We start from the raw sequence: 60,948 nt of genomic DNA on the forward strand, positions 1-60,948 counted from the left end.
GTTATGATGGTAATTCAACAGATACCCCCAATTCGGCCAAAGTTCATTGACCCTAAATGACCTTTGACCTTAATCATGAGACCTGAAACTTGCACAAAATGTTCAGTGATGCTTGATTACTATTACGTCCAAGTTTCATGAATCAGATCCATAAACTTTCAAAAAGTTATGATGGGAATTCAACAGATATCCGCAATTCGGCCAAAGTTCATTGACCCTAAATGACCTTTGACCTTGGTCATGTGACGTGAAACTCGTGCAGGATGTTCAGTGATACTTGATTAACCTTATGTCCAAGTTTCATGAACTAGGTCCATATATTTTCTAAGTTATGATGACATTTCAAAAACTTAACCTCAGGTTAAGATTTCGATGTTGATCCCTCCAACATGGTCTAAGTTCATCGACCCTAAATGACCTTTGACCTTGGTCATGTGACATTAAACTCTAATAGGATGTTCAGTAATACTTGATTAACCTTATGGCCAAGTTTTATTAACTAGATCCATATACTTTCTAAGTTATGATGTCATTTCAAAAACTTAACCTCAGGTTAAGATTTGATGTTGACGCCGCCGCCGCCGCCGTCGGAAAAGCGGCGCCTATAGTCTCACTCTGCTATGCAGGTGAGACAAAAACTGCTCGGAATGTTTACTTTTCATGTCTTATTACATTAATTTGAGCTCGTGATTCGCGCTGGCAACATCTCGCAAGGATGCCTATTTAATAGTAATTAGGCCCATAATTTACCCCCAAAACGAGATTACAGTTTCAGATTTGAATTGTTTTACAAACCGCTCGCTCGATCACGATAAAATAAAACCTAAATATATTATCAGTCAGAAATCACTTCAAACAAAACTTTGCTCAACTTAATTGCTCAAAAACACACAATTTCACACAGACGATAATCTCATCATGGTGTAAATATCTGTTTGCTCAAAAACGCCCCTTTGGCATATATATAAGTGCCCTTTGGGGCTTTGCCTCCCCCAAACGAAAATACATTCCACCGCCCCTGTGTTTTCAAGAACAATTCGTGTTTGTGACGGGCTATTTTGAAGGAGAAAGTTCCACATTGTCAAAAACATTCTCTCGATATACCTGAAAAGTACCATCTGAAATAATTTAGTTCACAAATAAAACGTCCACTGACCACTTTGTAATTAATCATCTCTGTATGATATCTGAATAATTTAATTTCCAAGAGACTTACTTTCATCATGTGGATCTTCCTTTGAAACAGCAACGCCTTTGCTTACACCAAGAAGATGTAGAGATGAAAATAGAAGTAACGATGAAACAAAGACTGATTTCATCATGATGGAACAAACATCGATCCAAAAGTAGAGAAATGAAACTTTGAAAGTACAGTTTCTAGATAGTGCTTTGGAAATCACTCAGATAATATGAATGTGTCGACTCCCAGAAAGAGCTGCTCGTATTTGTATTATATGAATCTTTGCAAGCCCCTCCCACTCTTTGGAAGATTTGAGGAGGAAGGTCAGGAGGTGGAGCTAGTAGCGCAACTCCCGAGAGACCGGAGGCCATATACCCCAATCATTACTCCCCCTAACAACAACAATCATGCAGAGCACTGGGAACGATTATTTACAGGGGTGCTGAAGTAAAAAAGAAAGACAAAAAAAAAGGTTTCACTACAAAATGAAAGTCGCTTTGGTCCAAGGAAATTGGAGAGGTCAAAAAAAATAATAAATAAATAAAATTTTATAAAGGGCTTCACTTCAAAATGAAGGTCGTTTTGGTCCCAGGAAATTTGAGAAGAAGAAAAAAGGGTTACAACATAAATGTTGGTCATTTTCCTTACATTTTTTTCTCTAATTTGCCACCCCTACAAGAATTTACAGGGGGTGATACCTATGGAGAATTTTAGTACACGCAACACCCCCTGCGAAAATCTTGGGGGTGCTTTGAACAACAACCCTAGCAGAACCCCCGCTTCCCATGGCTATGCGATCATGATGAGGAGAAAAAGGACGGTACATTAAACCTAATACAAGCTTTGCTTCTACATAGACCATATCGTTCCAATATTTCCGATATTTTCAGCCCACTGTTCACAAGTTTTATTCTCGTTGTTTTGAACATTATTCATTTTCTGGTTATTGGGGAAGAAAATAAATTTTGAGTTTGAACTTGGGTTGGAAACGGCTCCTGATGACAAATCCTTCTTTCTACTAAATTTGCTTTCTCAGTAATGAACTTTGCTTATCAATGCTGCGTTTCCCCGCCAATGACAAAACTAAAGCCCGGCTCACACCTTTGCGTTTTTAGCTTGCGTTCAGCTGCGTATTGCCCGAACGCAGATAAACGCAACACAACGCGATTAAACGAGCTAATACGAGGTCAATACGCAGACCAACGTAAAGGCATTGCGTTCTAGCTCGCTAGTTTGAATTTTTTTCAAACTTCCGCAACTGAACGCAAGAGAAAAATCCATTCGAGCAAAGACGAGTGGCAACCAGCTGATGCGAGCAAGGACGAGCAACAGCGAGCAGCTTAACGCAGGCCAACGCAGCGCTACTTTGAGCTGCGTTTCACTGCCTAAAGCTGCGTTACCGGCTCGATTTACCTCGACCTACCTCGCTTTAGCTCGCATAAACGCGTATCTCGTTGCGCTATACCTCGCACGCTGTTCGCAACAACAAGGACCGTTACGGATGTAGCTCGGTGCACTGCGTTCGTCTTGGATCTTAACTGCGAGTCTAGCTCGTCTTTCGCTCGTTTTACCTCGTTCCTGCTCATTTTAGCTCGTTCCTGCTCGCTTTGGCGAACCAGTACTGCGGATATCTGCCTTTGACAGAGAACCCTCACTCATGAATTATTATTCAGTTAGTTCGTAGGCCGGGAGAGAAAGATGCCGAAAATTAGAAAATCCATGACAAAGGCTTCAGCAACCCGAGGCCTGTCCCCCATTCCTGCTCCGGAGTCACCAGGAGTGGCAATAGCTGAAGATGCCGGGGATGACGAACTCGTGGAAGTTCAGCAAGAAATCAAGAAAAAGTCAAAGAAAGCTGCAGTAAACTTTACTGACGAGCAAGAACAAGAACTCGGGGAATGGCTCTGTGCAAATCCCATGTTTTATGATAAAGGGTGCAAATTGTACAAAGACACCAGAAAGAAACAAGCGGCGATCCATGACAAATGTCTAGAGATGGGCATAGACCCGAATGACTACAAGACATGGTATCACTCCATGAGGAGTGCCTACGGGAAACTCACGAGGAAGGCATCCGGGTCAGGAGCAAAAGAGTTGACGACTCGTGAAAAGTGGATCATCAGCACGTTCTCCTTCTTCAAGGCACACATCGTTCGGCATGAATCCCGTCAACTTGGCGTGAGTATTCTCGTATTTCTTATAATCAAATTTTGATACCCAGAATTCTGTTATTTGAGGAAAGTAACTAATCTCAACTGCCTTCATACTTTATGTTTTAAAACTGACTGGTAAACGGAGCTTCAGGCCTATACTATTTAACGCTTACATTAACTTTAACATCTATTTTATTACATTTTCAGCTGAAGCCAAAATCTCAAACGGATGCCGACCAACAGAAGAAATCAAGTAACACTGACCAGGTCTCAGAAGATTCGGATGAAGAGATGCCTGAGGAATTCATGGACCTAGAAGAGCATGAAGGAGAGGGGCGCAACAGCCAGCTGCAACAAGCACACCTTTTGTAATTAAAAGTAAACGGAAGAGAAAAGCGACAACTACAGATATTGAACACCTAGTAGAAAGGTTGGCTCAAAGAGCAGAGAGGGAAGCAGGGCTCCGCAAACAGGTCGAAGATTTGATCAAGGCCGCTGAGAACCACCATACAGCTTTCGCAAACTTTCTTGGAAGTATGCATCCTTTCATTCACCCGGACTTCTGGGAAGAATATGTGCGCAGGCAATTCGACACCCTAATGTACTACGTCGCAACATCCAAGGTCGTAAGAGCTTCTCAACCACTACCATCCCAACAAGTTGTAGCCAGTTCCATGCAACCTCCACTCATTCAGCATGACAGGGGGCGGAGCTACGCAAACCTCCAACCAGTTGTCACATCTTCTGCTGAAGTGGGTCGTTCCGCGAGTGGTCCTTCTAACAGCGGAGGAGCTTCCTGGGATCGTCTTTCGGACGTTCCTGTATTGGGCAACGAATCATCGTTGCTCCGTCACCTGGCAAGCACCCCTATGCAAGATCCTTTGACACCTATTACTTCTTAGTGGTAGATCACGAATATGTCCTTCACAGATTTCCCATTCATTTTGTTGCACTCCTTTGTCACAGTTTAGACTTTCAATGCTTCTCTCACGTTGTATAACAACGTGATTTAGTTGATGTTCAGAATAATGATATGTTTCGTTTTACTTCTTGTACAACTTGTTTGAAAATAAAGAATTGAAAAACCAAAATATAAATCATTTTGCATTTGTTCATAGGAAGTGACACTTGGGAAGATGAGCATAGATGATAATTGATATTTTGTTATATTTCTACATCTCTGTTGTCTTGGCACAATCCATACAACAATTATATTGATTCGAATTGGAAGGTCAATGATTGATTCTATGAATTGGTACTCGGATACCTGCGCTGTAGTTTTGTGTCATATATATATATATTTATATACGTGAAATATATGACAGAAATGTTGACAACGCATGTATATGATGAAAGATCTGGGTTTTTTTAACAAAATCTGAAAGGGTGTTTTTCGGATATATTATGAATGATGTTTGAAGAGTTTAATTCCACATGTTATTACATATTTCTACATCTCCCTGGTTATGACAAAGCTCATACAAAATATCATGTTGATCCAATTTGAAGGTCGAATTTCTTGCACTTTAGTCATTATCATGATAAGCTTGCGTGTTGACCATGTTGACTATGCATGTATGATCTCAAATGGGTTTTCTTAAATCAGACTTGCTCTGAATAAGTGTGTTCAGATAAATAATTATATTTGAAGAGTTTGATTACAAAAGTTACACATATCAACGTCTGTGTGGTCTAGGCACAACTTATATAGAATATCAAGTTGATCCACATTTCGAGGTAAATGGTTGTTTTAATGTTGGTGTTTGTTTTTTTTCCTTGTAGTTTTTAACTGTTGAGCATGTTGACCATGCACATTTGATGTCAAAAGAGTTTTCTTTAAGCAAACTTGCTCTGAATAAAACGTGTTCAGATGAACAATAATTCATTTTATAGTGTTTTCTGCTTGCTTTTATTTTATAGAGTGTTTACCTATGTCATCATGATGGTGTGTGTGTGTGTGGCTTATTGTTGATAGAATGTTTGTTTGTTTGGACCCTCTAAACTTAATCAATGAATATTAAATATAGAATAATATCAAAGACCATGGCTCAAAACAAATTAATCACAATTTCTGTTCTGGACAAAGTTTGATATTAACGTCATGACCCAACTTTAAGAAAAGGCCGTATTAAAAAAAAATAAAACAAATTCCTACAAGCAAAAGTTTGCTAGCATTTAAGAGCAAAAAGTCATTAGCAAAGGTCGAAAAGGGGAAATGAAATAATTCACATCCTTTCATCCAGTGATAATTCCATTCAACATAATCATGAGTATCATAATCATCATCATTATCATCACTACCACCACCACCTTCATCATCATCATCATATTGGCGTCGATTCTCTCCGTGGAGGCAAAAGATGGGGGAAGTATTGTTGTTCGGAAAAAGCTTGCCCCCCCCCCCTTTTGCGGAGTACATCTGTGCTCATCATCATCATCATAACATTATTCGTATTCATCTTCATCATACTCTCATTCATTCTTTATTGCATAATATATGAAATGCACTTCAACGGCACGACAGCATGACTCTTGAATAAAAATATAGCCGTTTAGGAATGTCGATTTTATTTTTATCATCAAACTCAATTATAGGCTAATGATCGTATCCAACTGTGCAACCGGCAATCAGTTATGTTTCCAAAAGAACAAACTTGTTACACAAAAAGCAATAGGAGGAATATGATAACAGAACATGTATATTCGATCTCGTATAAACATATAAATCACGCAATTTGAGCTGCCTCTCCAACCATGCTATAAGTACTTAAGAAACTATTTGTGAGATCGTTGACAGATATTCTTTACAGCTCAGTCCAGACTGTTTGTATATGACATCCTATTTATTTGCATTTCTTCTTCTTTTTCTTCTACTACTACTACTACTACTACTACTACTACTACTACTACTACTACTACTTCTTCTTCTTCTTCCTCTACTACTACTACTTCTTCTGTCTTCTTCTTATTATTATTAATATAATAATAATAATTATTATTATATTATTATTGTTATTATCATTATTGTTGTTGTTGTTGTTATTATTATTATACTGATATGTATGTTTTAAATTGAAAAAGAAATGGAATAAATTAATTAAAGCCCCAGTATAGTTTCGGTATGATTGAAGATGTTCTCATCAATCTTTTGAAAAAATGCAGCATTCTCTCTCCGGACACCGGGAAATAAGATCAAAATCTAATACAGATAAAATGATTGCTGTAAATGACAAATTATCAGCAAAATGGCCGCTAGAGGGAGCTCTGTACATAACGCTATGCTGAAAATCTCAGGGACATCCCGAGTTTTTATAATTTTGGCTAATATTACCAAAATTGATGGGTTTGAAGAAAACATTTTAGAGATCTGTTAGAGATCGTAAAGCCCGATTGAATTGCCCAATTATAAAATGTATGATTTTTTCACGGTTTACCAAGACTATACTCTGGCTTTAATCTAAATCTTAAAAAATAAACCATCGTAATATCTAACATAGCATTGAACAAAATATTACATCGGTAGGGAATTTATCTTTTCTGTGGAATACAAGTCCTAGAGATTTCCAAAATTTCCATATGTTGGTCCAGATGTCGGTAGCAATAGAACAGATTTCGTGATACTGCACTGCTGCATCACTGTCCAGGAGTAAAAAGTTATTCCATTGTTATCTCTCTGTTTTTCTTAAATATGCAACACCGAAAGAACTAACAAGGTAATGTTTGGGTCTTCAAGCTAGTTAAACACGTCTTTAGGTATTGCATTGGTAAAATCCTGAGCATATATTTGCATGACTCATTCAAATCTTTGACTCCTGCCAGGGAACAGAACCAGCAGGGCTGTTGTAGTAGGCCTTGATGTAATTCCTTTGGGCCTGAGCTGCCTGGGTGATCGGGCGACCTCTAGTTGGTTGTCTTATGTCAGCCAGTGTTTGCTCTCCTCTCCATGAACCGGGCACTAGGTTGTGCTCGGCATCCTCCATGTCAAGGGCTGGATTTTGAATGGATGGGTATCGAGATCTCATCAGGTTGTGGAGGCATACACATGCTTGAACGATTAATCTGACAGTCGCAGGGGTTTGGCGGAGAGTGGAAAGCAGGCACTGGAATCGATTGGCGAGAATTCCGAAAGCGTTCTCGACCACTCTCCTAGCCCGAGAGAGCCTGTAGTTAAAAACTCTCTCTTCTCTAGCCATAGCTGTTCTAGCATATGGCTTCATCAGCCATGTTCTCAACGGGAATGCCTCGTCTGCCACGATGTAGTAAGGGGTGTTCTCGTCGTCATTTGGCAGGGGCTCTGGAGGGGGTACTCCAAGGGTGTCCGATTCTAGGCGTTGCCTTAGTTCGCAAGAGTTAAAAAGCTGCGCATCTGACGTAGATCCCTCAGCTCCCACATCGATCCACAGGAACCTGTACTGGGCATCAACTAAGGCCATCATAACTAGCGAATAAAAGCCCTTGTAGTTGTAAAAGATGGAGCCACTATCAGCGGGACATCGGATGGCAATATGTTTGCCGTCCAAGGCTCCAATGGTGTGAGGAGCGTTCCACCGATCTTCGAAGCCCTGTGCAACCGTTTTCCATTCTTGAGGACTGGTGGGGCACCTAACAAGCTCGTCTGAGAACTCCTCGATGATGGCAGAGCACACTTCACGGACTATGAGTGAAATTGTGTTATCGGCTACCCTGAAACTATACATGAGCGTTTTGTAACTGTCCCCAGTGGCCAAGTGTCTAAGGGTGACGGCTAGCTTTAGTGCAGGTGAAAGAGCTTCCCTGAAGAAGGTGTCCTGCTTCTCCAGTCTCCCATGGAGTCTTTGTTCTAACTCACTGAACATTGCAGGACTTATTCTCAAATAGTTTGCGAATGCTTCTTGGTCTTCAGCTTCTAGTTCCCTCATCAGCTGGTTGAAATGGCCCTGCTCATTCCTCCTGCAGATCCAAGACCGAATCCAACAACTTCGAGGCCGGATACGACTTTGTCGATGCAACTCAAGCAGCAATTCCCCTTGCGCATAATCGTCAGTGGCCTCTTCCTCTTCCAGCTGAAGCAAAAGCTTAATTTTTTGTATAGAAGAGCTTTGCAGAGAAGTCATAGTTCACAAAGCGATGTTTGCCTGTAGATTCGTCAAAGATTATGACTAGTACCACAAAATGATCATCACCGCTGCAATATACGACCACACGTGTACGCAGCAGAGCGAACTGTTACGCCGCGGAACGAGCAGCAGTCGAGATAAAGCGAGTGAATGAGCAGTGAGTCGAGGCGAGACGAGGTAGGGCGAGCGGTTAGCGAGCAACAAACGAGTGGCTAACGAGATAAACACGCAACGTGGCGAGCAAACTTCGTATTGCATCGTACTGCTACGAGCAAAAGCGAGCTAGAGCGAGGTAAAACGCAACCTAAAGCGACCGTAAGCGGTCATTTTTCGAAAAAATGTACGAGCTATAACGAGCTCCATACGCAACAGTGTGAGGGCTGCCGAATGTTTTGCTGCGTCGTGCTGCTTAAGGCTGCGTTTAGGCTGCGTTCGGCTATCGCAGCAATACGCAGCTAAAAACGCAAAGGTGTGAGCCGGGCTTAAAGGGTTGACATGCCCTCCCCCATCGGCTAGCATACACAGACACACATACACACAAAAGAAATGACAGACGATATTTCACAATTTTTTAACTATACGCGTCTATGATTACACCAAAGGTCATATACCTCAAAAAACCTCCCTCGCCAACTCCATCCCATTCTATCTTTTTAAAAACTTCCTTCTATTTGGGGTCCTTTTTTATCATCCTTATGTCCCTCTTTACCCTTTTCTTCTTTTTACTTGTTTTATCTTTTCTTCTTTTTCTTTCCTTTTCCCCCTCTTTTTCTATTCCTTCTATTCCCACCTCTCGCCCTTTTCTCCATTTTTACTGATGGGAGGGCAGTTTTACTCACGATATCCAAAGTAGTGGGGTTGTGCAACCCCACACAGCAAAAAACTGTGGTGTTAACCGGTACACATAAAGGACCACACCAGTTATTTTACACCGGTGTTAAATTGGTAGTGTTAGTTTTACATCTATAGGTGTTATTACAGCACCCTTGGTTACATTTACACTCTTTGGTGTTATGTTCAATCTTTAGGGTGTAATTTTAACACCTCAGGGTGTGGTCCTCTATTAAACACCAATTGGTGTCAGTCTTAACACCACAGTTTTTACAGTGCACACTCACTTAGCTATATGGCCTTGTATATTGATTTTTATTTCTCTTTGTTTTTAATCAGCATCAGTTTTATAATATGATTTTGTTTCATTACGCTCCTTTTACACTCTTAAAAATGGTGGGCATCATATACTGTCCACACAACAATCGGTTAAAACTTTATCCAATTCTGGGTAGATTTAAACCAATAATGTGTGCTTTGGGTGAAAACTACACAGTATTGGTTGAAAATTACCCAGAGTTGGATAAATCTTTTAACCAATTGTTGTCTAGACAAGTATGTTGCCCTACAAAAAGCCTTTTCACAAGCTCTGCATGCTATTTGGGGTCCCAAACCTATCACACTATATTTATTTTTGTCTTCTATTGTAAAATTTTAATGTTATTGATTGGCTTGAATAAACTTGAAACAGACCTTGAATTTGTTCGATGCAGTCAAAATGTCAGGAGACAGCCAAAGTTTCAGCAGACAGGCCAATTCTATCCCAACAATAGGAAATATATTATCGATATATAAAAAAATCACTTGGAGTCTGACGAAAATTCAAATCCACCGGAATTTACACAATCCAAACTGATAATAATTCTAATATTAAATAAAAACAAAAATGAAAATATCATACAGATAGGTCTGATTTGGGGCCCAAAACTGCATGCATAATGGAGCCCTTGTAGGTTACGCTAGTCACGGCACTCAATCGGACCCCCCCCCCCCCCTCCGTGTTTTGTTTACCTTGTTTTAACTGATTCGGCATCCATGATGTGGTTCTGCATGATTTTATTAGAAATGTCATACTCCGATTCTCTGTTACAACTTTGATTTTTAATCCCCCTTTTTTGTTGTTGAAATATCACGTTGTTCAATTAATAAGTGAATGACGTCAATATGCAAATTAAAAGGTCGTAACCTCGAGTTGTGAAGCATGATGTCGGTAATGAAATCGACGAGTCCCCGCATGACGTCAAAGAATCAAATCACATCTGAGTTTCTCTGGTCTCATTGTCTTTGTAAAAGCGAGATGGTCACTATTCGAGTATTTGACCCATATCTTCATCACACCATTCTCACAACACACACATCAACCTTCTCGATCTCATACCCATGCACAGTTCGTTGACCTTCGCTTCTCCGTAAAACATCATTTTGGAGAGAGCCTTTCGGAGCCTCTAATTGGATCGAAGGTTTCATCCAATGAGCGCACTGGGAATTGTCTTCATTGCTCCTTGTTCGGCACTCCAACCGCAATGACGTGTGCAAAATGAAACAGATGTCGTATAAATAAGCTATGTTAATATTCAAATATTCTGATTAGTTTCAAGAAATGGGAATAATATAAATATGTTGACTACTTAAGAGAAAATCATTAGATACCTGGACGAGTTTCATCGAGTAGACTGGCTGAGAGACGTCCTCTTAATATTACGTATTTTCTTCATCAAAATCTTAAATCTTCGTTGGTATCAAGTCTCCCGTGATAGACACCAATTTAATTTCTATATTTATGCTGCATTAGAGGTAAGCCGATAAGGATTTTGATTGATTTCTTCCATCTTTTATTGACATAACAAAGCTGACTTTCAATGTTATGCATAATCAGTTATTGTTAATACGGTTTTGGATTTGAAATAAAAACATAGAAAACCTATTTCATTCTGAGGACTATAAATTACAGCAGACCTGAAGATGATGCAGTCGCTAGTAATGGATACAAAGCAAATGGGAAAAGTAAAAATGGATTTCTCTATTACGAGACCAAGGAATATCTGATGCTGCCAAAAGAAATCAGATTGACAATAAACGGGTTCGATATTACCATCACTTTATTCACTGGCGTACAGATAAGGCCCCCCCCCCAAAAAAAAACAATCACGACCAAGGAAAAAGAGAGAAAAGAAAATAAAGGGTGAAACATGATTTCTTTTAATATTATGTCAAAATCTATCTCCAAATTTGATTTTTGCAATAAAATGTCGAAATTTTTGCTCGCTCGCAATAAAAAATGAACTTTATGCGATACACCATATCTAGCCCCCCCCCCTCAATTTGTTTTTGCTCATCAAGCCACTGACTACATTATTATTCTGTAATCAGCGTTTTATCGTCGTCATCATCATTATTATTATTTGATATCAATGATTTTATAGTGTTGGTATATTATGAATAATTATCCACCAGTGTAAATTTATCTGGTGATTTACATCGTTCTCTATAATGTATTTTATGGTTTGAATTGAACGAATGAATAAATAAATATTATTACAAAAGTGTATTTATTCTTGTTTCTTCCAGCTGTAATACGGTGAAGTTTACAATGCTGTTCATCATTGCAATATTCTTTTTGGTGACTTTCTGCCTTGTAATCTGGCTTCACTTCCCGACGATCATTACCGATGTCCATTTCATCTTAGCTCAGCTTCGCAGACAACGGATCCTCGCAAAGTACTCGAAAATGCCGATACCGTACACAATAGCTGATAAATTTGAAGAACATGCCACGAAATCTCCCGCTAAAACCATGCTCATATTTGAAGGAAAGTCGTACACGTATGACGACATTAACAGAAGAGCTAACAGAATTGCTAAAATGGCTCAACAGATGGGATTGAAACGAGGGGATAAGGTATGATCGAACTTTTATAATATTTTCTTAACGTGAATATTGCATTTGAATACCTCAATCTCTTTTCTCTTAAAAAGAAGAGGTCTAAATAACCACTCTGATGGCAGAATGTATACAATGTTTTTTTATAATTTCATTTTATTAATATATACATTCATACTTTTAATTTTTTATTATTTGTTGTTACTATTACTATTTTTTTCTTTTTTTTGGCGGGGGGGGGGGGTTTAAGCAAAGTAATTGCACATTCATCAATAACATTTTCCCGATGCGGACCAGAATTCATAATACATTTTGTTGATAACATGCCTGAAGTTTGCATATAGCCACACAAAGATTTATAAATAGAACAGTACTGTTTCTTTCATCATGATTTTTAGTACATGTACTTGAAAGCCGCCGATTAAAATAAAAAACATTCTATAAATAAGTGATGTATAAAGTCTTTTACTGTTACAGATATACATATCTTTAGAAAAATGCTCGAAGCACTTTGCAACATATCTGCGTATAAAGGGATATTTAGAAAATAAACGTTGACTAGATGTTTCGGGGAGACAATTCCAAGTATTGGGACCAGAAACCTATGAATCGTTAATTGACCTTTCTTGGAGTTTGTTCTCGAAATTTGAACACTTGTATTTGTTTCTTTGAATACTTTGGGCGGAAAATGTGTGGATTTTTTTTTGTACAGTAGTGATTTAGAATACCCAATACCCAAATACTAATTGCTTTAAATGTAGGCTATATAATTCAATTAACGTTTCTTGATTTTGTAAATTGCATATTTGATAATTTATGCACTATTCTTGAGAATTTAACTCGTTTAAAACAAGGATTATTATCTGCTTTGAGAGTACCAAACTCCATCCCCTTTTCGTTCATCCATCGTCCCATTCTCTCTCCCCCGGGCCCCCTCTCTCTCCCTCTCTCTCACTCAGCAGCCCTTTCCCCTTTTATTTTACTAGTATTCAAATAGTTTCATGTATACGTTATTGATCATTTCTTAGTCATGTTAGTTGTTGCGCATTTGTCTTTTGTCTTCCCGTTATTCCCCCGGGGGGGCCACTTACATTGACGAGTGGATACCATGCGCGACCAAAAAAAACACGTAAAAAGGATGTCCTTTTCACGATAGGGCACGTTACGTACGTAACGTGAAAAGGGTGTCAAAAACACAAAAATAATGAAAAATGGGTATCTATTTCGCTAGTAAAATTACGTGTTTAGGGTCGTATTTGCGGGTATGATAAAACAAAATTAAAATGTTTGATAAAGCATGTCCTTTTTGCCCCAACACTACGTGTTTAGAGTCCTATTTGTCCGAGGTAGAAGGTGGGGTCGTACTAAACCAAATAAGGTAAAGCCGACAACCAAAGGACCCGTAACAATAAAACATTCCTGTACTTGTTTAGGGGTTCCTTTCAGGGAATATTTGCCAGGAGTATCGTTTTGTTTCCAACACTTGTTAAGGGTAGGGTTTCACACGCCAATACTTGTTAAGGGGTGCATTTTCAGAATATTGAAATTACGTGTTTAGGGTGCTTTTCGAGACCCCATGGTCGCGCATGGTATCCACTCGTGAATGGAAGTGGCCCCCCCGGGGTTATTCCGCAATCAACCCGATAGCATTTTCCTGTATATGCATCTTCGTAATTGGGGATGGGTGAATAAAACGCACCCAGTTCTGTTCCACTGATATAATTTAGTCTTTCTTTTTATCATCAGGTGGCGTTTTTCATCGGGAACGAACCTGCATTCATTTGGACATTACTTGGTTTCTGCAAACTCGGTGTGACATGTGCTCTCTTGAATGTTAACCTGCGATCTAAATCATTATTACATTGCTTGCAGATTAGTGAAGCCAATACTCTCGTTACAGTAGCAGGTAGGATTCATTGAATTTGAAGTTATTTTGTCATGTCTTAAAATTATATAGGCGTACCCCCTTAGAACAACGATAATCATAATGATGAGGGAATCGGACCGGTAATTAATTATTATATAGCGACTTAATTCTAGTTCACAGAAACACAAGAAAAGTATATAGAATGAGTCTTGCTGAGAATCACTGTGCTATCAAGAACTGTTAAATAATTAAAGAAGACGAGTCATTGCTTTAGACTTGATATCCTGACGATAGAACTCTAAAATTTAATGGTCAATGATTTCAAAGTGAAGGCGCTGAAGCGGCTGAGGAAGTCATTTCACCATAGGTTACATAAATTATGATCAAAGATAGTGTGATGATAGTAGTACGATACCTAATTAAATAGGGCTTGGCAAGATTGGGCGCAATTTCACATGGCCCTGGTCATGCTGGTGCGGGGGGTGCTTTTCCGTAGGGGTCAGTCTTTGGTTATACACCACACGCAGCACTCCCTTGAAATTATAGGTTGGCATGCTAAAATGTAGAGTTTGTGTTTCGATTTTGGAGTTTGGACTTGGGAGCGATTTTTTTTGCCTGTCCATTTTTCTAACCAAAATTATCTTCATTTAGGAGTCATTTTTAAAAATTTGTTTGCTTGTTATAACAAACCAGCACCCAATCTTTACAAATCTTTCTCAGGCCCCTGTCATTTCAATGACAGCTTTCCATAAGAATTCAATACTGTATGCAGAGTGTGGTCTATAATGTTGCAATATATAGGCAGATATTCTCTACTCATTTCACAATGTCTTGCTTTTGTTCGACCCATCTGATAAAGTTCATGATTCCAACATTCCTCCACGAATTTAATATGGTCGAATTACGTTAACCCGTCTTCTTAAAGAAGACCTAAAGAAATCATAGCACCCACATCATACATTGAGAAAGCGAGGGAGATTGGGGATGGATACGGGAGGAAAGGATGTCAAGAAACAGAAGATCTTTTTATTATCTTTTGTCTCATCTTTCTTCTTAGTTAATGAACTTCACGTTAGTTTGAATTTTCGTCAAACACTTCATTATTGCATTTAGTCTAATAACATGTTAGCACTTTGATTTTGACAATCTGATGGCAAGACAAATACCCATCTGGACTTTAAGACCAACGTTATTGAACAAGTTCATGCATATCATCATGATCACTATATGCGAAAGATGCGATCATATATATTCGAATGTGAAATGGATAATGCATTGTTCAAGATCTAAATAATGACAATACAGTGAATACACCAATCTTATTATCAGGACTGCTCATTATTAAACATATTCTATGTTGAACATATTGGAAAGAATCTATAATCAAGATTTCCTCACGGATCCGAATTCTCCCATGTTTTTTTTTTCCATTTCGATAGAGGTCTTTTTTCATTGTTGTTTATATTCAAAAGTAAAGATCGAAACAGACAGTGCATTGAATTTCAAATTAGGATACAGTCCCAGACTGAGGATAGGATTGTACGGTATATAATAATATATTTTCATAACTGGAAAAATGAATTTGATAAGTATGATCTTCTAAAGAAACATAATTACTTGTAAACCGAATACAACAATATCTGTTTACATTACACCCCCTGATGATGACTCTGCCCCGTATTTCTACTGGATTTCTTGGATCTTTATTGGACCCTGGGAAGATTTCTTAGAGATAGGTTATTTATGTTTTGTTGTCCCATTGTCAGCTTCAAAGAGTTCATCCAAAAGTTCAGACATACCGAGAAACTCCTCAGTGACTTCTGTCACTATCCACCTAGAAATAACTCGAGGACTGTATTCTCTTTAAATAAAGCAATTCGCAGAATATCCCTTGGGGCCTTTGACTCTCTCGGCTTTAACACTGGTGCATTCGAAGCGCGCTAAACAAGTTTCATAGACGATTAATATTTTTCTTTTGAATGAAGTGAGCAATTAGAGGATTGAATTGCTCCGTGAAGATGAAACGATGCGGGGAAAATTTATTACCCATTTGAGTGACAGCTATATAGACGTGGTATTCGTGTTTTAATTCCCACTTCACTGGTTGAACTTACTACCACGAGTTCAAGACTGACGTAAACGATGCAAAAGATGCGAGGCAGTGCATGGAGGTGCGCCAACTTTTCTTTTGATACTGATAACAATAATAACAATTTTGATTGTGGTGTTGGTGGGTATGCATTCTTTGAGTGTATGCCTATATATTTGCCCGTTGAGGGTTTCGTTTGGGAATGGAACATGCTCGAAATAACCTCGCTTATTTACGACTATGCAGGTCTCACAACTCAACCTGATAATGGTTTCACTCAGACATCATCTGCCAAGTTTTCCATGGAGCTATTTAATTTTTTATGCTTGCTTCATTTATCAGTAACTGTTTCAATTATTTCATCTGATCTGATCTCGTTTTTATTTGTCAATCGACCCGTTACCTGTTTCACGTTTCCATCTCTTAATAGAATGTTGATCATCATTTCTCAAATCAATCCTATTCCCTCGCCTTTCTCATCACTATTGTCTCTAGTTCATATTAGGTCCATAATTATGGTCACACGGGAGTTAATACGTCTGAGTTAGATGATAACCAAACTGATGCAGTAAGAGACTGTTACAAAATAATGGTACCCCACCTCACCGCCCTTATTTGCTCAAAATAAAAAGATAACTTTAAAAGAAAAAAAAAACGCTTGGCAGATTTTGAAACCATGAAAAGTTCCTTTCCCCTGAATTCCCTTTGAGTCATTTCTTTTTACATCTTAAAAAAAATGTTCGTTTGACCGTTTTTCTTCTTGTGCCCTATAAATGCATGCAGGTAAATCAACAGAGCAAGCCCTGGATGAGGTTATGTCAGACTTAAAAGAGAGGCAAACTTCGGTGTGGTACCTAGACCCAGAATTCCCTGTTCCAGAGGAACGTTCAGAGGATGACCTTAACCCAACCCGTGACGTCAGAGATGGCCTCAACATTCGAGACTCTCTAGCATATATCTACACCTCTGGAACAACGGGTGGGTGAAGTAGTAGTCGTTATCACGTAAACAAGTAAATAAAGACAAACATATCATTTGAAATGTCCTGGCTTAACATCTCCACGTCAGGGGAAAACCCTATGGTGAGTGGTTACTGTAAGTAATATACAACAAACAAAATAGGAGTTATCGGACCACATTCATTTTAATTGATTTAGGTAAAGAATTTAAGCCTAATACCGTGATAGGTTTGAGGTCGTGCGCCGACACAAATAGAAAAAAAATTGTATCATGGACCTAATGGTCGTATACACCGAATATGAACGTTTTAACAAATATTACAACAAAATGATCAACACCGTTATTAATAAATATTTATATGGGAAATTTGCTCTGATAAACTCCATTTTATAGGTCAAGTCCACCTCAGAAAAATGTTGCTTTGGATCAATAGAGAAACATCAGACAAGCGCAATGCTAGAAATTTCATCAAAATCTGATGTAAAATAAGAAAGTTATGACATTTCAAAGTTTCACTTATTTTTAACAAAATAGTTATTATAAACGAGCCAGTTACATCCAAATGAGAGTCAATGATGTCACTCACTATTTCTTTTGTTTTTTATTGTTTGAATTATACAATATTTCAATTTTTACGAATTTGACGATTAGGACCTCCATGCCTGAAGAACAAAATGTTAAAATAATGGAGCTCCACGTGTTCAGGGAGGAATGAAACTTCATTTCACATGACAATTACATAAAAATATTTCATATAATAAAATACAAAAGAAATAGTGAGTGATGTCATCAGTTCCTCATTTGCATACCGATCGAGATGTACATATAACTGTTTTGTGAAATGAAGCGAAAATTAAAATGCCATAACTTTCTTATTTTACATCCGATTTTGATGAAATTTTCAGTGTTATGTTTGTTGAATTTTTCTCTTTTTATGCAAATCAAGTTTTGGTTGGAGTGGACTTGTCCTTTAAGAATAATATATATGGAGATAGAAGTAGGCCTATGATTTTATAATGCAACCAAAATAACCCTATAATAGGTCTGTTTAAAAAAAAACAGGAATTATATATCGTATAGATGACAATATTTTGTTCTGTTTCTCAATAATCAATGACAGGATTACCGAAGGCATCCCGCCTGTCTCATTACAAGATGTTAGCAGGTGGATTCATGCTTGAAACCTTCAAAATGAACAATGATGATGTCATGTATCTTACCTTACCCCTCTACCATGTATCGGCATTGTTTATTGGTCTGAGTAACATCATAAACGCAGGTAATGACAATACATTTTGAGACTCACTGGTTTCTTAACATATATGATGACATAGTAAGCATATGTAGGGGAAGGCGGGGTAAGTTGTGACACTTTTTGCTTTTTGCATGTTAGAATTGATATGATTAATAATCTTGTTGAAATAAGTACCTTGCCTTGAAATTTAATTCTTCTGAAATATCTTCCACCTATATATAACTTTCTATCCCCACACTGAAAGTCATCGTGACCTTTGAAAAGAACGATGTCAAATGGCTCAACTTGCCCCATATATGGGGTAAGTTTGAGCCACCTTCTGGGGTAAGTTGAGCCACAAAAACTATGTACAAAATGTATGAGGGGAGAACCAGCATGTCAATTTTTTGTTTAAAGTCTTTTCACTTGCTAATTCTGTATAAATACTAACATCCTTTAAAAGGAAAAGAGCAGTCATGTAAATTTGCTCCTTTCAGCCAACATTTCAATCGATTTTTATGGTTTGTTTGTTTTTTAAGATACATTACCATAGGAATTACCATGGCTCAACTTGCCCCATGCTGTTTGGCTCAACTTACCCCAGTCCGAACTTATTGCGATAATTTTGTATCCACACATTTATTATGCATCCATCATATAAAAGACTATGACAAGAATGAAGATCCATACCTGGACTAATAATGTTGTTATCATGTCTTTATTATATTTAAAAACGTGTGTGTTTATAAAGCACTTATCTATTTCACACTCTTTTTTACTTTTTTGGCTGAAATTCATATTTTTCCCTCTAAAAAAGTACTTTTTGTTGCAAAGTTGAAAACAATGTGGTGGGGTTAGGGGTTATGATATGGGTCAACAATACATGATACCACCACAATGTCTGACTCATTCATTATTGGCCTGGGGCTGGTGGCTCAACTTGCCCCTATGCTCAACTTACCCCGCCTTCCCCTAACGTTTGAAAGAAAATGTGAATCAGTTCTGATGGTTAGGTGTAAAAGACCAATTAGTGCATCGAAGATGAATGTGAGGGATGATTGGTTGTTAACTTTGACCGCCTAAATGTGTGTACCTTTAAAATGTAATTAAAATAAATGATTCATGAAAATTTGAGAAGAGTGGACACATTCTGCAAGTGTGACAAATCAAGCAAATCACATGATAAACAAACTTGTCAAATAACCTACTCTGAAATGTTAGTGTTATGAAGTAGTTGAAGTGAAACAATTAATAATTTTGCATTCAGCAATTCTTTCATATCTTTGCTCTGTCAGTTTTTCTTTATTTTAACCCCCTGTAAATCGATTGTATTTTATATAATCAGGGGCAACCTGTGTACTGCGACGCAAATTCTCTGCATCTAATTTTTGGAGTGATTGCCGTAAAAATGACGTCACAATGTTCATGTACATTGGCGAGCTCTTCCGTTATCTAGTTGCGCAACCAAAGGTTCGTATGAATATAGTTTATTTTGCAAGTTAATATAAACTTTTTACAGATTCTCTGTTAGTGTCCTTCATATCATGATGCATGTTTTGTCGATACATGTAGAATAACAAGCAATTTGGAGATTTCGTTTTATATACATGTACTTAGCATACTCTTAATAAGACAATTTTGATCTTTCTGGTTAAATGGGAAGTTTATTGGCCCTACAACTTACCCCACATTTCCTCATGGTTATATTGACATATCTTTAATTCTTTTTATCATTATAAGGATTTACCTAGTTATCTCCATCGAAAAACCCTTGATTGTATCTTCTTGTAAATTTATTTCATTTGCTTCCTACATGCCCGAATATAATCAAATACAATCTGTTTCCAGTTATCATAATGACTGTTATGGCAGTGTGACATGTCCAGTGCAAAAAAGTCCGCCATTTCCATTTTTTCATGTCTCCTTGAGTTTTTGTTTCCTGGTGTTTCCATTTATGATTATGTCCAACATCTTTGCGTCGTTTATTTAATAGAATGATCTGGATGCTGTCAATAAGGTTCGCTTGGCCATCGGGAATGGGTTAGGAGCGGACATCTGGGAAGAGATCTGCAATCGTTTCCGAATTGAACGAATCGTTGAACTATATGGAGCAACCGAGGCTAACTTTGGACTTATGAACTTGGACAACACTGTCGGGTCAGTCGGAAGATGGCCCCCAATATTGCAGGTGGGTGAATGACTAGTTTCTCACTCTAAATGCAAGAGCTAATCCAGTCCCTAATCATACTCATCTCAGAGTGAAATGAAGGATCAGTGTTTTGGAGTGGGACTTACATTTTTGAGAGTGGATTTACCTTTTTTTTGAGTGAAAATGTATAGAAATAGACACTGTTCACTCTAGATGGAGCTATATTCACTCTAAAAAATGTAAATCCCACTCGAAAGTGATTGGTCCCTCGTCTGATCCACTCTGAAAGGAGTGCTAAGGACCAGATTAGCTCTTTTTGCATTTACAGTGTGTCGATATTCCAAGAGAAAGAACCGGTCTGGTACAACATGATTACAAAGTTATTAGACGATCCAAATCTGCTGAATTTCAGTTTGAATGCTAGGGCATAAGGGTTCTAAAAATAATGATATTTAAATGGCGCACTTCCAAAAATTGGATGCTCGAGGTTAATGGAACAAAAATCACCCATTAGATATTGTTAACCTCATGAGCAGTAATAACCCATTACATTTACTATTCAGTCTGCATTCATGTGAAAGAGGAAGTGTCCTAAAATGGGTTATGGGTACAATTATCAACCGCAGAGCTGACGACCCATTTCCACTTGGCTCTAGGCAATATGGATGAAATCAAGTTTCAACATAATTGTTTGTTTTTATAAACAAAAAAGTGGCAACTTTTTCATTACTTTTATTGCAGGCGGTGTGCAAGATCGAGTTAATCCAATATGATCATGAAACATCACAACCAATCCGAGATGACAAGGGAAGGTGTATCCCAGTTGGACCAGGTACGTCATAGGTGCCCTCCCCTCCTCCAGAAGAATTTCTTTTTAATTATCAAATTATTTTGATAAGTTGACACGAAACGGAGCACATAATCATGGTAGTTCAATTCAAACAACCCTTCTTTATATAAAGTGAAATTGCCACGTGAAAACATATTGTGCTGATAGCTAACAAGACTCCCATTTCATCTTTCCCAGATTTTACAGAGCTGAAAAATTAAATTTCAATAACTGAGCGATTACATTGAGATGCTGAATAATACTCGAGCCTGTACATACTTCTAGTCAAATATTCAAATTGCTGATCACTGGAGAATACTATTTTTCGCATCTTTCAGGTGAAACTGGTCTTCTGGTTTGCCCTGTCAATCGAATATTCCCTCTTGATGGGTATGTTGGTTGCAAGTCACTCATGGAGAAGAAACTCATTCGAGATGTCAGGAAAGAAGGTGATGTCTTCTTCAACACTGGTGATCTACTGATTCGGGATAAAAACTACAATCTCTACTTCAAAGATCGTATTGGAGATACATTTAGGTATTGAAACATTAATATTCAATTTCTATTTTAGTATTCTTTTTATCAAATAAAAAAACAAATAACCAATCCGAGATGGCAAGGGAAGGTGTATCCCAGTTGGACCAGGTACGTCATGGGTGCCCTCCCCTCCTCCAGAAGAATTTCTTTTTAATTATTAACTTATTTTGATAAGTTGACATGAAACGGAGCACATAATCAATCATGGTAGTTAAATCCAAACAACCCTTCTTTATATAAAGTGAAATTACCACGTGAAAACATATTGTGCTGATAGCTAACAAGACTCCCATTTCATCTTTCCCAGATTTTACAGAGCTGAAAAAGTGAATTTCAATAACTGAGCGATTACATTGAGATGCTGAATAATACTTGAGCTTGTACATACTTCTAGTGTCAGGTTTTAGGTAGAGAAAATGTTCTCTTCTAATATATTTTCTAAATTCCTTGTAAACTTATAATTTTATGTTATGAACATACCATTTACAAATCTTTTCATTTGAATATGAAATAAACAGCTTTCAATGTGACAGAAAATGTTTTTTAATATCCTTTGTATCACGATTTCCTTTAATGAAGGTTTATGAAAATAAAATCTCATTATCATAGAGTAATTTTGTTGATGTTTTCCCCAACTACAGATGGAAAGGAGAGAATGTTGCTACTACTGAAGTTTCCCAAACTCTGAATGAACTACCAGAGATAATGGAATCCAGCGTGTATGGAGTCAATGTACCAGGTATCAAACTTTCAAATTGAATTATCAAACAACTCAAAATGTCTTTAACCAAATAAAGAAAACGAGTCTTGCCCACATTACATAATTCCATAGAGCAGGAATGTTTGACTTTGTGACATTGAAATGATATACACTTTCCTCTTTCATCATCCTCTTTGAATAAAGGAGATTACCTATATATTTAATATTCAAAACAAATCTTAATACAGGTCAAAGCGTATGAAATTGCACAAAATAATTTTTCTCCATGGGCTTTTCTGGTCAACACTAATAAAAAATGCAATTTTCCTCTTCATGTTATCTATCATTGCAGGTCACTACGGGAAAGCAGGTATGGCTGCCTTATCACTCAACCCCGGATCAGACTTTAGTCCAGCTGTTACATACAAACATGTCACCTCTCTCCTGCCAAACTATGCATGCCCACGATTCATTCGTATCATGGAACAACTGGAACACACTGCTACTTTTAAGCAAAAGAAAACTGGACTCGTTCAGGATGGTTTTGACCCTACAGTGGTGTCTGGACCTATTTTTGTCTTTGATCAAACTCAAGACACATATGTTTTGTTGGATAAGGAGGTACATGAAAACATTCTGAATGGCAATATGAGATTATAAATATAATAAAGACATCATTCTTTTCACCCTGGTCACATTCAGCTCACATTTGTTACTGCAATGCAGGGTATCAATGGTGAGCATATATTATAAGATTGTACAATTAGAATGTTGAGTTCTGGACAGGAAGCTTAAGAATAGTTATGGCTCAAGGCAAGCAGAGGTTCTTTAAAGCGGGTGTGGTACTCTGGCTAACCTAAACAAAAAGGCAATCAGAGAGTGCATCACTTTTTATCAGGAAGTATTCGGAAATATGACACGTCCATGGACAAAACATTTGGGAGAAGTATATGAATGCTCCAAGGCCAGAATGAACATTGTCAATTAGTCATGCTATTGGATGATGCTGCAAATCAAACATTACGATTGCTATGTATAATTGCATTCAAGAGCTGCAAAAAAGGCTGCCTGTATTATCTGTAATGTTATTTTTCTTACCTAAACAGACCAAATAAATGTAATATATTGACTGTGCAAATCCACCATGACTGTATTTTTCAACAAGCAATATTTTTGTTCTTGCAATCAGTAGTAGAATGATATAACTATTATTTAGAGACCATTTGTGATATTTATAAACCAGTTTGGTGTTATTTGTAGGCAAATATTTATGTACATGTGCATGCAAAATATTAGATTAGAATAATCATTATGAGATCGTCTGCAGGCCTGACCATCTGTGATATTTATTTGATTAACCAGTACTGAATTCTGTATATAAGCATATATTATCATTTTAATCAGCTCAGTTTAATAGTCATAATTATTTCCATTTGTTTTCTTAGTATACTTACGTTGGATGTAAGATATATTCAAGCTGAATTTATAATGGATGTTCAGAATTCATTAATACCTCTGCAAAAATTCAAGCTCATTGAAAATAGAGTACAAAGAGGAATGTGTCTGAATAATTCAAAATGTATCTATTTGTATTTTATATATGTGATGTGCAACATTTACCCATCAATAAATCAGGGTGTACATATGCTTAAAATAGAATTATAAACTATTGTTTAGTTTCTTAAGTATATTTTTTTAGTATAACTATCAAATACAATTTACATAACTTAACAATGCGAGTGACTGACCTCTAAACATTACGGGAAGATGAAATTTCAAATGTATGAGAATGTATGTTATCTTGCTTACTTGGGAGATAGATATATTTATATATATTTTGGGGGCATTTAAAAATAAATTGTCTTGAATCTATGTGTATGAAAAATTTGCAATAAAATGTCGGCTTAGGCAGAGCAATATGATATTGCAATGTATTTGCCAAGTGGCTGCAATATCTATAAATAGAACAACAATGTCAAACATTTTTATAGTTGCGACATTTTTTCTAGCTCATTTATTTACTTTTATCACTGATAAGAGGCTCAATTGCGTATTTGAATACAAATTCATATATTTACTGTCATGTGATATAGCTTGTATTTTTATCATCTGTGATGAAATAGATAAAATTTATATGAAGAAAAAAAATCAATGTCAGGTGTCACTTGTACAGAGTACTCAGAGAGTAGCAATACAAAAGGGCTATTCCATTAAATAGTCAACCTTTTAGTACGTTTGATCCCCATTTTTCTAAATTCTTACTTCGCTTAAAAAACTGACCAAGTCATGGTCTTTTGAGAACATTACAGACTGCCAAACGAACAAAAAATCAGAGAAAGAAAATGTTCTGAAGGTCCCACATATGGGGTCGGACATACATATTTTATGGAATTGCCCAAAAGTAAACAAAAAACAACAAAGGGGTGGGGGGGTAAAAGAAAGGAATACTTAAAAGCTTACACTTTAATGAGCACATTCAATTCATTAATAACATTCCTACATTCCAATACGTAATTCTATTGGTCAATGGTGTGTGTAGTATTCTATTTTTTTTTTCAAATCTGCATGAGTAAACAGGAAAACTATGTCCAAGAAGAATGTTGGTAAAACAGAAGTTTAACTGTTGATACTTTGATATGAAAAAGTGCTTAGGCTTGTGCAACTTTATTGAAGGTTTCTAAGTTCCTAGCATTATTTTCATTTTGGGTGTTATGCTTTAATTTCTAGACAGTTATTACCAGTGGAGTCAACAAAATGATAGACCAAAGAATGTGATGTATAAGTGGAGTTTTTGAGTCAGATTGGCCTACCAAAAGTTAGAAAACTAACTAGTGATACAAACTTGCCACTATTGACCTAAGAGACTTTTTTTTTTTTTTTGGGGGGGGGGAGTTTTCTGAGCTTAGTACAAGTATTGCTAATATAAAAAGTCTATTAATTCCACCATCTCTCTATTACAATTTTCTGACATGAGTATAAAATACATTTCTCTCTCTTTACTCAAATCATTTTCCCCTCTTCCACTTGCCTACTATAATCATTTTCCCCTTTCATCTATTTCTCATCATCATCAGTGTAACCACCAGTCCACCATCATCATCCCTATTATCTTCATCATCACCAACATCTTCATCATCACAACTAATCATCATCATTTACACCATCACATATTAATTTATAGTAAATAGTGGTATTAAAATACGAGCTGTGATTAGCTGGATTGGTACCATGTGACCTCCCTTCAAAAGCTATATAGTACTGATGTAGTAGATGTACAATATGAATTTCGATTTTTGGAGGGTAAAACCTGTGTTAAATTGGGGAAATATTGATTGATGGCAATGCGCATTTAGCCAGTAAGCCCTGCGCGTCTGCATTTATAAACGCATGCCGTTAAATCTTTTTTTTTTTTAGTAAGGTCACCTTTTCCTGCCCCATGCAAGGTACATTTTGGATGGCATGTGTGCAACGGTACGCATGTTTGACATTTGGCCTCCCATTTGCTTGCGTACAAGCCAAGTAGGCGTTGTACAATTTCCTATAATAAATAGTGAAGGTTCTATCATACAATATAACTGGAATATATGAATTCTAAATATAAAATTATCCCTCATGCAGGCCTATTTGACCTCTGCCTTTGGCCTTGGTGAAATAAACCTGCACTCAGGATAATTTTATATTTGTTGTACATATAATCCAGTATGTTGTACAATACATTGTACACCATTAATATCATCATCAATTATCATCATCATCATCATCTATTTCTTCATGCTTTGTGCATCCTCCCAATGCAGACAAACATTAGGTTTGTGATCTTAGGGAAGCAAATGCTATAAATGCTATGAATATGATGCACAAACCAGTTAGAAATAACAATTTAGAGAATCTATGAAGTAACAGGACAATAAATCAAAACACAAATCAATGCCAATTGTTTTGTTACCTATTTACACTGTTTATTATGTTAACAGTGCCAATGATCGTAATGCTACTGTCTCCCATCACAAACCTGAGGCTGGTCTGGCTGTTTAGATAATACCAATCTGAAAAATGAAGCATAAAATATAAAAAAACATAGTCAATGGTGCATTTCTTTCATGCTTTCTAACACAGAAGAGAGTTGAAACTTAACATCTAACCACCCCCCCAACAAATTAATACCCATATAATACAACAGAATATATAACACTGTGTAAACGACAATTATGCCCCCCCACATGTGTGCTTTAAGATTAGTGACAATAAGCAATATTGTCAAGAGAAGTTTTCAAAATCCATGGTAGGTTACTTTATCATAGCTTTTGATCTAGTAAATTTTGAGATAAATAACACTACATGTAGACTATGTGAAGTCGTAAACCAGTATGTGAAACAATATATTTTACCCTGGAAAGGAAAACAGTACAATGAATACTGAGATAAGCACATCTAGGCAAGTGAATCATTGTTACTTGGAAAAAAGACCAGAATCATATGGCACATGATTTTTCTTTTACTTACACTACATAAAACACTTAGATGGCCATCTTGTTGGTTTCACTACAGAGTTATTAGTTACAGCAGCTAGAATATACAGTATGTTTACCTTTGATTGTTACTCACCTTGTTGGCGACATCCAAGGCATCATAGTCTGGAGCTAGCCTGACGTAGGCCTTCTTCTGTCCATCTGGCCTGATGAGTGTGTTGACCTTTGCCACATCAATGTCGTAGAGCTTCTTTACGGCGGTCTTGATGGTGAATTTGTTTGCCTTCAGGGCAACGATAAAGACCAAGGTGTTGTTCTCCTCAATCTTCTTCATGGCGCTTTCTGTCGTCAGGGGAAACTTGATCGTGCTGTACTGGTCAAGTCTAAAAAATGAAAGAAAATAATGAAAACAAATAGTCAATGAGCTTATTTTGAAAGAACATATTCTTTAAGCAGAAATATCACTCAGAAGTAAGCCTGAGTCAAATCGATTTTAAAATCAGTGTTATATCGATGTCATCGAGCGCCGGTGCAGATTTTGCAAAATCGGTGCATCGAAAAAAAAATAACAGTGCGAAGAAATATGGCCATTTCGTTTGGTACACACAATCATCAAAATAAACAGTAATGTCTATCTAAACTGCTAATTTACTTGATTTACTTGATTACTTGGAATTCGTTATCAATCGCATGTGCGCGCAAACCAGAAAATTATGACGCGATCAACATAAAATAAACCTTGCTTTCATGAACAATATTAATATCATGACCAAAGAACATTATTTAATCATAATATTTTAATGATAACTTGCATATGACCAATATTAATATGAATTTAGACCTTGATGTAAAACATTTGTATTTTGTTTCAATTTCTAATGACGGATCATATCATGATAGAGTCAGCGAGTTCACTTTTCTAATACAAGTGGGCTATACAGGGGTCTTTAAAGGCCGATGTTTCAATTCCCGTAGGGCAGCAGCTCACCTGATGCAGTATCATCTCCTGAGCATTTTTGGTACCATTTTTATTAAAATTGGCCAAAAACTGTGGTGCTGCCCAAAAATCTTTTCTGGGTGGGCGTGGCCCCAAATATGGGCATGTCTGAGTGCATTTTTGTAATAACATTCATATACAATTGCACTTCTAGTTTTTCTTTTCCTTTCCTACATTACCCCTTTTCTCTTTCCCCTCCTGAATAAAGAATTTCATTGACAATTTCAATGAGAAGTTGTTACCTTGGTCTCCTGGGAATACTCTTTCTTGGGTACTTGGGTTGGCGAGGAGCCTTGAAGGTCTTGGGACGACGGAATGTCACCTTGGTGCGAATTTTCCTCTTGCGAGTAGCATGGGTTCCACGAAGGGCAGCTTTCTTGGTCTTTGAATAGGAAAGAGGTGTGTAATATTGTAAGTGGAGCACACAACATGTAACTTAGTGGAGCACTCGGATAAACCCCAGATAAACACTTTGCGTTACATTCGAATTCTAAAGGGTAAAGCCTAAAACAATGTCACATTTGAAGTGTATATTATCAAAAGTCAATGACCACTACACTTTCGTTAAATTTAATTAGGCCTTGAGACAAAGTATGTGGGGACAAAGCTAAATGGTTTGCATTGTCCTACTTACATCCTCTCATAAAAATTTGATCAAATGATTGAGATGTCACATTCTAAGATGGCTGCTGCATAAAACAATTTATTTCAAGTGATGTTTTGGCTGATTTTTTCTTTTGCTATTTGGGTAACTTAATCAATATGTTCACCAACTGTCACAAAATTGGGAAATATTGACATGCAATTCAACTTATCCACATTTACATGACAGGACATGTGGGCAAAATGATACAAACCATGTTGCTTTGCCCCAACATGCTCAAATTAGTGTGTGGTGGATGTTAGATCTACATAGACTTGAAAATGCAATTGTATTTTTGGATGGAAATCTGAACATATATCCACTTTATTTTCATTATAATTATTAGTTAAATATACATTCTAAATTCACTTTAAAAACAGTATGTTGGAAAAACTTTGGTTATCTTAAGGTGCATCATTTTTCCCTCTATTGCACAAAGGTTAAACATAATACCCAGTTTTTTCATGTCTATAAAAAAAACCCTTAATGACTTTAAGGCCTCATTGGAATGGTAGGTGGTAACTGATTATATAACTCACAAAACTGACCCATTATCAAAGCTTTAGACAGGCTACAACTCTGAACCCTCTTTCCACACAAATCTGAAAGGGAAAGTACAACAAATATTAATTTGAATCATTCTTTTATATCTGACCCTTGAAAGAAGCCAAATTACCTTGAGTGCATCTTGTTTAGCCTTGGCCTTTGCCTTGGCCTCAGCTCGGGCCTCAACCTTAGCAGCAGATTCTCGCTGAGCTGGGCCCTTCTTGCCAGCCTTGCGCTGAGCTGCGGGAGAAATTACAAAAAAAATTAATAAATCAATTAGGTAATGTATAATTATAACACTTCCGTTCTCATTTAAGTCCTTTATAATAAAAGACTTAAATGAGAACAGACGTATCAATCCTTGATAATTAAGTACATGGCCTATCGGAAAGAAGTCTTAGGGATCTCAATTTAAAACAGCCATAAAACTTTCAACTTTCACCGCTTTGTTTCACTTATTTTTCTCACATGTTTGGATCCCCCTTTCAGGGAAAAATTGAATAATTAATTTTGGGGCATGGGGGTATTCCAACAAGGCTGCAGTTGTCTTTTCCGCGACTCTATTTGAGGTCAACCGATGAAACAGAGACTGAAGCTTTTCAGTCTAACATTAGATGATGCAGAAAAAGGTGGTCTGTACTCTGTAGGTAAGGTGCCTAAGTCGGCAAATCTAATAGGTATCTGCACAATTCTACTAAAAGATGACCTGAAATGACCAACTAGCACCTGCTGCAATACATAAACATATATTTACTAATTTATTTATTGATATGTTCATATTCTACAATCATCAAAGTACATTTCATAATCATGTAATACCCGGTACTATAAACAAAAAAAAAATATCTGAATTGTGAGCAAAGCAAAAGAGTTTGCAGACATAGGGCACCACATTTTCATGCAATCTAAAAATGACTGGTGGTTTATCGAAGAAAATCATGGAACATATATTTCTCTCAGATTTTTATAAGAAATTTTTGGCAGACTTACTCATAATATTAAACAAGGAATATAATCAACTGACACTATTTGTGGAATTGAATAGAAATTAATATTTAATCTTTAAGATAATTTTTAGGGATGCAGACATGTCAGACTCAAAGGGTCTTACTACTGGACACTTCATTCATTCAATCATTTCAGACACAATATTTTGTGAAAAGTATTGCTAAACACATGCGTGACCAATTTTTTTTTGCGGGCTTTATTTACACATTTTGGCCCTTTAACAAGTTGTTGCCTATATCACCCCACGTAAAAAGCTTGGGGGAAAAAATACCCTTAAACACGTTTGGCTAGTCTAGCTTCGGAAAAATAAACATACCGGTACCCTAAATACGATTGACCCTGTGATTGACCGTTGACCAGTCTTTCAAAACCACCTTTTTCTTTGAAAATCGGTGTTTTTGATACCCTTAACGAATGCACGTGCGGCCTGCGTCCAAAACTGAAAAAACCTGCATGTGTACAATATATAATTTGACTGCCCCCCCCCCGGAAGTTTTTTACTGGGGATGCTGCAAATTAGTTATAAATTTAAATTATTTTCTGATGCATAACCAAAATGCGCTTGTTCTGTAATACAAGGCCAGTTGGTTACTTATCTATAACACAATTGCACAATCACTCAGTTTAGTCTACATATCACAGAGACAGCGAGATTGAGACATCTCACTCAACTTCAAGTTCAATCAATATCGCCTCACTCATCAAATATTCATGGCAATTAATAATCAACATAGACGTCATATTAAACCAGGTGAATATTTTGATTAAAATTCCAAATGTGACTTTTTTATTTAGTCAATAAATAGATGTTTGCCACCATGAATGGACATGTTAAATGGGGTTCTTAACTTCTTGCTGAGGTTATCAGGAATGGGCTCATATACATGTCCAACCGATCAAGCAAATCCGCCTGTGCGAGACCACACTGCAGAACTGAACACACGTGCAGTGGACCCTTCATTTTCAGTTCACTACACCTACAGCATGCAGCACACACCACTGCACTGCACAGCGAGCTATGCTAGCACACATGGATCACGACACGTTCGTCTGAACTGGGCTCACTCTGCCTTTGACGACTCATTATCATGGGTGAAATATTACTTAATTAAAACAACAAAGTTTTATACAGAATGTTAGAACATAATCTGTAATTAATAGAGTATGTTATGACATTGGTATTATGTAATGAAAATTCCTATGTCATTCAGTATTATCATATAAAAACCGTCGATAACTACCCTCTGTTCTTGACTTGGGAGCCATGTTGAACGAAAAAGACTGTTGCAACGAAAGTAGAGGGCAGCAACACTTTGCAGTCTCTTTGCAGAGTTGCGCAAAGAGCCAAACTCAACTTTGCATGGTCGATCATGGGGACATTAATTTTACTTATAAAAATCTAACTTATATAGGGGTAAATCAGGTAGTTGTACTTCGTAATTTCGAAGATTCGTTATTCTGAAGGTTAATCCGAAGGTTCGTAATTCCGAAACACGTAAATTGCAGTGGCGTAACAGGCCGGGCGAGGGGCAGACTCCGTACCAGATCCCGGACCAGATCCCCCTGGCAGATTTCACCGGGAGAAACGGGAAAAGGAGAAAAGGGAGGGGGAAAGAAAGGGAAAGGGACAAGAAAGGGGAAAAAAGAGGAAAGGAGGAAGAAGGAAAGCAAAAGGGAAAAAAGAAAAGAAAACAAAGAAAAAACATATTTATAAAATGGAAAAACGCTGGAGGAAAGCGGGAAAAGGAAGGAATACATAGCATGATTAAGCCTTAATTGAAATGAATTAAAATTTGACAAAATGGCAAACACTGAAGCGAGAAAATGAATTCAGAGCCAAAAGCTGAATTGCAAAACAAAGAAAAGGGACAAGAAAAAAGAAAGAAAGAATTTAATAATACGACCGGGCTGCCGATGATTGAAAATAAAGAACGGGAAGAAAGGTGTATAGGGCCTACAGCATACAAAATTGTGTTAATAGCTTGCTAAATTTTATGCAATAACGGCCCGAATAACGGTCGCAATCATTACTTTGGCTAAATCTCCAAAGCTACCCGAGGCCGATGCCCCAGACCCCATGTAGTAGGAGCTCTTCATCTGTAACCTTCAAACTTTTATAACGCCCCGTGTATGGGAGGGGGGGGGGAGTTCCACACCCAAGGGGAAATAAAAGAAAATATAGGAGGCAACGTTTATAAAATATGTTATTTGCTGAATCGGATGGACATTTTGTCACATTATTTGAATTTTAATTCAAATAAATGCTGTTTTTTCGAGCTCGCTTCGCTCTCTGGCGACTTTCTTACATTTCCATGTTGTGTCCCCTCAAAATGTTTGGTTCATTACGCAAATGCGTTGAATTAATGTTGTGCAATAGCTATTTATACCAGTGATTTGATAGCAGCAATCTGTAAGGTTTAAAATGGCTTTATATTGATAACAAGAGGTCTCCGCCCCGGACCCATCCCGCATATAGCACTGGCGTACAGATGGAATGGTTGGGCCATGGCCCCTAAAAGTTCTACAACCAAGAACAAAAAAAAAAAGAAAAAGTGTAAGATATGTTTTTTAATGAATAAAGTGTAAGAAATGTTTTCATGAAAACGTTATTTTATTTCTCGCTCGGGGGATATGTTAATCAGCTTTTTGGCATGCACATGTGCCTACTTTGCCCCTCGAGCACAATCCTGTTCACAGTTGCAAACAGATCAAAAAAAAAAAGAGAGAGAGAGAGAGAAGGGTGAAATTTGATATTATTTTCTGAATATTATGTCAAAATCTACCCCAAATTTGGATTTTTGCTCGCCTAGCTCGCTTCGCTCTCTCACAACTTTTAAAAAAGATTCTGTCCAATACGCTATTATCTGGCCCCCCCAAAAGAAAGCCTCATTGCACTTTTGTCTCGGGAAATTTTTTGGCTCTTGCCCCCCGCACCCCCCCCCCCCTCCCCTGGCCACCGACCCCTGTTACGCCCATGGTAAATGATTGCCTCAGTATACTTCGATGTTTATTAATCCGAAAATGAAAAAAGGTTCATTCATTAGAATATTTGTGGCATTATTCCAAAGGTTCGTCAGTCCGAAAACGAAATAAGGTTCGTTATCCCGAAAACGAAATAAGGTTCGTTATTCCGAAAACACTTTAAGGTTTCGTTATTCCGAATAAAGGTTGGATTATCCGAAAACGAAATAAAGTTCGTTGTTCGAAGGTTTGTTAATTCGAAAAGTAAATAAGGTTTTTAATTCAGAACGTTCGTTAATCCGAAAAATGAAATTATCGGTGGCGAAGCAGGGAAAACTGAAAGGGAAGCGTGGTGGGGGGACACAGCGTTGCTGTTCAATTGTTATATGAGGATGGGGAAGCAAAAAGAAGGAAGGCGGAGCAAAGTAGAGTAAATTCTGTTTGAAGTGATTTCTGATTATGTTAAGATATGTATGCTTTATTTTTCGCGAGAGAGTGTAACGAGCAAGCAGTTTGGATTTTTTTTTGTCAATTAAAAGCTTGGGAGGTGTATATTGCGAGCGTGAACCGCAAGCTCAAACTTTTGGACATTTCAATAAGAAATGAAAATAAAACAATTCTGAGCAGTTTTTGTAATGATTAATAAGATGTGCATCTACCTGAAGAATTAACACGAGTGCGAAGTGCGAGCTGAAATATACTCACCAGAAAAGGAACCTGTTAAGGACTGCGTTTATAGTGACTCATGAACTTCATGATACATCGAAGAATGCGAGTGCGAAGCGCGAGCTTGAAGGCCAAGACACCCAGAAAAATGTTGAATTGTATCAATAGAGGAAAATCAGACAAGCATAATGCTGAAAATTTCATCAAAATCGGATGTAAAATAAGAAAGTTATGACATTTTGAAATTCCGTTTATTTTTCACAAAATAGTTATATGCAATATTTAGTCACATCAGTAGCGGACCGTGATGACCCGAAGGAGACAAATGATTGGAGGGGCAATATTCTTTGTAAACAATGCTGTGCCCCTCCAATGCTTTGTCTCCTCCGGGTCACGATCTGCCACTGAGTGTTAGCTCATATATATTTCTTTTGTTTTTTATTGTTTGAATTATACAATATTTGAATTTTTTACAGATTTGACAATAATAAGGATCAACTTGACTGATCTACAAAATGTTAAACAATTTTACCGGACTATGAGGATAAAGATTTGTATATTTCATATAATAAAATACAACATAAATAGTGAGTGAGTGATGTCATCAGTTCCCCCATTTGCATACCGACCGGAATGTGCATAATTTATACTAGTATACATATTTTGTGAAATTAAGCGAAACTTAAAAAATTTCATAACTTTCTTGTTTTACATCCGATTTTGATGAAATTTTCAGTGTTATGCTTGTTGGATTTTTCTCTCTTGATTCAAAGCAACTTTTTGTTGGGGTTGACTTGTCCTTTAATTTGTATCGGTGCCATGTTTTTTTTTTTTAAGTCGGGGAGCAATTAAAAGATATTCCATAAAGGATATGCCCTACTTGGAGTTTTAATTTCGAAAACGGCACATTTCATTTCGGGGGAAAACAAGGGAATTTTCCTTTTCCCACTTTGGAAAACTGAGTATTTCGTTTCTATATACGAGGATTTTTTTTTTGGGGGGTGCAACTCGGACAGCTGCTCCCTGCCCCCTCCCCCAGCTTTCATTTATCCGGTTTAAACATAAATAAAATAAGTACATGATAGAAATGACGAAACTGAATATTTTTACAAGTACAACTTAAAACAAACAGACTAGTGAACATCAAACAAATAAAATATAAATGCATTCAAAGACAAAACCACTATACGAAAACCAGTATAAGCATGATAAGAGCAAAATTATTATGATCATGGAAGTTATCAAATCAAATATCGATACGGGGCGTGTTGATGCATTTTTAAATTGTTTTGTCAAAGTTCAATATGTTTACTATAAAAAGATGCATTCTTGATTTAATGTTTATCACTTATAAACCTTTAAAAAATCGCTCTGCTTGGGGGGGGGTGTTTGGACAAGAATAGGGAGGATATATATAGACACCCTTTTTGGCTGGGGCTGGGCAAAAAAAGTCATCTGCAGCCATCGTAGCCAGCTTTTCGGAATGAGTGGGGGGAGCACTTATTTAACATTAAATCTATAACATGCATATACATGGATCGACCTTTCGCCAATGAGGGGGGGGGGCTTTCATTCACAAGTTTCCCCGATCGGCTGCTCAAAGCTTTTTTTTTCTTTAAAGGGGTACAGTGACTTCTAGCTTTATTCTTATAAAGTATCTCATGATCCCTGATTGAACAATGCGAACGCGAGAAGCAAATTTCAGGAATTTTGTCCTAAAAATTGAAAATTCCTGAGCAATGTTTGTGATTATGAACAAGACGCGTGGAACTAACGAATTACTCCATGGTTCTAATTTTGAAAAAATGTTCGGACTCCCAAATGATAAGTTCATTTCCTTTTCTTACTTTTGAAGTATTATATTCATACATGTAAATTTAAGAATAATCCTCCAAGTTTTGCTCTTTTTAAAACATTTGTTAAAAAACAACAGGGCTTGGAATATTAATAGCTAAGAAAAAATCAAGTTGCCCGCTCATTTTAAGAAGTGGCGATTCACCTTATAATTTGGCATTCAAAAATGTCAGCAGGTTATACTAACAGTGTATATTTTGTATAACAGGCTTAGTGCCCCATATTTTTTTTAAAATAATACTGCACTGTATTGGTTATATGGTTGTAGACATCAGATCCCATTTTTTCATGCAACTTGTATCTCAGTTTCATTGATATACTTGTTCGTTTAAAAACCTAATTATGTCGTCTTGGATTACCAGTTGTGTTTTTTGTTTGGTTGGGAAACCACTTCATAATCATAGCTTCTATATTTTGTTTTGTCTACTTTATTTACCAAATCACCTATCTTTATTCAGATAACACTGATATTAAGTCATCACTTTGCTACATGGGGGTGGGAGAGGATAAGTGGGTAGGTTTTTTTTTATTATTATGGTTGTTATTTTTTTTTGTGTGTAACTAACGTTGTGTTTATGTGATTTGCAATCACCTAATAATCATTTGTAAATTTTGTGATTTATTTCAATTTGCTATAATAAAAACAGAAATGAAAAAACAACTGATTACTCCATGGGTACCTAATTACTTCGAGCGCGAAGTGCGATCTGAAAGTTTTGATAAACTCATATAATAGTGCATGGTTAACCGGTTTGGTATATCGCTCCATGATTATTAGATCGACCCTGTTTATGTTCCGTGTACATATACAGTGGGCTCAAAACGATCCGTAATCCGCGGCACTCACATCACACTGTCATTGTCAATGACGCGATCTGTATCTGGAAAAAGTATAAATTAACGTTGTCGTTGATTTTTTAAAAGTTATTAACATGAGGATCAGTCAAGCTGCAAGAGATAGGATTTTGACGAAATTTCCACAGGTAATCATCAACTAATCAGATCTTCTAAATGGATTCTTAATCAGTCTAAATGGTGATGGTTGTTGGTGCCAGTGCGGTGTCCCGGGCGGGCGGACCGCGGCCGTGGCGTGCATGGTGGTGGTAGCGAATGCTCCATGCATGATTGATGATGGTGGTGGTGGTGGTGGTGGGGGCAGTGCAATGGAACGGTGATGTACTGATCATCTGATGTCTATAGAAACACGATTAAAAGTATAATTAAAAAATAGTAAGGAAGAGGAATAGATAGAAAAAAAAAATTAGGAGAAAGAGGAGGGGAAGAGAGTAGAGAAAGGTGGAAGCAGCTTGCAGGAAGATGATGATGTTGCCTTGGAAGCACTTCTCTTCAATTAACAAGGTTATGATTAGACCAAAAGCTTTCGTTTTTTTTAGTCTCTGTATTTGGTTGTTTTGCAGAACTGTGTTGGCTCCACTCACCAATAAATGTCAGAAATTGTTCAATAAATCCGCAGAAACGATGGTTATTCCTGTGATGTTCTATATACTCTGTTACTACTAGTCCTTCCCTGTGTCGGTGTGTAGCAAATAATGTTGGCAATGTTTGGCTATTTCTCTTGTTCTTAGGGACAAATGCTTGGTTTTTGTTACTGTATCAGTTTCTATTACAACTATTCATCATATAACTTGTAAATTTAATTCTTTTAATGTTTTTTTTTCTGAATTGAAAATAGATATTGAAATATGACAATTTTCTTTCAATATTACTTTCCACCAATAATATGCCCAAAATTCAAGTTTTTGAGCGCTCTGGTGAATACAAAAATGATCCCCAAGTTACTAATGAACAATAAATTGCACCTGCATGGAAATTAGTATTTTTGGTTACAAAAATTCCATCCATGTTTAGCTTCCAGGTGCTGCCAAAGGGATTATTTCTCCAAGGTCCAAAAGTGACATTTTAATGAACTTTTTAAAAGTTTATGCTGTGTACTGCATTGGCATACCATGGATTCCCCATAGGCAGGGTATGGTGGTTGCAGTGAACAAGTGGGTACTGGGTGGAAGAAGAGAAGGAAGGTGAAATAAGGAAAATAATTAGCAGAGCCAGAAGAAGATAAAAGAAGGGAATAAGGTCTATGTTTGTGATAAAATTTAAAGGACAAGTTTTCTCTCTTTAAGATCGGAGATCGCTAGTATCAGAAGAAATGAATGCAGACACTTCCTAAGGGTTGTTAGAGCTAGAAAAGTTGCTGAGGAAGTTTTGGCGGGTTGTGTGAGGATTGCGAATGAAGTATAAAATAGTGTGTGGAGCTGGGTTTTACTGGCATTGTTAAGATGCACGGGGGAAGAAAGAGAATACACTCTAGAAAATGCTGAGGGTCTGTCTCAAAGAAAAATACAAACAAACCAACAAACCTACAAAAAAAACCAACAAAAAGTTGACTTTAATCATTTTAAAGATAAATATCCAACAAGCATAACAATGAAAATTTCATCAATATCGGATTTAAAATAAGAAAGTTATGACATTTTAAAGTTTCGCTTAATTTCACAAAACAGAACATTCGCATTCTTATCGGTATGCAAATGAGAGTGATGACATCGCTCACCATTTCTTTTGTATTTTATTATGGAATATGAAATATTCCAATTTTTCCCTGTTGTCATATGAAACAACGATTAATTCCTCCCTGAACATGTGCAATCAGCATTGTTTAATACCATATGGTTCAATCAAGTTGGTCCTTATTGTCAAATCTGTAAAAAATGAAATATTGTATAATTCAAACAATAAAGAACAAAAGAAATAGTGAGTGAGGGACATCATGGACTGTCTCATTGGAGTTGTGCATATCACTGTTCAATCAAGTTGGTCCTTTTTGTCAAATCTGTAAAAAATGAAATATTGTATAATTCAAACAATCATGGACTGTCTTGTTTGCATGTCACTGTTTTGTGAAAAATAAGCCAAACTTAAATATGTCATAACTTTCTTATTATATATCGGAATTCGATGAAATTTTCAGCATAATGCTTGTTTGATTTTTCTCAATTTATTAAAATCAACATTTTTCTGGAGTGGACTTGTCCTTTAAAGATAACTGTAACAATCTCAAAATGAGTTCGAACAGAATCCAATAAAATTACCACCCAAGCGTTTGTATGTATTATGAATAAAAAATGTGCCAAGTGGCTCTGGAAGAAAATGTGTAATTGCTTAGAAATCAGCGAAATGAGCATGGAATTCCATCAAATGTCGCATATTTTTCCGAGCAATATTAATACATTGTCCCACATATACTTTTCTGTGTTAGTGATCATCAGGATTATCGGTTTTGAGCTAACATTTCATGATTTTACTTTAATGTATCAGATTTAGATATGATATTTTGACAATTAACCTTGATTTGATTTGAAAGAATTTCTCATGAAATATTAAAAGTGTTTACTGCAACTGCTATCTTTTACCTGTACATATTTTTCTCCTCCTTTGTAGCCCTATAAAGATGAAACACCCTATAAAGAGACTGATTTTGATCCTAAAGTAAGAGATGCATGCTTGGCCAATAAGACTGGAACAGTAGGGTAAGAAAATTTCACTTCTTTATATTTCTTGTGTGTGTTTGTGTGTGAGGTAAATTTTAGCTCGTCAGTTAATAGAGACCTTAGCGTAGGCCCGTTTCATGACGAGATGAGCAGTAGCATACCTAGGATCAAAGCTATTGCTTAGATGCAGTACACGTATGGGAGAAATCATACAAACCTACACCCGACAAAGGATATCATAATTTGCATGGTGTCGAAAATCTGTTTACAGTATCTGACGGCCAGTCGGATTGGGGTCGCCTGTGCCACTAACCCGTCTCTGTGGTCTAGTGGTTAAGGCACCGGCGTTCCAAGCTGGGGGCCCGGGTTCGATTCCCGGCAGAGACATTTTTCGGCATCACCAATTTTTCCAAAGGGTAGATAGCTCTAGGGAACCTTGATTTAAGCTACGACTACCATTGTTCTCTTCATCCATTTCTTTCACAAAATATTCAAATAAAAGAGTTGCCAAAGCTGTTGTACATGTATAATTTCTGACATTTATTTATATATGTATATATATATATATATATATATATATATATATACATATATATATATATATATATATATAATGAATTTTGATATTCAATAACTTCGTTATTTGTTATCAGATTTTGATGAAATCTTCAACATTTTGCTCAGTGAATTTTACTCTATTTATTTAGATATAAATATTTTCAGCCCGAACCATCCCTTTAAGGAAGCAAGGTCAGATAATGCACTTCTCACAGTAGGCTATGTCCCATCTGTGAAATATGAATCATCATGACAAAAGAGAAAACAACTGAAATATCAAATGTCTGAACTTGGTATATTCATTCAACTCTGTTCATGTCATATCTAGAATCTCATGTCACATTTCTTCTTGTTTCTGTGTTCTTATTTTTATACTCTTTGCTCCCTGTTAATAGCAATTAAATGCACAAAAATGATGATATGATAAAAAAAACGATTTTTTTTGTATGAAATAACAACCTGCTGACTAAGTAATAAAAATAATAATAAACACAGCATTTTATTTATTTTGCAACATGTATATAGTAAACTATTCCGAAGCACAGCTTGATTTGGTTTTGCATGCCCTAAATGCTTCAATCATGCAAGGAGCTATGCAATGATCATCATAGATTTCATTTTTGACAAATCCAACCTCTCCCTTATCTTTGATTTATCATCATTTCAAAGAAATTGAATGGAGCGCTGTGATGATTGTGTTGATGTCAAGATCAACAGGTCATCCATAGGGGTCCAGTGGATTGACTCCAAGGAGGTATTTAATTTCATTGGGGGATGCTGTTCTGAAAATGAAAGGAGTTCAGTTCATGACATCAGTCTAGAATGTTAGGTTACTGTACAAGGAGTAAGTAAGACCTGTAACCTGGCTCCATTTCATTAAGCTTTTTATATAAAACAACAAATGCAGGGCTTTGTTGCTGATTTGGCTCTCAACAAATCAAATGGTTGATGTTTACAGTTGCTTTTTCAACATGTTTGTGTATGTAGATTGGAGCCTGTAGCGATTACAGGATGTGTCAGAATAAGGCCGTGTTTATGCTTCCACTTTTCAGGCCAGAATCAGCGCTTCCAAACGTGATTAGTCCAAAACACGGTTGCGTCCATGCTTACTTTCATTTAAACGCTGTTTCAAAACGTCGATCGTAAATGTGTTTAAATGATGTCATTTGGTACATCCACAGGCAAATACAGTCGCATTGCCCCATGTTATCTCCAACAACACTCAGAAAAAACTTTCGAAAAAAGGCGCGCACAAAAGAAATTCTGCGTAGCAGTCTTAAAAAAAATTGTGGAGCAAATGCGATATTGGGACAAATTTTCCCTGTATGTTATACAGTGTATGTTTGATATTTCACTTGTTATAACCTTTTCCAATTCACATTTGACATCTCACTTGTTATGACCTTTTCCATTTCCATTGACCCACTTCATAGATTGTTGCATGATTTTTTTCCCTTGGAAGACTTACATGTACATGTAAAGGGATGGTCCAGTCTAAAAATACAGTGTATGTAAAAAATATCTAAATAAATAGAGTAAAATGCTGAAAATTTCATCAAAATCGGATTAGTGAATTTATTGAATTTTAAAGTTTATCGAAATTTGCAAAAACAGTTACATTGTATATGTACACCTTCATGTATATTCATAAGATGGGCTGATGATGTCACATCCCCACTTTCCTTTTTCTGATGTTATTACAATTTTGTAGTACATGAAATCATTTACATGTGTATGTTCCATTTTTCTTACATATGTAAACAATGTGTCTACATTATGATGAAATATGTTGCAGCAATAAATTAATGTACGTAATCAGTTTTCAATCCAATTGTTTTAGTTCTTGGTAGAAAATTTCTTAAAAAACCTAATTTCATGTAATAAAATACAAAAGAACAATGACATCATCAGCCCACCTAATGAATATTCATAAAGACATGCCTAGAACTGTTTCACTGAAATAATACAAGTCTTTTATTATAAAATTCAATAACTGTGTTATTTGTCATCAAATTTTGATCAAATTTTCAGCATTTTGCTTTGAATTTTACTGTATTTATTGAGATAGGAATATCTTCAGCCTGGACCATCCCTTTAAAATGATTTGTATTGTATGGTTAAAGTATAGGCAGAAACTGAAAAAAATTTGATGATTATTTGTTCATGTCAGCAGAATGCTATGATCAACTTCACCCCCCTCCACTATTATGTCAACACTGAGGGATCTATTCTCACATGTTATCTTCATTATTTTGAAAGAAAAGTTTATTTGCAAAAGAAGAACATGTGATAGGAGTGCTCAGCATCAAGAGCAGACATTTGAACTCATTCAGATCCTGGTATGTGCCAAAGGTCAATCGTTTTCATCACTGAAACAATTTTTGAGCAATCAATGATTGCTTTTTACAGCACTTTGTGGGTCAGTCAAGATGGTTGTAATTGTCACATACATGTATGTAAAAATTGAAATATTGCATAAAGCACAAGAAAAAGAAGAAATAGTGAGTGAAGGACATCATCGACTCTCTCATTTGTATATCACTGAGTTGTGCATATATAACTTTTTTGTGAATAGTATAGGTTTTCCCGTCCAATTTCATCAGAGTTGCAATTAAATTAATGAAAGGACGTTCAAATTCGAAATATTTCGTCCACCCTCTGCACACATAGTTCATTTTCATTCATTTAGCATTTGATTCCGTTCTATATCATTCCTTTGAATTTTGTAGAAATTCAATTAAGAGAGAAGCTCGTTCAAATTAATGGCCCTAAGGTGTCATTTAATTTCGCGACGACTAACTGATCGTTTGATTTCGCCTGAAACACCATTTTCAATTTCATTTATCGGCACACATATCTGCACTTTAAACTTCCAAATTCTGATAAAGTTTCTGTATTCATTTTTATTTTCAAACTTTACCCTATATTTCTATTTTTGCGGATCTTTTCAGTTAGAATAATTTTATTCCATGTTTGATAAAGAGGTAATTCATGTAACACTTACAGGATATGGTTGTAAACGCTTATTCTTTTAGTGATTGATGAGTGGGTGCAGGGGCGGATCCAGGATTTCCCCCAAAGGGGACACATTTTCCCAGAGGAATTTGACGAGTAAAAAAAAAGAAGGTTGTTAACCAAAGAATAAGGGTATTTCGTCCACGAAAAAAAAATTGTGCCTCTAAAAGGGGGGGGGGGGCACGAGTCGGCTGTGCCCTCCCCCTGGATCCGCCATTGAGTGGTTCGATGACTTATAGTATGCCAATGGTAGGTATTTTTTTTTCATCATCTTGTTCTTTTGTATTGTACATAAATGTATATAATTTAAATCGTTTTGGGGAAGGGATGGGTATCATGGAATTGACCACAGTTTCGAGTTATGAAAGTGGAACAAAAACGAGTTGTTGTTCCGATGTTGATCCGTCAGATGTAAAATTCAGCAATTTTTTTTAACATCCAATTTAGGAGTAAAACCTATTTCCATAATTATTCAAAAGAAGTATAAAAAACAACAACGAAAAACACCATCCATATCTTGTAAGTGATTGCATATTAATGATTTTGAATTCCTAAACGTTCGCAAGGAAGGTACCGGTGCGAATTTGAAAACACTACTCAGCTATTTCAATTTGATCGTTCTTTATAAATGTTTAAATAAAATAACTATGAAATCGCGTGCCAGTAGAATTAAATTAAATTAAGTATTTGGCTATTTAAATGCTGATCTTCTAGGTCATTCAAATAAGTTGCAAATTGAATTATTACATCATTAAATCGGTTGAAATTTTGACGAAATTGGACGGGAAAACCTATATTAAAGTGAAATTGTAAAATTTATTTTTCATCCAATTTTGATGAAATTTTCAGTGTCATGCTTAATTGATTTCCATATTGATTCATATCAGCATTGGGTGGACTTAACCTTTATAGGCTATTTTAAAGGGGCTGAATGAGAATATTGTTTTTGCAACTTTTGATCACTCAGGGTCTCAGTTGACCATCAGAAAACCCCCAAACAAATGCATCATCAATTATACATTGTCATTTTGAAAGTTCATCATTGATGCTATCTTGCCATGTACTTATCAAAGAATTTCCCCATGTACATGTACTTTATAGGACCTGCCTTATTCAAATTAAACTTTTGTTTCTTATTACAGTCCAGTTTTTAAACACTTTTCTTTGCAGAGCTTAGGTATTGTAAATGTATTTTTCATTAATTTTTTTCCCTTGTATTTTGCTGTCTTTAGTTTGCAGGTTTCCAAGGTGATAGTTGTAGGGGATGTCTCTGTTGGTAAGACCTGTCTAGTGAACAGATTTTGCCATGAAGTTTTTGATCGTGACTACAAGGCCACTATAGGAGTTGATTTCGAGGTGGAGAGATTTGATGTTTTAGGGATACCATTCAATCTCCAGCTGTAAGTATCATCATAAATTATCACCACCAGCTCAATAGCATTATCATTACCATCATCATCATCATCATCATCATCACCATCATCATCATCATCGCCACTATTATCACCATCATCATCATCATCGCCACTATCATCACCATCATCATCATCGCCACTATCATCACCATCATCACCATCATCACCATCATTATCATCATCATCATCATCATCATCGCCACTATCATCATCATCATCATCATCATCATCATCATCATCACTGTGATCATGATCATCATCACCTTTATCATCATAAGTGGACATAAGTGTATTCAAGTATTACTTTTTAATATTGCCATGCAAAAGTCTTTAATAGGTCTCATGATCAAGGTCAAATGTCATTTAGGGTAAATGAACAAAGTATTTTGTTATATGAATGGCATTTTGTGTGATTAATTATTCCATAATCGTTTTCAAAGTCAGCACTGCTGCTATATTGTATTGTGTAATGCAGGCGAGACTGCCAGAGGCACTCCACTTGTTCATTCTTACTTATCATGTGACCAATTTCAGATTTGACCACGCTTCAGTGTATACATACAGTGTATATTCTTAAAATGGATATATTTCATGCAGAAAATTGTGCCCATCTTCCATATTTTAATAAAAAGGACTGATCTAGTCCACAGACTTTAAAATGATTAATGCAAAATGGTTTAAGTGTATTTCATAATATAATTTTAGATTCTTGCTGTTTTGTAATGATAATCTGTACTATAAGTTGATTGCTATCAAATAGTGTTCAGTACTTCCTGAATGTTTACTGTGACTGTTGTCCATTTCATATCGTGAGTAATGCTTGGTATTTTTGTAATATCAAGTATTTCCCAATCCTCTTTAACATGCAGAATTACACAAATATTCTCTGTACATGAATGGGGAAGTTTAAAAAAGGAAGTAGTGCATGAAGTATATTTTACTTCCCTATTTGCATGATAGTGTACATCCAGACCATGTCATTGTTTTGAAGATTATAAAAATGTTAAATCTGATACTGTACCCCTCCCCCATAAATCATCACATTCATTGCAACTTCTCCTCTTAATGCTGAATGATGGTAACTGTATTTCATTCATGAGGTATCAGAGTAAAAAGATGTTATATTATAAATAAATAAATAAATAAATAGCAGCTCTTTTTTATTTGCATAGGCTATTAAAGTTAGGGTAAAGTCCCTAGTTTTCCAATAGCAAAATTAAACAATAAAAGAGAACAAATTGACCCAGAATTTCCCATTGCCAGAAGATGGGTTTCACAAGATTCAATGGAGAACACAATTTGGTTGGGATTACCAAGAAACAACACCACAAAATTATCAAAGCCTACATCTATTTTAACTTTGGGTAAAATCCCCCAAAAGTGCACATGTGATGATTCCAATTTATTGCTCCATGTAACCATAAAAAGTTGTAAGATGTAAATACACATCAATTTTACGATATGCCAAAAAGCTCTAAACACATTTAATGCATATGAAACTAAATATATTGATCTTTCATCAAAATATGTAATTTGTATTGGTAGTCATTATAAAAACTTATGTGTCGAGATTGAATTCAGAAACGAAGAAACGGAACACAAACTTAACAAAATAAGAAATGGAAAAACTTATAAAGGCTTTTATTTCAGAATGCCAAAAAACAGCTAAGGCTCTTCTGGCATAAGGCCGATAATATAGGAGTCTTAAATCTCTTTAGTCATCTCCTATCATCTCACTAATACGACTGAAGCTCCTTATTAAAGGGGCAAGTCCACCCCATCAACAAATTCTTTTAATAAAAATATAGAAAAAATCTATACTGTATAAAGCATACATGTATGTAACACAGAAAAAATTGGCAAATTCGAACGAAAAATCAGAGAGACTTTATATTACATTTTAAAGATTTGCTTGATTTCACAAATCAGCTTTTTTATAGATGCTCATCCTAGTCGTAGTGCAAATGAATGTTACAATGGGGTTATCAATATCACCCATGCAATGTTTCTTTTGTTGTATGAAGTCAAAGTGTGATGTATTTTGATTTTATCCCTATTATGTAAAACAAAGCATTATTACTCCCAGATCATGTGGAATATTCATTGTTTAAAGGGGAAGTTTACCCTGACAAAAAGTTTATTGTAAAAATAGCAGAAAAAATAATGAAAAATATTGCCGAAGGTTTGAGAAAAATTTCATTAAATAATTAAAAAGTTATTAGAATTTCAATTATTTGATTTGTGACGTCATATGTGAGTGCTCAGCATTCCTACATGTACATAGCGAATGGTAAGAAATCAATGAAATGTCATTTTCTCAGAAAATTGAAAATGGTTTTTACTGTACCTTTTGTATATCAATAGACAAATCATTTCACACCCGATCATGAATAGAAATCAAAATCAAGTCATCAGGAACCATATAAAGTTTGAAATTCATGCGTTTTATATTACATAACACATGGGGCAGCTGCTCGTTTATGAAGTCACAAATCCAAAAGTTTGAACTCTAATAACTTTCTTATTCTTTCACGGATTTTCCTCAAACCTTCACCAATATTTTTCATTATTTTTTCTGCTATTTTTACAACAAAGTCTTCTTCAGGGTAAACTTCCCCTTTAAACATTTTGTGGTTCATTTTTAGATGGTTCTTATTGTCAAATCTGTAAAAATTGAAATATTGTATAAATTCAAACAATAAAAAAACAAGAATTGATGAGTGAGTGATATCATCGACTCTCATTTACATTTCTCTGAGTTGTGCATATAACTGTTTCATAAAAAAAAATTAGTGATACTTTGTCACAACTTACTTTAGTACTTCACATCTGATTTTGATTAAATTTTCAGGTATATTTGTTTTATTTTTTTTCAAATCAACTTCTTCCTAGGGTGGACTTAACCTTTGATACATGCAAAATGAAGGTTGCCTTAGTAACTCTAATTTCAATATAATACTCTCCTTGTGAAAAACTTTGCCATGACAGAGCCTTTTTTATTTTTATTTTCAAATCATGTCCATGAATAGACCTTTCAAGGGTCCTTGATATGTAGGGGTTCTCAAATCTCCTTTACTATGTCAACATCCAGCTGAACTCTCAATTTAAATTCAATACTCTGTGTCAGTGTGAACTTTTGTTTTCTGTTGTTGAGGCATGATGAATGTGTGCAGTTAGGTCTTTCAAGATGAAGAACAAAGTGTATTCTGTAGACAATATCTAGCCTGTACTGCAATTAATGAATTGACTATTGTTTATATCAAATTTGATCCTCAATACAAGTAGGGTCTACATCAATATTGTTGAAATATGATACATGTACATGTAGCTGCATAATGAATTGATGAAGCGAGTTTTAAAAGCTCTTTACATGTTTACATGATACAGCTATTCTACATAGTAAAGAAAGATATTTGGCAGTGGTATAGTGTACAAAACTCTTTATTACCCTATCTTTGATCATGATCCACCCATTTGTTATATCCCGGTGATATAATGTAGCCAAGTCAAAAGTTTGGTACATGTAGTATTGGTCGAGAAGGGGATGAATTATAAGGAGGAGGAGAATAAAAAGGAGGAGTTGTTGAAGTCATTGTAGTAGGCCTACATGTAAATGTGGGAGCAGTAATAATTTGTAAACCAATCTTTTAGATTCGCATACATCACAGTTTTGGTACTTCAGCATAATATTTTTATTTTTGAACTATTTTATTTCTTCTGTATTTTTATTTTTAAATATTGTAACTTTTACACTTTTATGTACTTTTATGTATTTTGTATTGGGTGTCGCACTCATCAAGCTCCTGCTTTTATATAGGGGTACCCGAATCATTTAAACTCTTATTTTCAATAATTGTGCATTCATGTGTATGATTTGTGTAGCCCCCTATATTGATTTTTAAAGGATTGAATCAAATAAAATGAAATGAATTGAAAATTGAAATGTTACCTCATGTTTTGTCACCGGCAGCATAGCAGGCCAAATAAAGTGGAACATTTTAGCAATTTTGGACTTAAGGAATTAGCAAATTTTTCCACCGTGAAATTTCATGTCATACATTTGTCGAAATATGTCACTGTTTTTAAATGATATATATTTTAAAATATGATCCTGAAAGTCATGTTTCAATATTTATCCTCAGATGGGACACTGCAGGTCAAGAGAGATTCAAGTGTATAGCAGCTGCATACTATAGAGGAGCTCATGGTGAGATAATCATCAATTCTTTACACTGTACAGTACAAATTACAAATAAGCATGAGTGCAATAGTACAAGACTTGTCATGTTAAAGGAAACCAAAACCCAAGACGAGAAGCAATCTTAATATAGGAAAGAGTAAAATGCGAGGAACAATTTAAAAAAAGTTTCATCAAAATCGGTTATGAAATAAGCAAGTTATGGGAGTTTGAAAACTATTGTTGTACTTTCTATGGGAATCCTCAAATTGGCAAATGTGCTTCAAAATGGCTGATTTTGTGGACAACTCTCCATTTGTTTTGTACACAAATTTTTAGATTTTCCTCATCTTTCAAATTGCATCTTGCCTCCTTCTGAGCACAACATATGTCATTGGGACATATAATTCACACCACATATGTCAAGGTCAGGAGGAGATAATGTAAAATAATGGGGAAAATCTGAAAATTTGTGTACAAAACAAATGGAGAGTTGTCCACAAAATCAGACATTTTGAAGCACGTTTGCCAATTTGAGGATCCCCATAGAAAGTACAACAAGACTTTTTAAACGTCCATAACTTGCTTACTTCATAACCGATTTTGATGAATTTAAAAAAATTTGTTCCTCTCATTTTACTCTTTCCAATAAGATTGCTTCTCTTCTTCGGTTTTGGTTTCCTTTAAGGTGGAAGAAAGATGCTCTCTCTTCCTAGGGGGCCACTTACATTGACGAGTGGATACCATGTGCGACGAAAAAATCACGTAAAAAGGATTTCTTTTTCAAGATAGGGCACGTTTCTTACGTAACCTAATAAAGGGTGTCAAAAACACTAAAAAAAAAAATCTATTTTCCATAGAAAAGCTACATGTTTAGGGTTAAATTTGCAAGGGTATAAAAAATCAAGACAAATGTTTTGTTGAGGATGTATTTCTTGCCCCAAGAGTCAACACCGTGACTACGTGTATAGAGTACGATTTGCGCGAGTGGGGCTGTATTTAACCCAATGATGTAGGTAAAGGTAAAACCGACGACTGACGTCCGTATATCGCTCACTTGTTTAGGGGTTCAATTCAGGGAATACTTGCCAATAGTATCGTATTGTTTCCAATACTTGTGAAGGGTAGGGTTTCCCACTGCAATACTTGTTAAGGGGTGCATTTTCAGAATATGGAAAATACTTGTTTAGGGTGCTTTTTTAGATGTCATGGTCGCGCATGGCATCCACCCGTCAATGGAAGTGCCCGCACCCCCCACATGATCTCTCTTTCACCAAATGCCAAATCTTGTATTATTGCATGGTTATTCCATTTTGTTTTGTAAAGTGCCTGAAAAGCTGGCAAAAATATAAATGTCAGGAAGAATAATAATGTTTTTTCTATGTTCTTCCTTCAAAATTATGAAAGAATTATTGAAAGCTGAAACCAAAATCCCTGAGCAGCATGTACATGTATGCAAGTGCATATAATATCTGCAGTAGGTGTGCGCAAATAGCCTGTACATGTACATGTAGGCTTATTATGTATATTGTCCCTGCATTTTTTTTAAAACCTATTGGTCCGTATTGTGAACTCTGGTCTAAATTGAACCCTGGTTTAAAGTTGTGGTTTAACCATGGACCTACCATGTTTTAACTATGGAAAGCCAATTTGGGCTTAAATCTCTATTAGTACAGGTTCAATTTATTTACTCATATGTCACTCAAATCATTCATATCTGCTTGGAATGATAACTGAAGTACTTTCTTCATTATGAAAGCAAATGGAAACAAAATAGTAAACGTAAGAAATATATAATTTAAACAGAAATTTGGAGTCTTTGGATCCCCATGATTTTAGCACAGAGTTAAACCATGGTGATACCACCTATTTTTCAGATTGTCCTTGTGCAGTTGCATAAATTTGCTTATTCAGCCTCCCTTTCCTTGCATACGATAAGCTTTCAAAGCATTTTACAATGCAAACTATAAGGAGTTGGGGTGTCTACAAAACGAAGACGTAAGACCCAAGTCCCCATACATATACTACAAAAAAAAACCTACAAAAGTAAGACCCAACCAACTACAAAACTAAGACCCTGTGTAATACTCATTGGATGCAGCCTAACCCAGTTATGGAGAAACACTTCAAACCTTCCACCTATATCATATTCTAGCGTACCTAGGGGGGGGGCAAGTCACAACCCATGCAACGGACGTATCCCTCCCCCTGACGAGCTTGAAAACCTATTTTGCCCCCCCCCCGAAATCCTTTATTCATGATTGAAGACCCTTTTTTTTTTTTGATAATCAAATTTTTCGGCGGACGGTTTTGCCCCCCCCCCCCCTAGGTACGCTACTGATACATATGTACTTGAGAGAAACCTACAAAACTAAGATCCAACCAACTACAAAACTAAGATACTGGGTGATACTCATTGATATGCAGCCTAGTCTTCATTTTCCTTTTACTTCAGTTTGAAGTGTTTCTCTATAACTTGGTCTGGAGTACAGATTAGGCTGCATCCAATGAGTAAATTGTCTTAGTTTTGTAGTTTTGTCTTAAGTACATCATATACCCCTTTCATAAACCCAATTATGCGGCTAATAGCAGTATAATTTGGTTGTAAAATTGGAGGAGGACCAGAGTTATCCGCATTATTTTGATGCTGCTATTATCCGCATAATAGCATCGGGACAAGATTTTGAGTTTATGAACGCATTTCCAAATAATGCGGATAATTGCCATAGTGCGGTCACAAGGTCACCCTTTTCCAACACAACCGCATCGGAGGGGGCGTGTCCAGTTGTCATGACGATTATCTGCCTTTTTCAGGACGGGCGCTCGTAAAAATAATGCGGCTTATTTTTCGGAGTTTGTGAACGCAATTTTTATTGAATTATCCGCATTACTCTTAGGCGGCTATTTGGAGGATGGGTTTATGAAAAGGGTATCATATACATTGTAGGTGGAAGGTTTGAAGTGTTTCTTCATAACTGGGTTAGGAGTACATACTAGGCTGCATCCAAAGAGTATTACACAGGGTCTTAGTTTTGTAGAGTTTTTTTTAGTATATATATGGGGTCTTGGGTCTTAGGTCTTTGGAAATAATTTGTCCATGAAATCTACAGCAGAGTTTTATCTCTACTTCTAGCTATAGGTCTAAATGTTGCATTGAAATTTGTGATGGTAGACTTGCAGACTTATAGATAATTGCTTAAAATCTGTGAAAATTCAGCTTTGATTGTAGAGTTTTTGTTATGATTCTGTTTTCTAAAACAAAAAATGAATTTTTTGAACAGGCCATGTAATGTAATTCATGGGTTTCTTTTTTAATTTCCTTTGTTATTCTATTGTAATTTGTAGGCCCTAATGTTTATTTTTATAAAATTGTATTTTGAGTAGTCTTATGTTTTTGTTGATTTTTTTTATTAAAAAATTAAACTTGAAATGGATTTGCATACTCCTTGACAGACCAATACTATGCATGTAGACAATACAATCCTTATAAGAATTGTATTGCTTTTTTTTGTTCTTGATGTACATGTATTTTGTACAAGTACATGTAAATGCTGTTCTTAATAAAATTTGCCACAGTCAGCTTACAATTTCAAAGTGGCCTAATGACCTTTGCCAATACATGTAGCTGTGACATAAACAAAACTGCATTAATGTGTCTGGAAGTGGAATATTCCTCTTTCATTGATTTTTTTCAAACCTTCAACCCTATGGTCACGTGCATTCCTTGGCACAATGTAGCTTCAAGACTGCAAAGTGTTTGTTATTGCAATGTTTCAAATGAATATTAAACAAATTGATTATTCATAGTACAGAGTCCAACCTGGTATTCAAATACCGGTAGTTTTCATAGAAGCCATAATAATAAAAGACGCATTCCATTACAAGATGGAGAAGATCAGGCAATATAAATGATTTCTGACTAATCTTGAGTCTTTCAGTTTTAGGGAAATCATGGGAACTTGGATGCTTTTTTCTCACATTTGTGATTATTTTGTTATTTTCTTTTGGGGGAGTACAGATTTTATCACAACTGTTTGATCAATCACTAGAAGTATAAAGCTTGGTACCACTGTACAGTACTGTGCTAGTGTCTGTATTCTCTTCATATCGAAATTGAAGACTGTCTAGATTATAATTCACCCCCTGTATATGGTCTTTCATTGTATTATCAAATTTGAATATTTGGAATAGAAAAATGAAATCAGAATTCTAAGTATATTAGTATCCAATAATCTTTTACTGTTTTTTTTTTCAAGAAATTTTTAAAGGAAAACTGTAGTACAGTACTTGTACAATGAATTTGCACAAGTACTGTACATGTAGGCAAAATAATGGAAACAGAAAAAACAAGAACAAGATCAAAGAAATGATTCAAACTGATATTTTATGTATAAAATTAATCTATTTCTTTTCTCTCCCTCTCTTTCTCCAGTTGTAGTTATTGTTTTTGATATGAAGGAGTCCTACACATTAGACCATGCAAAGAGATGGTATCAAGAATCATTACTGGAAAACACTCATGATCCTCATATATTCCTTGTGGGAACCAAACGAGATTTATGTGTAAGTCTGGTTGTTTGTTATGGAAACACTTCAAGGTTTAGTGGTTATTATAGATCTGGGGGGCGTTTCATCAATATTTTCGTCCGACAAGTTGTCAGATCTGACAACTTTCCTGGATTCTGATTGGTTGAGAAGCACCGTTATTATAGTTACTGTCGGATAACTTAGGACTTGTCGGATAAAACGTCTGACAAGTCCTTTCATGAAACGCTCGCCAGTAGATGATGTGTTCAAATCTTTCACCAGTTGTTTACAGCAAGAAATTTATCCTTATTGTGCTGCACTCGACACAGGAGTGGTAATTGGGGACCAGATAGCTTCTTTGAAACAAAGTACACATGATGTTTGCTTTGCTTATGTCAGGTTAATTATGGGACTTGGTGTTAGATGGTATGTCAATATAATAAAGCAATATCGATTGGCCTTGGAGCAATACGACATCTATCGCCCAAACTAGATTTATATCGCCCGAGTGGTAGACGAGGGTGATATCAATTTAGTATGTGAATATAATATACATGTAATATGTGATTGCAAGTAGTATTGTTTTGGTTAATTTTCTCAATATTTGAGAAAGTAAGTAAGCCTATACTTGATGATTTACCCTATGCTGTCAAATAAGGGTACTACACCTATTTTCAAAAGTAAGTCACATTCAGAATTTCAGGGCTATTCATTGTGGTACTAATCATATATTTTTCTTTTATGTTATAAAATGGCAGGCAAAAATAACACTGGATAAAAGGACTTCATTTATTTTGTTTATTATTGCTGTGCATGAAAAACAAAACCAACATCATGAAAGAAATTTTGAATACATTGATTAATTAGTAAAAAAAAAATGACCATATAATATTTAATCATGCAGAAATGATGGCATTTTATACAGTGTAATAATTTCATCAATTTGCAACAGAGTATAGATGCTGTAAAGTATGTGCACAAGTCCTGTATCACATGCAGCTAATATGCAATTACACATACTGTATTAATCCTTTATGGACACGGTGTTCTTCCATTATATTTACACTTGTTCTCATAAGAGCAGTGAAAATGTAATACCAGTATATTTCACAATAGGAATGTGTATGAATTTACAATTGGATTATTATTTATATGGTTTGAAACAGTTGTTTCCTGATGAACATCCTGTTATTCTTGACTTCCTTTTCAGCATTGACCCATATTGCTCTAGAGTATGATGTAAAAGAAAATAAAAAGATTTTGATTCCTGGAATTCATATACCACTTGTAGTCCTATAATTTATGAAATTTGTGTGCTTTTATTAGGTCTTTAATATGTAAAAGGATAATATTATACAGAAGCCATCATGAATATTGATTTCTTTAATAAAACACTTACATGTAGCTTTAAGAAACAAGAAATACAATGTTATCAATTATAGTTGAATATAACAGAAAAATACATGCTATACACTGTATTAACCAGTATTTGTCATCCTTATACAACTATATATTCTTTATACATCTGTATAGTTGATTTCTTGTAAATATAGATATGTTTATTTTTCTTCATTTATTTCATTATAAAACACAACTCTATATTATTGTCATTATTATTGCCATTTTCATTGATGTTGTTATTGTGATTATCATCATCATGTATGTATCCAGGAAACACAGGATGAAGTTCATGAAGTGGAGAAGGCTGCAATGGAGGTTGCTAAAGATATTAATGCAGAATACTGGACAGTTTCTTCATTATCAGGTGAGGGGGTGATGATAGAAATAATGATGGTGGTGGTGTTTTTGATGGTTGATGATGATGGTGGTGGTTGATGATGATGATGGTGGTGGATTGTGATGTTGATGATGATGATTATGAGGAGAAGGAGGAGGAGGACAACGATTATGGCATTCACGGTACTGATGGTGACAGCAATACTGTTTCTTTTTTTTTATATTATTATTGATGATGATTTGATTACTGATGGTAATGATTGTGCTGATGATTACAAAATAAGATTGGTGTTATACAGCTTCATTAAATGAATCTGAATTGCAGATTTGTCTTACACCTGCTATCATTCTTACTGAGCTTTGTAACTACAAAATATGCAATTCCTGTTATATTGAGTTTCATAACAAAGAAATATTCAAAGAAGGACCATTGCACTTCTTAATTTTTCTTAAAATGTTAAGGATTATGTTTTAAAACGAATCCATAGTGGTGGTTCAAATAAATGGAACGGCAATATAATGAATATGGTTTTGAATTATTATTTTTATTTACATGTATCTTATCCTCTTATCCTCTGTCAGAGATTGGGGACCCCCTCCCCCTTTCTGGCAGAATACAGGGCCGTACAACAATATAACAATGCAAATATTCCGTAAAAACACACATGTTCGTTGATAGCAAGCAATTTAGCAAATAATGTAAATAATGTTTGAAATAATGATGAATATCAGAGATGCATGATGAAATGCTTATCTTGTTAAAAGAATATGTTAGAGTAACCAGTTTATTTAATGCATTGTAGCTTCAAGGGAAACAATTACAGATGATATCACAATTTTTCCTTTAACCAGGTCAAAATGTTGAGGAATTCTTCAACCGCCTAGCAGGTATAACTTTCAATTCATCAGTACTGAAAGCTCTGGATGATCTTGAGGCCAAGTCAGCTAGTCGACAGATTGCCATCTCACAAAGCAGTGAGAATAGAATAAGTAAGTTGCTGTAACATTCTTGAAGGAGACTTTCATCTTGGTCTTATTACATGAAATAATAATAATACAATACCGGTAGTACATAGGATTCAAATAGTGCACTTTCCACCTTAATTAGATGCCCAAGGCACTTCAGAGCAAATTACAGAAAGGAAAGAACCCCTCCCCCACAATCCAGGTTTGAACTTACAAATGAATGTACTTATCTGGTTGTCTGTCAAAAAGCTCTGAACTATACAAGTACAGTATATCTTCAGGTTGCCCCCAAGTTTGGAGATACATGGTATGATATCTGCAATGGTTCTACATGTAGAACCTCTCTTGCACCTTGGAAGTTTTCCTGAGGTGAGATCTTACATAGAACATTGCAGATATTACCATGCATTTCCACCTTCAGGGGCAACCTGGAGGCATAACCTTTTTTTGTGTGTCTTGGCTATACTGTGCAACCACTGTTAGGTGTTTGGCATTTGAAAATCACCTACATCCACTTCATATTGGTTTACCCTTTTTCTTTTGTCTTTTGATATCTTGTATATTTGATTGTTTTCTTTTTGATGTTCATATATTTTATTTTAATAAAGTGAATTTGAGTTGTCCTGCTCAAGGTTTGACCTCCAGGGAGATATGGTCACTTTATACTAAAAAAATATGAAAAATTATATGGTGAAAAAGAAGTGATAGATTCAAATTTCTATACCATCAGTCTTGCACAAGTCGATAACCTTTAGAGTCAACCTATATGGCAAGAAAGTTCCCCAGACCATGATGAGTAATACTCATATTTATGCAAATGCCCTATAATACATGTAGCCTTCATCTTAAAGAATTGACAATCACCTTGAGCTTCAAGAGATAAATAATCACCCTTGGACCTCAGATGAATAAAGACTTCATTTATGAACCTTGTCAGCTATTAAATTTGAATTGATAATTCATTGACTTAGTCTTGTGACAGAAAATATGATTTTGAACTTTGGATCAGTCATAAAGAGAATTTCTATCACACATTTTATTTCATTTTATTCTTATTGAGAGATGAGTCAGTCCTATCTGCTTACCTCTTCAAAGAGGTATAGTCAAAATAATAACCTTCCATCCAAGTGAATTTGGTAATTTTTGGTTTAAACTTGAAATCAGATGATAAATGAGGACATTATTATATTTCATGTATACAAGAATGTCTGTGTTTGCAAGAAGTCAACACAAGAGCTTACAAGGCTGCAAAACTTTTGTTAATACATATGATGTGTCAAATGTATAATGTTACTCTTTGTTTTTCTCTCTAGAATTGAAACCTGATGATATAGATGGAAGGTCAAAGGATAAGAACAAAAAAGCAGGATGCTGCAATTGAGACAGTTACATGTACACTATCCTATGAAAGATGAAACTTGGTACAAGCACAGAGTCTGACGGTTGTTTTAACCCCTGACAGAAGCAGGAGATATTATGATGTCGCTCAAGACTTTGAAGAACTATTCTCCTGTTTGCATGGATGCATCATCTAGACTCTTACTAGTGCTACTGACTGTCATTGGCTATTGCTTACATGAACTGATGTCTGTTTGGTGAAAAACTTCTTGGACAATATGGTTCTCTCTGTATACATGTGGTTCTTGCCTTTTTCATACGGGAAAGCTTTAGTTCTCATGATGATTGACTTCTGAAGTGGCTGATACTCTAGTGGGAAAGACTAACACAGATCCATATCAAGTGTGTGGATGGAGACATATTCTGACAATCTTTTCAACAATAATGATTCAGTGAGGCAATCAAGAGGGAATAACATCAAAACTTCAGGAATAGCTTATGAAACATGATGCTCACCAATTTGTCCCTCAAAAAGTGAGAATGTGAATAAAGTAAATACCAAGGGCTGCTACAGAGCTTTATGCATAACTAGTAACTCTTCTTGTGCATAATGGGATACCCCCAGTTTCCTGTTTTGGTATATCGGGGGTGCATTTTCTATAACCCTGGTCAAATTTAATGAAAAATTACTGAATTCAATGCAATCAAATTCTTGTTAACAATGTAATTTTTGTAAAAAAAGAAGGAATTTCAACTTCTAAAGCTGATCAGATTGAAAAAGAATGAGAATGTGATTTAGCACCCAAGAAAGTGTAATCAGTCATGTGTGTCTTAAAAACAGTTCTATGGAACATCAACCTGGTATCAGGAACATGAACTCTACTTGGACTCATTCAAAACCCTAATTCCCTGGATAGGTATAAAGAATCATCTATTATTGTACTATACTGATGAAAAATCATGTGAGACCTTTACTTTGAGGTCATCATCAATGAAGGGATAAAACAGTGCTTGTTAATTCAAAAGAACATTTGATGTTTACATTTTAGTATGTCATGAAACTGATTCCTAGTACTGTATCTCCAGTTTGTAGCTCTGTCCATTGGTTGATTTCAAGATCAGTATTGATGTTGAAAGCCCAAATTAGATTGCCTTCCCTTTCTCCAACACCTAGGGCCTGTAACACAAAGCTTAACAATCATTGTACAACATTTTTAACGATTGATTGCATTGGCTACAATGTACAATTAATGGCGAAAATCAAGCGTATGATCAATCACTAACCTTTGTGTTAAGGGACCTAGATCTGAGTTTACAAGCATGGTTCAAATCACATCAGTGCATCCTGTCCCAAGGTCAGTCCCAAATTTGAATTTTTATGCTATGCTGATGTTCAAATTGCTTTAACACCAACACCAAAAGGTCAACACCTTCCTTGAATCACCCATTTGCAATTGGCAAGAAAACAAAAATACTAACTATCCATTCATTTCTTGCATAAAGATTGGATCTTGATCAATTTTGTCTATATTATCGGTTTTATGTAGTACTAGTATAAAGGGCATTCAGAGTTATACATTATAGCATGTATTCTGAACTCTGTCTGCTGTTCTGGTTTAACTATTAGCTAATTATGACACAAATATTAACAGAACAGGATTGATTTCATATCGGATCATTTGACCCAATTTATAACTGTTTGGGAATGTTAAGGAATTAAAATTGAAGCAAGCTATTGATTGGACAATTTAATTTGGAATTATGTTGTTCCTCTTTGATTGTGCTGTGTAGTAATAAAGTTGATTCATGAATCATGTGATCTGAATGTGTATTCAGTACATTGAAAGCACATGAAAGTCTGATTGTCATGTTAAATTGCCATTTTTAAAACATGAGAAACCTGAAAATTTGTGGGAAAGTTTATATTATTTCAAGCTATTTTACTTGCTGGTCAAGTCATCTGCTGCTTTACACCTCACATTCATTTTGATTTTATTTCATTTCCAAGATATGTAGTTTGTACATAATTGAACAGTTAGCTATAGATGCTATTTTGTACTTTTTATTTTTTGTTTAGTTTTATTTTTCATAGTTCTGTGTGTGAAGTGAGAATAATTTTGTTGATGACTATGAAGCTAGACATGATGCAAGAAAGCTCAGCAGCATGCTTTCTGTGTTTTCTGTGAGACAAATCATCCCACTTTTGCATGTAATGTAGGCTTCATCTCTGAAAATTCCAATTTTGCATGGAAATCTCATGACATTAAGCACTTAAGCATAGAATGATACATCCACATAGATAATTGGTATGAGATGATGTCAGAGAAAGGCATGCCATATGCGTCAGGTCCTCACCCTCGCCAAGTATCAAAAGTGAGAAACCTCCCCACCTCAATTCTGCCGGACAGTGCCGGTCTAAATCATAGTCGACTTGCGCGTGAGTGACGTCATTTCAACCACTATAGCTCAGCATAAAGATCAATGCAATGGAACTTTTCCCTCATAGAACACAGTGTTCAGTGACTTTTCACAAAATTAATGTAAGTTGTACGATGGTTTATGTTTATCATATTTGAAATTGCTTTCTGAACTCCAAAATATACAGGTAACTTTACCTAAGTTGACCTTCCATAATGTAAGTCGAATAATCGCCTATTAAGTAGAAGCAATTTTTAGACCAGATTATTGAAAACATGTTGTATACCTCTTATACCGTATGTCAAAATTTAAGTGGAATAGATTTCTCTGATCCCAAGAGATTTGACCTAGGCAGAGTTACCTGTATATCACCATATGAAAAAGTCATGTAAAAAAGAATCAACGCAAGTGTGCACAAGTTGCACCTTTGCATCACCCAACCAGGTCATGAAACGAAGGTACATGTACGCCAGATCTTCCGGGCTGGGCAGCGTGTCATGACCCGCTAGTTATCTTGCTATTTCATGTGGACGAACGTGCACCTACAGTGAAATCTAAGATATTTGTATCTGTAGTGAGCAAAGACAGACAACTACGTTGACACACATGATGTGGGGATGAATATCATACGCAAAATGATTGTTGTAAAAAATGACTAATAAATGAGAAATGGGCATACTACTGACATTCATGCCAGGTAACATATCTTTACCCATGCATTATTCTACATGTTCCCATACATCTGTGTCAACGATCTTCATTGTGCTTGATTTTCAATGTGGATTAAATTATTTAATGTTTTATTTGTTTAAACCTATTTATATGGGTCAGTTATTGTATAACAGTTAACCTTGATTTAAAAAAAAACTTTCCCAGGAAATGTTGCTGGCTTCAACTGCATGAGAAAAGCTTTGTGATAACATGTTGAGTGATGTCATCAGTTTGTCAGCTCGAACACTTGAAAACAATTTTGTGCAAGATTTGTAAAAGAAAGTAATAGGTTCACAGTTAAAAAAGTCTTCTCGTTTTACCTCTTAGACCTTTATTTTTTTGCTTATATCATGAAAACATGGCTGAGAATTGTTGCCCTATGTCTCAATGAACCATTCAAAGCACTATTTGAAATTTGTTTTTCTGAATTGTTAATTTTTATCCACCCAAAGAGTACATCTCTACTTTTAGTTTTAACATTTATTTCTTAAATAAATTTGCATTCTTTTCATTTTTCACATATTTTACCTTTCTAGATCATCATTTTCATGGTTGAAACTGTGTGCAGATATTATTAATAGTCAATATTACCAGATTTTGGCATGGAACAAAGATACATGTAGATATCAAAATACTTTTAACTTTATTTTCTCAGGTTTTGTTAGGTTATATAAACTTTGTCTTCTGATTTTGCTTATTACTTTCAGTCCCCTTAGAAATAAATTAACTCATATATCTTTATATTTTGTTTTCTTAAGATTTCTTTTACATTGAATATTTTTAGTTTTCTTCATAATAAAAATGTACCAGTTCTTTTTGTTTTTATGTCAAAACAAACTGATAACATATTTTCTCTGTGCTAATGATTTGAACTGAATTATATCCTCCATATCTTTTTGTTATAATAGTTTGCATTATGTATGTAGG

General features: G+C 35.7%; 5 protein-coding genes and 1 non-coding gene across 6 annotated transcripts in view; 3 read left to right on the forward strand and 3 right to left on the reverse strand.

Annotated features, from left to right (window-relative positions):
- Positions 1–1,414, reverse strand: part of LOC121409652 (short-chain collagen C4-like) — a 6,799-nt gene extending 5,385 nt beyond the window's left edge. Inside the window, exon 1 of the mRNA XM_041601562.1 lies at positions 1,217–1,414. Within this exon, the coding sequence (XP_041457496.1) occupies positions 1,217–1,322 (106 nt within the window). The 5' untranslated portion in view covers positions 1,323–1,414. The remainder of the gene's footprint in view (positions 1–1,216) is intronic.
- A 5,716-nt stretch (positions 1,415–7,130) lies between these two features.
- On the reverse strand, positions 7,131–8,426 carry LOC121406979 (putative nuclease HARBI1). The gene has a single exon (XM_041597852.1). It carries the CDS (start codon positions 8,424–8,426, stop codon positions 7,131–7,133), a length of 1,296 nt encoding a protein of 431 aa, XP_041453786.1.
- A 3,264-nt stretch (positions 8,427–11,690) lies between these two features.
- On the forward strand, positions 11,691–24,843 carry LOC121409254 (very long-chain acyl-CoA synthetase-like). Its single transcript, XM_041601130.1, has 10 exons — positions 11,691–12,159; positions 13,888–14,047; positions 16,881–17,075; positions 18,178–18,336; positions 19,637–19,761; positions 20,285–20,479; positions 21,182–21,272; positions 21,608–21,806; positions 22,448–22,545; positions 22,859–24,843. The coding sequence occupies exons 1-10, from the start codon at positions 11,851–11,853 to the stop codon at positions 23,164–23,166; spliced, it is 1,839 nt and encodes a 612-aa protein (XP_041457064.1). The 5' UTR covers positions 11,691–11,850; the 3' UTR covers positions 23,167–24,843.
- Positions 24,844–26,455: 1,612 nt separating this feature from the next.
- LOC121409255 (60S ribosomal protein L23a-like) lies at positions 26,456–31,519 on the reverse strand. Its single transcript, XM_041601131.1, has 5 exons — positions 31,411–31,519; positions 29,292–29,401; positions 28,215–28,354; positions 27,112–27,358; positions 26,456–26,552 (listed from the first exon to the last, which is right to left on the reverse strand). Exons 1-5 carry the CDS (start codon positions 31,433–31,435, stop codon positions 26,538–26,540), a joined length of 537 nt encoding a protein of 178 aa, XP_041457065.1. The 5' UTR covers positions 31,436–31,519; the 3' UTR covers positions 26,456–26,537.
- A 4,942-nt stretch (positions 31,520–36,461) lies between these two features.
- LOC121409256 (ras-related protein Rab-34-like) lies at positions 36,462–59,954 on the forward strand. Its single transcript, XM_041601132.1, has 8 exons — positions 36,462–36,633; positions 39,110–39,198; positions 43,965–44,132; positions 48,290–48,354; positions 52,757–52,887; positions 54,523–54,616; positions 55,441–55,578; positions 56,868–59,954. Exons 1-8 carry the CDS (start codon positions 36,583–36,585, stop codon positions 56,933–56,935), a joined length of 804 nt encoding a protein of 267 aa, XP_041457066.1. The 5' UTR covers positions 36,462–36,582; the 3' UTR covers positions 56,936–59,954.
- On the forward strand, positions 39,475–39,546 carry TRNAG-UCC. The gene has a single exon. It is a non-coding gene; the product is annotated as a tRNA-Gly (tRNA).
- Positions 59,955–60,948: the final 994 nt, after the last annotated feature.

The sequence above is a fragment of the Lytechinus variegatus genome, chromosome 2 (assembly GCF_018143015.1).
Source record: "Lytechinus variegatus isolate NC3 chromosome 2, Lvar_3.0, whole genome shotgun sequence".
NCBI classification, from domain to species: domain Eukaryota; kingdom Metazoa; phylum Echinodermata; class Echinoidea; order Temnopleuroida; family Toxopneustidae; genus Lytechinus; species Lytechinus variegatus.

Coding starts and splice junctions, on each gene's coding strand:
- LOC121406979 (XM_041597852.1), bottom strand. CDS start 8,426: ATGACTTCTCTGCAAAGCTCTTCTATACAAAAAATTAAGCTTTTGCTT.
- LOC121409255 (XM_041601131.1), bottom strand. CDS start 31,435: ATGGCTCCCAAGTCAAGAACAGAGG. Junction 29,402..31,410: donor TCCCAAGTCAAGAACAGAGG/GTAGTTATCGAC, acceptor TTTCTCCCGCAG/CTCAGCGCAAGGCTGGCAAG. Junction 28,355..29,291: donor CTAAACAAGATGCACTCAAG/GTAATTTGGCTT, acceptor TCCTATTCAAAG/ACCAAGAAAGCTGCCCTTCG.
- LOC121409254 (XM_041601130.1), top strand. CDS start 11,851: ATGCTGTTCATCATTGCAATATTCTTTTTGGTGACTTTCTGCCTTGTA. Junction 17,076..18,177: donor CTACACCTCTGGAACAACGG/GTGGGTGAAGTA, acceptor AATCAATGACAG/GATTACCGAAGGCATCCCGC. Junction 22,546..22,858: donor GTATGGAGTCAATGTACCAG/GTATCAAACTTT, acceptor CTATCATTGCAG/GTCACTACGGGAAAGCAGGT.
- LOC121409256 (XM_041601132.1), top strand. CDS start 36,583: ATGAGGATCAGTCAAGCTGCAAGAGATAGGATTTTGACGAAATTTCCA. Junction 39,199..43,964: donor AATAAGACTGGAACAGTAGG/GTAAGAAAATTT, acceptor TGCTGTCTTTAG/TTTGCAGGTTTCCAAGGTGA. Junction 44,133..48,289: donor ATACCATTCAATCTCCAGCT/GTAAGTATCATC, acceptor ATTTATCCTCAG/ATGGGACACTGCAGGTCAAG.